Source organism: Brassica napus, chromosome C6, assembly GCF_020379485.1.
Source record: "Brassica napus cultivar Da-Ae chromosome C6, Da-Ae, whole genome shotgun sequence".
NCBI lineage: Eukaryota > Viridiplantae > Streptophyta > Magnoliopsida > Brassicales > Brassicaceae > Brassica > Brassica napus.
In genome coordinates this window covers 25,417,083-25,488,033 of record NC_063449.1, presented here as the reverse complement: position 1 = coordinate 25,488,033, position 70,951 = coordinate 25,417,083, and the positions used below count along the sequence as shown (strand labels likewise).

Here is a 70,951-nt window from a genome sequence, read left to right as displayed (position 1 = left end):
GACATTGAGCTGAACCAGACCTTCCCTGTGAGTTTGGACATTGGGACGACATAGGAACAATCCAAAGGTTAGGACGGGAAAAATGACAGAAGCAGTGAAGTTGTAATGAGTGGCTAACAACTAAAAGCAATTACAGACAGCCGGGATAAACATGATATACTATTGAGCCCTTGCATTTGGTCATTCAATGGTGAGTGAGTAAATTAATATGGAAGCTTTACGAAGTTGGGTGGTAATATGGAATACAATTTGCTTACTCTTTAGGTTGTACGTGTACCAACAATCTCCTTCCCCGTGATCATGTCAAGGACTGGACGTTGCTGGAGATGATGCTCATCGATGAGTTTCATGTGCCCAATAAATCTAAAACATTAATGCACCTGATACAAAACGGGGAAGAGAGGTCAGAACTGTTGGGGAATATTAAACACAAACATGTTGCACTTATATTAAAATTAGGATATTCATCTTACTAAATAGATCCCTTTTAGGCCGCAACTCGCTTGAAAACATCATCTCCAATTCAACATACCACAGCTAGCAAGGATTAAAAACCATATTATCCATCCACCTCTTAAGTTTGACGAATATTTAAACATACCCTTGTCTTATAGTCTGAACCCTTGCAAATAAATACTCTCTCTGTTTCAAAATAATGTATATTCTAGAGTTTTCACACCTATTAAAAAAATACGTAAATTTTCACAATAAACACATTTTTCCGTGTTTAGTTATTTTCTATGATTTTTAACCAATCAAAGATCAGTAAATACAATTAATATCTTTAAAATTTACAATTTGCTATTATTACATGCATTGAAAAAGTAAAATATAGATCTTTTAGAAACAATTTTTTTTCTAAAACATAGATCATCCGAAACGGAGGGAGTATAAGATAAACAGTATAAAATATTTGGTATGAGTAAAAGCCTCAGTACAAAATGTTTCCTTTAGTTTTCCTTGCTACTTGCTAGCTGTGAATTCCAAGCCCCGATGACGGATCAAATTCTGGGAAGGGACAAAAGGGTTCAAAAAAATCTATTATGGACCCATGTGTATTTTTGTTTAAAATTTAAAAAAAAAAATCAAAAATAGGGGAAAAAGACTAAGTAACCAAGAAACTTCAACTTATTTACAAACCCAATCCCCGAAACCCATTAACCCAACCCGGCCCAACTTGAAAACCCTAAATTCCCAATTTCATCTTTCCCCACTCACGATTTCAAACTCTCTCTCCCATAACCACCACGATTTTAAACTCGCATCTCTAATCAAACTTAGATTCAAGCACAATCATCTCTAAACAACAATCTCCATCTCTAATTTCGTATCCAATTTCGTGTGTGCAATGTCTTCAAAAACTCGGGTCGCCAAGATGAAAGAAAAAGCGGAAGCGTCGGAGAAGAAGAAGAACGCCGACGTGAAAAGAAGAAAAGGAGCGGCAGCGAAAAGGAGAGCCGCCATTAAGAAAAAGAGAGAAGCGGCGAAGAGGAGTGAAACCACAGAGAAGAAGAGGAAGCGAGACAGTGGTCTGGACGGTGGGTCCTCGTCGAATCCAACCAAGAGGACTCGGAACCGTGTGAGAGAAACCGCAGCATCTCCACCGGAGCATCAAGGCGTTCATGCCCCCACACCAGCAGCAGAATTGCCTTCTCAGGGCGATAGCGAGGGTACACCACGCCCAGTGATTCCGAGTCAGCCACAAAAATCACCAACGCCAACTCATGCAGCGAGTGAGGCCGAGAATCAACAACAACCTCGAGTAACCTCAGGCTCTTCCACAAGGAGTCCTTCACATGTAGACGAGCAGAACGGTGAGGAGATTGGATCTAACAACAGAGATTTAAACGCACCCGAGGTTGCCGTTGATAATGACGCTCCAAGAACGGTAAACAAGTCAATTTAAAATGGTTTTAGAATTATTTATGATAGCATTGAACTAAGAAATATGTAGTAATTATATAAGTAGTGTAACTAGTACAACTAAAAGAATAAAACTAGTTCAACTGGTAATAATATGTTGTAAACAGAATCAATGGAACTAGTATAACTAGTACAACCACACTTCTTATAAATAATATAACTGGTACAACTATCAAAAGTATAATTAGTTTAACTAATACACCTGAGTATTGAATAACTAGTACAACTAAAAGAATGAAACTAGTTCAACTGGTAATAATATGTTGTAAAACAGAATCAATGGAAATAGTATAACTAGTACAACCACACTTCTTATAACTAATATAACTAGTATAACTATGAAAAGTATAATTAGTCTAACTAATACAACTGAGTATTGAATTACTAGTACAACTAAAAGAATGAAACTAGTTCAACAGGTAATAATATGTTGTAAACAGATTTAAGATAACTAGTAAAACCACTTTTTGTATAAGTAATATAACTGGTACAACTACGCTTCTTATACGTAGTCTTACTGGTATAACTAGAGAAGTATTTTGTATAACTATTTAATGAGATGGTGTTGTCGTTGTATAACTAGGGTTGCTGGTAGAACTAGTAATATTATTTTTCATTTAATTAGTGTAACTGGTACAACTAAGTGATTTTGTGATGTATAACTCAGTTATTTATTCAGTGTATTTTGTTTGTGTTTTTCAGGTTGAGAGGGATGATATGACCGTAGAAGCTGCCAGACCTGCTGGTTTTTTCTTCAAACCGAGCGACTATGGAAAGGGTTGCAAGCTCTCCTCAAGGTGCCATCAACACGATTTTCTGAAGACGATTAAAAAGTTAGAGGCCTCAGAGAAGAGTTGGTTTCAGGATCATCCTCAGTTCAAGCATATATTCCACATGGATTGTACCCCAACAAGAAAAGTGATGGGATTGTGGATGTTGCTACTTCGTACTATGCATACAGGAAAGGGTCGACAAGCTTGGTTTGGGGTAAACGGTGTTCCAATTAGATACTCCATCAGGGAACGTAGCCTCCTCTCTGGTTTATACTGCCATTCATATCCAGAAAACTATCCGAGCATAGGGAGCATGAAGTTTGCGAGAAAGTATTTTAAGGTAAAGAAGACAAAGGATGGGAAGGAAAAGGGTCTGCAAGTGACAGAAGCGGATGTCTTAGAGAAACTTCAGAAGATGAAGTTTGATGGTAGTGGCGATCGTCTGAGGATGGCGGTTCTTTACTTTTTGGCTAGAGTTTTAAGAGGAAGGTCAAAAGGAGGATACTTCATTGAGTATTTCATTCTCCAAGCAGCAGAAGATCTGGAGTTTTGCACCGAATTTCCATGGGGCCGTTACACATTTGATGATTGCATGAAGGAGATTTTTCATGTGAGGGATCAGTTTCGTGATGGGATCCCAGAGAAGGCACAGTGGGTATTTCCTGGGTTTATCAACCCTTTGGAGGTATATGAATTGTATTTTTCATAAGCATATTTGTTATAATATAACTAATGTGATTGTGTGAAATGATGTGCATATATTAGCATTTGAATGTATTCATGTCCTTAGAGATAGATTCAGAGAGCCTGTTCCAAACTGTCCTGATGGTTGTCCAAGAATGTGCAAATGGAAGTTCAAGAGGACCGGAACAACAGGATTTCCACTTGACATGATTTATCGGACGCTAGGAAACACAAAGGTAAAAGCTTATAATTTTTTAAAGTGTTGTTTATGTCATTTTCTTCAAGTTCATAGTTAATTAAATGTGTAATTTGTTGTTGGTCATATTTCAGGAGATTATCAGTATTTTGGAACCACAAGGATATGAAGCAGACCTTTTGTATGAAATAATGGATGAAGGGACTTATGAAGACTTGGAGCTGATAGATGATTCGGATACGCCAGACATAGCTGTTGACAGTTGGAACAAGATCCTACTAGAACCAGGGAGTAATATTTCCTGGCCGGATCTATTCAAGATGGATGTGAGAACCCGAGAGCAACAAGAGCAAGCAGAAGGCGAGGCAGGGGGCTAGGCAGGGGGCGAGGCAGGAGGCGAGGCAGGAGTTGAGGCAGGGGGCGAGACAAGAGGCGAGGCAGGGGGCGAGGCAGGGGGCGAGGCAGGTCGTGAAAGCTTAAGAGAATTAGAGTTGAAGTTGAACAAAAGAATGGACGATGGATTTGCATTGAGAGACGAAACAATTCGTCTTCTAGCAGCAAGAGTGAAGGAGTTGGAACAAGACAAGATTCAGAGAGAAAGTTGGCCATTCCAGTTTGGTGAAGCTGAAACCGGATATGCTTCCGGAGGGAGAAGAAGAGATAAGGATGGTGATGAAGAGGCTGAGATGCATGGTGATAAGGAGGGTGATGAAGAGACTGAGATGCATGGTGATAATGAGGGTGATGAAGAGACTGAGAAGCATGGTGATAATGAGGGTGATGAAGAGGCTGAGAAGCAGGGCTTGGATGATTATAAGGGTGATAAGGAGGGCGAGGACAATGGTGACAAGGATGGTGATGCGGCAGAGGCTGAGAAGGATGGTGATGAGGAAGAGGCTGAGAAAGATGGTGAGAAACAGATCGAGGCAGAGGCTGAGAAGTTGATGCAAGGTAAGTCATGATAACATATAAGTTCAAATTATATTTTAAATGATGATGATCTAAGTCAGGATGTATTTTTGTTCAATGTAGATACTGAAGAGAGATTTGATGATGATGGAGATGAGCAATCTACACTTCAAATTATGGCAGACACTGCAGAGAGATTTGAGAAGGCTGCTGCGGAAAAAGCTGCTGCGGATAAGACAAATGAGGTTGTAGATGATGATGATGCTTTGGAGAAGGAACGTGAGGTTGGAGTTGATGTTGCTTTAGAGGAGGCAGCTTCGGTTGGAGTTGATGATGCTTTAGAGGAGGCAGCTTCGGTTGGAGTTGATGAGATGCCAAAGAGGGTGTCCAAGCGTTCTCATTTGTTGAGGTCTCCTTTTACGCCAAACTGATTTGTGGAAGTGCTAAACTATGTTGTTGTTTTTGGAACCTGTTTGTGTTTGTTTTAAAGCCTAAATCCAAACTTGTATGTGTGTGTTTTAAAACCTAAAACTTGTATGTGTGTGTTTTAAAACTTAAAACTTGTATGTGTGTGTGTTTTAAAACCTAAATCCAAACTTGTATGTGTGTAATTGATTTGGTGGTTGAATAGGTTGCATTTACAGGTGGGAAACTAGAACAAGTAAAACTGCATCAACTATGCCCAAAAATATAAAATTAGTACAACTAGAAAAACTAGTTAACTAGTGTTGAATTAAAACATGTAGGACTTATCTGGGAATCCACTTATCTGAAACACATTATGCACACAAAATTGTATTATTTATTTAGTTATACTGGTTTCTACAAAGTTGTACTAGTTTATTAGTTACTAGGGGAGTGTCCGCGCTTCGCGCGGAATATTGTTTTATTGTTGTTAAAATTATGATTTTTTGGATAATGTAATTATGTGATCACTTTTATTTGTTAAGAATGTTATTTGGTGTTTTTATTGTGTTATGTAGTAGTAATAGTGATATGTTAATATATTTTGTCTTTGTTTTTTTAATAATGTGTTTTGTCTGTATAGTATTTGTTAGCAGTGAAGTGAGCCTCTAATATAAAAATATATTGAATTTCAATAACTTTGCGTTTATGCATTTGTTGATTCTAAGATTTACGGTTTCAGCGTCAAAATTTTCTTTTAATTTTTTTTATATTTTTGAACATTATAACTTTCAAGATGTTTTCGTTTTTTCCCATATTTTTACATTGAGCCTTCAATATCTATGTATTTTCTTTACGTTTCTGGTATGCGGTGTTTCTCATCATCACCAAAAAAGACTCACCTCATGCTCTTGTTCTTTATCGCCTTCTTCACCTTGAGATTTCTGGTATTTATTGTAGATCGGGTTTAGGAGTTCCCAGTTGTGCGGTTGTTTCTCGCATCATTTTAGGCTACTCCATGCAATATTGGATGCTCCTCTTCTTCCTTAGATTTTAGCTGATGTTAGGAACTGCATCTCTTTGGGTTGGGTCAGAGTTTAGTCGTCTTTGAAGTTGTTTTCCTCGTCGTCGGCTTACCATTGTTACTCCCCCCTCGTCTTGGTTTTCAAGATATGGTTTTTGGTGATCTGACTTCTATAGCTCGAGGACGGCTCCACGATTTGATGATTTCGTTTTGTCTACCCTTCCAGCTATGTTCTTTCATCTCGTTGCAGCTTTCAACCTTGCTTGCGTCTCTGTGACTCTCTCTCTCTTTCGCCATGTTTGCCACTCTAGGTTTGGATAGTGTTCTCCTCCGAGTATGCTCTGTAGATTTGGAAGATTGTTTCTGGTCTCAAGTCTGGACTCATGTTTCTCGGGGGTTGGCTTCATTTCTCCCTCACTCATGTTGTTCTCTTCTTCCCTTAGTATAAATGTGTGATATTAGACTCTTGGAGCTTTGGTCCCTTCTATCCAGAATTTTGTGGTTCTTCCCCGGCATAGGCGTCTTGTTTGTGCTTGTTTAGTTTGTGAGATGCTTCTTACCTCTTAGCTGGTGGTTGTGCTTATCGTTTGTTATGTATGTCTCTTCCTGCTTCGTGGTGATTTTGGCCTTCTGTTGATTATTCTTACTCTAATCCGCTTTCTTGGTTCTTTGCATTGGTCCTTGATCACGCTCATTTGTGTTCGAGGGATTGCTTTATCTGAAGATTATATTTCTACATTTTACCTACTTTTGATTGTTCTGGCCAAGATACTCTATGATAAAGTGGGGTAAGTTAGTTTTCGTTCTTGATCGCCTTTGAGCTCTGGACCTTTATTGAGTTAGTGTTTCTTTGGCTTTTTTTTTCTCTGGGATTATGGTGGTTTTATGTTTAAATTATGTGTTCTGCTTTAGTTTGGTTAATATGAAGATAAATAGATAGTTGTAAATGAAATAATAGAAAATAGTAAAAAATAATAAAATAACGAAAGTTTATGTTATTTTTAGCTGCAAATAAATTAAATATTTAAAGTACATTTATATTTTTTACTTATTTCTTTATTCGTTTTGCAATTTTTTGAACAATAAAATAGATTAAAATATATTAGCAAAATTCAAATGATGATGGTTAGTGTGAGAAGGATTAGATAATGTATAATTAGAAAATAGTGAACCAAATTGCAATAATCTAAAAGAAGAAGGATCTAAAATGTAAAAAGACAAAAAGATGACACGTGGCAGCAAACCCCCCTGCCACTTGTCGGAAGAAGGGAAAAAGTCTACTTTATATATAAAAATACTGTCCTGGACAAAGTTGTACTAGTTATTCAGTTATACTAGTTTGTACAGAGTTGTACTTTGGCAGTGAAACCTGAAAATATTAGTTGTACCAAAGAAAAAATACCATTATCTAAGTTGTACCATTTATTTATGTTTACATTTGTTTGCCCAGATACAATGAAAGCATCAGTATTGTTAAAATACTTGTCACGTATGTTTTACAAAAAATATGTGGACAAACAAGTAAACAAACCTTAAAAGTATAAGGTAGATCAAGCAAACTTTTGTGATGGAGTTAGAAATCCAAAAAAAAAAAAATCCAATACAAAACACAAAGAAACCTATCCAAACACTTAAAAATTAGACTATTTGATTGTTTTATAAATAGGAAAAGCCCAAAAGAATATTTAAATTTCAGAACATGCATAGTTGTACTAGTTATACTAGTAGAACCTATTTTAGTAAACTAGACATAGTTGTACTAGTTATACCAGTAGAACTTATTTTAGTTTTACTAGTTGTACCAGTATGACAACACATAAATATGAGTGTTTTGTTTATGAAGTTTTACCTGATTGAAACAACACAACGCATAAATAAATTCTACAACACATAAATATGTTCCACAACACATAAGCAAGTTCCATAACAAGTTAACAAGTAAGACTCATTCATCATTTCATTCGTTGTCACCTCCCTCGTCCCCATTTCCCTTGCTACCACTGCTGTCACTGCTGTCACTACCACCGCTATTGCTATCACTGCCACTGCAATCACTGCCACTGCAATCACTGCCACTTTCTTCGTTTTCACCAATCAATGGTGGAAACTTCTTCTTTCTCTTCCTCCGATATTCTCCGGCAGACGGGAATCTAGTAAGTTGTAGTCTTCCTTTTTTTTTCTCCACATACGGAGGGAAGACAACCTGAGATCGGATTTCCTCAGGAATTTCAGAACTTTCCCATGTTGAATGATGAGGCATTGGATATATTGTCCTGTAATATGCCAAAGTCCACTGCTCCATCCAGTAATACCTAAAACAATAATGTTCATTCATTTCTCCACGCGCCATGATGGCAGCAAGTGCATGCACACAAGGATACCGATCAATATCAAAATACCTACAATAGCATGTTCTGTTGCTCAAATCAACCAAATAACCATGACCATCCTCGCCAAGCACATTGTAGTGACCTTCAAATGTATTTAGCTCGGTCACCTTCAGCTTTTTAGCCGTAGGATATATGTGATGCAATATCCCATGTACATGTGGGATTAGTATCTGCCTCTCTGGTACGCGTAGAGATAATAGACGGTATTTGTTGAACCATTTCGTTATCTTTTCCACGATCACATCAAGCATTGGCAACAACGCATATTTCCTTGGTTCCTTCAAAACACCATTGATAGATTCAACAGTGTTGGTTGTGTCTATGTTGTACCTTTCTCCCGGAAATTTACATCTTGCCCATTTTGTCTCATGAACACTGTCATCTAGATACTCGGCCGCTTGAGGATACATTTTCCTGAAATCGTTGTAGCATTTTCTGAACTCCACCTCACTGTAAATACCAGCAATATCTCTAAATTTTTTGGCAACCCCTTTCTTGTTAACATTGCTGCAAGCTCCGCTGACATTATTAGACAAGTGATAATTGCAATATCCATGGATCGCCAATGGGTATACCTCGTGTACTTTCTTGATGATGCTTTGGTTTCTATCAGTACAAAATACAAGTTGAGGATCATCTGGTATCAAAGTTTTTAATATAGTTAAAAACCACTCCCAACTTGCATTTTTCTCACCATCTACTACCGCAAAAGCAAGGGGATAATGATGATGATCTGGATCCTGAGCAGTGGCAATGAGAAGCACTCCTTTGTACACACCCTTCAGGTGAGTTCCATCCATTATTATCACTTGCCTCATCGCCTTGAACCCTTCGATGCAAGCTCCGAGCGCAAAGAACATATACTTAAACTGGTTCTTCTCATCCACTTCTAATCGTGTAATGGTATCAGGATTCATCTTTTGTAGCATGTGCAAGTAAGATGGCAGCCTAGCAAAACTCTCCTCCGGGTTGCCACGCAAATCACTCAAAGATTTATTTTTCCCTCTCAAAGCCGTAGAATATGAAACCTTAACACCCAGTCTGTTCTGCACCAAATCTATGAGAGTCTTTGGATCCGGAGTCTTGTATTTGCCGGGATAATCAGAGTGCACCACTGATGCGACCAAGCTTGGCGTGCCTCTTTTCTTCTTCTTCATGACACTTGCATCTCCACGAGAGCACGTATGCATCTTTCTATACGTTCTGATAGAGAAAAAATCAGAGTTCTTCAGCTTTGCAGCTCGTAAATACCATCTGCATCCAGCCCCACGACATTTCAATATGTAAACCCGAGGATTCGAATTCTTTATATCAACCTGAAAACAATTGGAATGCACACCTTTGTCCACTAAATCCCTCACTTCTTCTCTAGTCGCAAATTCTTGATGAAAACTAATATCAATGCCATCATCCCACTCTGAATTGACAACAGGAGGTTCAACTGCTGTAACAGCCGGCAACTCCTCCCTATCATCCATTTCATCACCCTCTTCACTAATTTTCTCATGCTCAAACTCATCCTCCTAAATATGAGGAACAATTTCCAACTCTCCAACTCCAACCATGCCATCATTAGCTCTGGCATCACTCAGATTTTCCTCATTCATAGAAAACATCTCGTTGCTCTGATTTTCTGCGACGATTTCCTTAAGCTCCACACGCAAGACACTACATCGGTTTTTCTTATCTACCTTCATTAAATATCCTAAAACATCTTCATCATCCAAGATATAACAAGGCCTCTTATTATTAAATACCAGCGGAAAGTAACTCAACTCAAGCTTCGTCTCAACTACATCGATCTTCATTTTCTTGGCTACTCTATCAACCAACTGAGAATAAGTAATCTCCTCATATCTTCCTTTCATCACTAGTGTAGAAATATGTTGCTCTTCACCATGTTCAAAATGTATCACCACAGACCCATTACTATCCATAGTTCCTGAAAATGACTAAAAACCAACATTATCATTTATTAGTTAGTTCTATTATACTAATATTATCAATTAGACTAGTTTACATGTAATAGTAGTTATCAGTTATACTAGTAAGACCAGTTATACTATGTCAACTTTGCACATGACTACTATAAATTATACGAGTGGTACCAATACTATCTATTCAATGCGTTACTCCAAGTTTTACCAGGTTTACTAGTGGTATGTTTCAGATGAACAATATCAGTAATACTAGTTCTGCCAGTTTTACTACTTTCCATTTTACTAGAGTTGTACCTAGTTGTACCTATTGTACCATAGACAAAAACGATTTATTCTACAATATCATGCTTCATACTTTAACCAAATTATATAAAACTTTATAATCTGACTCATATGGTTAACACACAGTTTATATGACTAAACTGAAACAAACAACAATAAAGAGAGAGAGAGAGAGAGAGAGAGAGAGAGAGAGAGAGAGAGAGAGAGAGAGAGAGAGAGAGAGAGAGAGAGAGAGAGAGAGAGAGAGAGAGAAACATAAGAGAGAGAGAAGGAGAGAGTTTACACTTATCAACCGATTTCAGAACTAAGGACGACGTACATGACCTGTTTCACGGTGTCCTAACCTGTCGAAAATCCCCAAGAAACAGAGTTGAAGGTTTGTGGATGAAAAGTTGAAGAAGAAAGCTTTTGTTGGTGAGGAGAATGAATTTCCGTGGTAGTTGAGTATGGTTGTAGGAGAAATGAAGAAGAAGAAAAAGGATTAATGCATCTGTGGGACCCAGGCGAGAGAGAAGAGTTTGGATGTGAGATCCGAAGGCCAGGATTAAAACAAAGACAGAAGATCCAACGGCTTAAGGGAAAGTTTCATTAATGGCATTCTTGTAAATATTGATCTCTTTTCTTCTAATGATCCGACGGCTCACGTTATATCCCATAGAATTCTGATCCAAGGGTTCATATTGATTTCATTAATGGTGCAAATTGTCATTAACCACTTCCTTGTCCTATGGGCCAGATTTTTTTTCATATTTTTGTCCCATAGTAGATTAAAGTCCCCGATGACTCTGTGACTTTCTTAAATGTGTCTCATGCCGGACAACTAAATGAATCAATTTCCAGATATTTTCAGATAAACTGCACAATACTGTAAACAAAACGTCAATATGAAAAAAAAAAAAAACAGAATCACAGGGCTGTAACAATCCATATAATAACACAATTGAAATATTTTAGAATATAAAATCTGGGATCAAGATGCTGAGGTGATTTTAGACTGGAATCTTGAAAGATTCAAACCTGAAAACACGCCGTGTATGAGCTTGTGTTGCTTCTCTAGCTCAAACCACAATTCATAAGTTGAGAAGCGGCTGCAGTCGGACTAAGAAATTAAAATGCAACAAAGAAAAGGAGAAATATCACCTAGAAATTGGCTAGACGTGGCTTGCCTTGTACGTTCATCATCATAAGTGTCTTTATCATCTTAACAATCTCTTTCTCTGTTCCACTGAAACACTGCAACGCTTCTCCTTCAATCTTTAGCTGTCTGCAACAACTCTCGTTAGCTTCTCGATAAGTACTGACGGCTGCTCGCGCCTTCTTGAGTTTAACATCCGACGACTCAGATTCATCAAGGCTTAACGTCGTGGAGCTTGGATCTACACCAGGGATCGTCAGAATCACGCCTGCTGAGTCACGATCCACATATTCGTGATATTATATTGCAAGAGATTTGAGGATGCAAAAGGTCGCCTTAGATTAATCCAATTGAAGATTATGGTGAGATGAGAGGATGAAAGAGAAATTGAACTTTAGTACAAAGGCATTGTAAAGTTATTTAAAGCTCGAGATCAAAACTCCTTGGATCCCAAACGAAAGTTAGCATTAGTGGTTTTTGGGAAGAGAGATCGATTTCGCTTGCAAATGTAATTAGTTAATTCGTGTTTGTTACCTGAGATGAGATGGCATGTTCAAATGATTTTATTGGCTGGAATTTCTGTGCTTATGTGGACACTTTCTCCTTTGAGAGTTAAGAACTTTTAGTATTGTAAGATCACTTTAGTGCACGTATACTTTTTTTATCAAATAACGGGTATACTTTATTAGTACCTACCCTCATTATAATCGCCTTTTCCTCTCTTTTTTCTGCTAAACCGTAAATATCATATAATGAATAGAAGATTTTACAAAAAAAATCTTAAGTCTGAACCATCTTAACAAAATAAACTAAAAAAACAAGATGGATCACTAAAAATTCAACCTACAAAAAAACAATTATCTCAGCCACATAACAATAAAGGACCCAAATGCTTTCTGAGTCTTCTTGCTGAGATGATGTTTCTTATCTCTTTGTCCATTCCATGGAACACAGTTGCAGCCGTGAGTGATGTCTGATTGTGAATCAGGTTGTTTCTCTGCTTCCATAGATGGTATAATGTATGAACCGCTATCTTCCTTAGAGTAGATAGCTTATTCGATGATGTAGCTCTGATCCAAGACAAGAGCTCTGCCCAGCTGGTGAAAATTGTGTGTGGCGGCCTGCATCTGAGAAGTACCTCCCTCCAAATCTCTTGACTGTACTCGCAAGAGAGCAGTAGATGATCTCTGGTTTCGTCCAAACGGGAACAGAACGGGCATGTGGGTGAGACTGGTAAGCCCCATTCTGCTAGTCTTCATCTCGTTGGGAGCTTGTCGTTTTGTTTCCTTAATCTCAAACGTTTTTATTGATAAATTTGAAATTTAAAAAGATTATATCAAAAATTAGAAATTTGATAAACTAAAATGCATAAAGCGATGGATAAAAAATACTACCCACTCATTGACACCGGGAGTTTCATCATTCATTCAGTACTTTACGTTTTGCAGTGGGAGTGGAACAAATGACATATCATTATATCTAGGCTAATTATATCAGGTCTCTAGATACATGTAAGCAGCGACAGAGTAAAAAGTAGTTATAACACCTTTTTGTACCGTGATTGTGTTACCGCCGCACTGAATTTTATACATAGAAAGCAGTACAAACATGCATTGATCATGTATCAATGAAAAAAAATTTAGAATAGAAAAAACACATCACATTTGTGATTTGAGTTTTAATGCCCAAAAAAAAAAACTGTCTACGCTAGGTTATTATTTTTTCTTTTCTTTAAATAAGAGTAGAGATTTTACAGCGCTACGGGCGGTTTGTTATCAATAAAATTAATGTTCTAAAAAATGCATGTTTTAAAATTTTCACACGTATTGAAAAATCTTCTTATATTTTGGTTATAAATGTATTATTTTATGATTGAATATTTTCACAATTTTTAACCAATCAAAATCACAATTTATTTATTCGAATAGCTTTTAGTTTGTACTATATTATATTGTTTAGTTGTTCTTAATAAGATATTTCAATTTTAAAATAAGTATTGTTTTGTAAATAAATATTTATATAAATTGTGAAACCTGTAGGAGATTTCATTATGAACGATTCCATGTTTAGATACTATATAAAATTACTTTGGATAGATTATGTGCATTCCATTATTATTTTAGGTTCTTAAGTTAATTATTAAACAACTTATTATGATGGAGTTGGTATAACGGGTGCTCACGCGGGTTTAGATTATTTCTATATAAATTATTTAATGAAAATTTAAAATTCATAGTTTATTTATGAATTTTTAGGTTGCTACTAACTAACCCGGACCGAAAATGATCCGACTCGAACTCCCTGCGGACATTTATAATATTCTAATGGTATTTATTTAATTTTAAAATCCTAATACACGGATATCCAATAAACGATTTGTACTCAGAATGAGTACTTGGTTGTCTATGTGTAACTGATTATGTAAATCTTTTTTTTAAACTGTTTTAAATTTTGGATTTTTTTCACAAACGAAACATTATTATTAGATGGTTTTAAAAATTATTACTTTTTATTTGTACATAATATGATATCGAATTGTTTTTTTAACTTGTGCACTTTGTTTTGTAAATTTTATATCTTCTGCAGTTTTTTTTTATGAAATTGTACTAATCAAATATTTTATCACTTGCTTTTTTTTTTTTTACAAAATTTACAAATTTAACAAAATATTGAAAATTTTAATTTTAAACATTGGTTTTATATGAATAATTATTAATTATATTATTTTTTATATTGTACACTATAGATATTATATGTGACTAAACTAAATAAGATAATAATATATTTTGTAAATATTGATTTATTTAATATATATAATATATTTCTGTTTGTGGTTTTTATTTTTACCACAGAAAAAAACAACCATAAAATGGTGAAGAAAATATAGTATTGTTTACTTTTTTATATAAGAAGTTTAAATGTCTATTATTTAAAAACTGGGCTATAAAATATAATTCCTAAATCCCTTACCCAAATTTACATAAATATGGCCCATATTAATAAAAAAAAATTAAAATAAACACAAATCTACACATCTGCGAGAACTAATTCTAGAGATTCACCTCCAAAACTCGTGTTCTGTTTCCAGGAATAGAGAAGCTTGATTTATACATTCCAAGTGTTCCTTGAAGGGTTTGTGTTTGTTAATGAGGACATAATTAACCATCGCCATCTTTTTTATTTTGTTTGCTTTGTGAATGAGTTGGAAATTAGGAAGAGACGTATGTATATATATGCTAGTATATTTCCATATTAAATAGTAATTATTATTAATATTGTAATTAATTGTGCTAGATTTAAGCGAGATTATAGTAATTCTAACATAATGGTTTGGAGGTAACAATTAAAATTTCTTTGTAATGTAACTTTTTAAGATTCAAATTATTTTTTTCAAAACAAATTGTTATTTAATTATTTTTATCTTAATTTTTGGTGAAAGTCCTAATTCGATATTAATAAGTTAGTTAAATAATTTATTTTTCATGGCAAATAAAAATTGAGATTAAAAGTAAAAATTTCAATTAATATTTTTAAAATAAATCATGATTTTGATATTATCTAATATTTTAGACGATTAATAATATTATATTAATATATAACTATATAATAAAATTTATTACTTTATTGATCCACGGTTTAGCAACAGTCGATCTGGTAACTCTAGAAATAATCTGGTTAATTATCCAAGTCGAGTTTAAAAATATTGACGATCTTACGTATAACTAAATCTTACATATATATATATATATATACTCTGGTAACTTTATTAATATTATTTTACTTTCTTGTAATAACTAAATCTTACATATATATATATATATATATTTCGTTATTTTAACTTTTAAAATAGTTTTATATTAAAACACTCTCTCTAACCTTTGTTCTTGTTTTAGGATTCTGAAGAATAATTCATTGCATTATGCGCATTTCCATATGTTTGTAGGGTTTAATTTACCAATGAACCTTTAGATTTGTTATAAAGTTAGACAAATATTTTCTCGAAATAGTTACCAGGGAGATGTGTTGTCACCAACTAAACATAGCAGCTACGTGTGTTTATCCATGCATGTTTTTAATATAATTTTGTCTATCTTTCATTTTTGTTTGCATAATCCTTATTTAAAGAAAATTATTGTTTTCTCTTTTCTTTTCCCATGGAAATACTATGTACGACAAACAGCTTTGTCGACAAAGCAAAAACAATATGATTTATAAAATAATAATTTACGCAATCCTATGAGGTTCGTTAGCATAAAGCTTCTTACAATGTTCTAAGATGGCGATGGGTTGGTCACTTTGTCAGTTGATGGGTTGATGAACAGATGAGACCACTGAATTTGCAAATTCTAAGAAGGGGGAAAGAAGTAAGAGCATCAAAGTTGAATTTGGTTAGCACACTTAAGGTATGAGTCCAAGCGTATTTTAAGTTTATAGCTTACCTGTTTAAAAAAATAAAATCCAGAGTAACAATATAAAGTTGAATTTAGTATAAAACATATTAATATTTGTAACTAAAAAAGCAAAAACAGTAACCATACATATGTAAAATACTTTCAGAAGTCGGCACTGAATAAATGACACTTAAATTTTGAACAACAGTATAACAAACAATGACCCATAGTTGCATGAAAAATACACGTGGAGTATTTCACAAATATTATTTACAAATAAACAAAATTGTATTGAACTCGACTCGCAAGTTCTTGATGTACAGTCGCCAGAAACACAGAGATGACTACGCATGCATCTAGTCAATAGCGAATTGAGAAGACCCTCTAAAGAAATGCAGACAAATATTCGCGCACAGCATACCCGTAAATAATGGCTAGCAGAAACGAAACCATTTTTATGCTTTACCGCTTATGCTATCAGAAGGTCGTTCTGGAAAGTACATGCCTCTTGATCAAATGATGAATCTAAGATCTTGGCACACAATACTGAAGTGTAATTACAAAACGGACATCATTTCATGTTCATTGCCTCTCAAGTCTCTCACGTGGAAAGTTCTCTAAGGAAAAGAACAAAGAAGAGTTATGTTTGTGTGATGGAGAAGTTGATTGAACAAAGAGAGAGAGATTTTTTATATGTTTAGATATATACCAGGAAGAAGTTGATTCTCTAAGCAAGAAAACGATGGTCACTAAAGCCATGTAGCCTGTAAAGACAATGTCAGTTGCAAAGATTTATTTGATTTTCCAGCTATAGGAGAATGCACGACTTTTTCCTTTGAGATAGTCATGATTATTCATGTTGAGCAAGTAACAACGTTAGTTATGTGTTCATTTAAAGCACTTGGGAGAAGTTGTTAAAAGAGAGAACACACCATCGTTCAAGATAGCAAAGATCAAACCATAAATGGCAAAAAGTTGAAAATCCATATTAAAGTAATGAGCATGAACTCAAACTATGAAAGAGGTACAAAAAGAGGCCATAAACAGGAAGATTATTTGAAGGTGTTCACAAATACATGCAAGGTTGATTACTTACCTGTAACTGAAAATGGTAACTGAAACTGAATAAATCTGTTAGATAAACAAAGTGAGATTGGAGAAGAGAAAAGATAATGTAAAAGTTCTAGCTTAAAAGAGAGCACTGACTGTATAGTTCTTCATTCTTTGGAAAATGTCTCGAGTGGTTTAAACTGCGCTGATGATAACACTGAGTCAAGGCTCGGTGAGAACAATATCAGAAGCGCCTCGTGCAGCCTATGTAGCATCAGTAACAGGAACGATACCAATATTGGCTCTCTTCAAAGTAGGAGTATCCATCACCAGTCATTCTACATATATGTTTCAACTCTTGCAACTTCTTCACAATGTTGTACTTGTGCTCTGGCTCTAAACAATATAGAAAACATCGTTGTAGAGAGAAAGAGCAAGTTTATGAACAAAAAGAACTCTTAGCTAATCTGGGAAGACAGCAGCAAAGCCATCGACTTTCTCAATCAACTGTTCCACAGGAACAGAAGCTAGGATTTCGTCTTTGTGATTGCCAAGTAGAGTAGCTGATGCTGATGGATACATGTTTGATCCCATACCGAGCATACGTCGAGTCTATTTGGAAATAGCAAGTTGGTCACCTATAAGAAAACCAAAACAGCATAAGATTAGAGCCAAAGAGAGAAGTAAATACACAAATATTAACCAGTGATCATCTGGATGTTGACACCGAGGTCTGAAGCTCTTCTAATGGTGTATGCACTATCATGTCTTGGAGGACCAAACATAGGCAACACATCAATGAATTCACATAGACCACCAGAGCTTATTTTTTGTTTTCTCAAGTAGAGTCGTCTTGCAACAGCTAACTGGACTATGTTCCTCAGATCAGCTCTTGTGTTGCACTTTCATAGACCAAGAATCTGAATATCATCAAAAGAAAAAGGTATTACAGGTTAAATCATTGAAGAGAAGATACAGTACTAAAACTTAAAGTGCAGTGAAACAAAATCAGTTCGTAGGTACCTGTTCTGGAGCTCCTTTTGCTTACTCGGTGCTAGTCTCCATTACTATCGATATAAGTGGACTGGATTGAAGCAGAAGTAGTGAATCTCTCAAATTCCAACTCTTGCCTCTTTAGGGTCAGCAAGTATTCCAACCATATAGCAGCATCAATAGCATCTTGATTCGCTGTTCTTGAAACATAGCTTAAAACCAACTGAAACAATACCAATATAACCTAGAAAATTAACTCAACATCAAATACCGTAAATCAATCTCCCTGGAGAACAATAAAAATGAGAATGATGAATATAACCCCATACCGAACTGACCAATTAAATTGTTGTCATTTCACCACTGCATCTTTTTGTTATCCTGAAAATTGTCACAAAAATGTGTGTAGCTGGTCGTTAATAGCAGATCCTGAAACTAATAATGAAATCACAGTTAGAATCAGCATTCGTCCGTTAGCATGCAAATTCTGTCTTTTTAAACCCAAACCTGATAATACATTAATACTGGAATTTCAGCGCAAGAAAAATAAAGGATTCAGAATAGTAGTTGAAGACCAATAAGCATCTGGTTTAGGATTCTGGCAACCATGTCGTCGAAGAAGACGGTGTGAGGAGTTGCGATGATGGATTTAGAGCCTTTAAGATTCATCCTGCGCATGTATTTGTGGTGAGAAACGTCATGTAAGTCATGCATCGCATATGTACTGAAGTAGGAATACCTGAGGAATGAATCGTCATCCAGAAGTTACAATCTTGACTACAACAATCAGAGATGCAGATCGTGGAAGAACGGGAGAAGCCATCGATAAAGACATGAGAGCTATATGGCATAGATTTTTTTTTCCGGTGGATTTCATGGCCATGGCTGTAGCTTTTCAGAGTAGAGTTTGATTTAGGTTTAGATATAGAGCTGTAGAGAAGGATTAAGGGGAGATGGAACGAAACATTTAAGAATAAATTGATGATCATGATAAATTGAGAAAGAAACGCAAGGAAAATAAAAATCAGAAATAAAAAAAGATGATGTGGATAAGTCGGGATTCTTGAAACGAAACATGGTTACTTAACATGGGCTGGAGTGGGCCGAACGATAATTGTAATACAGCCCACACGAAAGTTCATTCTATATCAGCAATGGTGATATGGCAAAATTCAACTTCCTCATTGGTTGATTTAATCTGCCTACGTGGACAGACTAAATGTTGAAGATATTCTCCTTTTATTATTGTTAGATAAGACCTTACAAAAATCATGAAAACACAAAATCAAGACCGTTAGGAAGATCGAACAAAACTCCACTAAGGAAGATTAAAAAGCAGATATTGTAATTTGACAGCTAAATAAATTGGCGAAGACAATGATATTTGTTGTGTTCTCAAGACAACATACAACAATGATATTTGTTGTGTTCTCAAGACAACATACAACCATAATAAGAAAAAAACATTTGATTTCACTGTTTATATATTCATAAAATTTTATACATTCAACTTGCATATCTTTTTATTATATTATTTGATGTATATGAGATATGTATCTTGCAATTTAAATGTGTTTTAAAATTAGTTTTTAGATATTATCAAAATAATAAGAAATCTTAAGAAAAATAGAAATAAAATCCAATGTAACATAAACAAATAATACAATATATCATTTCTACTTATATAACTGTATATATATAATTTATTAATTTATTATTTCAGTGAGATTATTTATTTACATGGGATCTTAAAAAAAATATTATCTTTTTATTTTATTGATTTGTGTCATATTTTGCACTGGTCCAATTCGGAACCGACGAAATTAATAAATTTATTAATGTAGTGGTTATTAATTTATAAATTTGCTACTGTATATAGTTACATGACAACTCTAGATTTATAAAATTCAATTAAATAAATCATCTGAACTATGTTATAATCATTCTTTCATTTCAACCCAAATTTTTTTAAGTTTTAATTTATGATAAAAATCTGGTATCATACTCCAACATTTGTTTGTTAACACCCCATCAGCTCATATTGATTTAATCATAGCTAGTCAATATATTTTAATTTTTAACTAGCTCGCGGGTTTTTGTTCTTCATAATTATATATTTTAACTCCTAGAAAGGGCATAAGTTAAATTGTTTATACTTATTATATTATAGATTCGATGTTATTCAGGTTTGACATTGAGATTGTGTTTTTCTTTTCTTGTGCTTTTATTTAGTTTATTTGGTAAAATAAACAGTAAAGTATTAAAGGTTTAAGTATACTTGTGGGTTTTAGTAAATTATATTATAAATATTTTGTTTTAAAGTTGAATATAATGTTCAAATTTTTTATTGAGATTTTTTAAAATAAATACATTGTTTAGGGAAAAAAAATGAAACCAAGTTACAAAAAAACATTCAAAAATAATAAGTGATTTAATGTCAAAAATAAAAATAAGAACATATTTTAAAAATTTTATTTTCCAAACCTAATTTATGTTATTTATTGGGCCATTTTTTATGATTTTAAAGTTGGTACATCATAATTTACAATTACATAGTGGATATGAGCCCATAATTTACAATCACATAGTGGATATAAGCGTATAATTATCAATAAAGACATTTTCCAATGTTCCAAGCCCATATGTTAGTTTTCCCAGAAAAAAATAAGAAACGCTTTTCCCATCTACCGACTTTTCTCATTCCATCGAAAGTTCTCTATTCTTATCTCTTTCCCCGCAGCCAAAAAATTCTAACGCATGCTTTCTAAACAATTGAGCTAAATAAGTTAATGTCTTCACTCTAAGGTTATCAGAAGATAGATATATTGATAACTTTCATCTTTTGGCATAAAGGTTCGAGTTTCTTGATTGAGGTTTGCTTGAGTTTTTAGGATAATTAGGTTCTTCTAATCTACATTGTTTGTTTTGATTTTTCAGAGACCAGCTAAGGTATGGAATACCAAGAGTCTTCAATCGGGGATGAATATTTCTTAACGCATTTTGCATAATTGAATAGTCATTTATGGACAAAATATTTAAAAGAACTTAAATATATAAACAACATATTTGCAGATTTTTAGTTTACAATGATAACTGATTTTCGGTAATTTTTTAAATTTAGAATCATAATCAGTTATTTACGGATATATATGAATTCATCAAAATTCCTTCTTCTAAATATAAATAATTACCAAAATAAAATTCACTAAGGTATATACATTGAATAAATAGTTGTTAACTACTTTTGGTCTAACGCAATATTTCATATTGGTTAAGTGGGAATATTTCTTGGCATGATGTATTAACTACGTTTATTACTTTACTTAATTGATGTTATCATAATTGCATTAATATAGAAATTACTGGCATAATGGAAATATTTCTTGGCATAATGTAGTACGAAATTAATGGGTTAGCGAAAGTATAAAACTATTGTGTTTAGATCAGTGGCATTAGATTGTAATTATTAAAGAAAATTCAGGATCAAGTTTTATTTGTACTCATGTTTTAATTGATTAGATTAAGAATATCTAATATACTCTAGGTGGAAACTTGATGTAAATCTGAAATGTTATAAAAAAATTCTTTTAGTGAAAATATAAATAGAAAAATATCTCATTAATACTTTTACAGTCGCGTCCACAAAAGAAAAAAATCTATAATGAGATTTGTTTTCATAAATGGTCTTGTTTTAAGATTTTTGACAAAAAAAAGGACATAAGGAAAATTTCTAAACCATATATGTCTTTTCCAGCGTTTCTATATAAATAGCTTTTAAATGGTTAATAGATTATGCATATTTGATTATTCTTTCATTTGGATTTAAAAATGGCTTCTGGTCGTGATAGCAGCTCAAGTGATGAACAAGAAACTTCTCTGTACACCAGTGATGGGGATAAAAGGATTTACCATCGCCACTCTAATCATCAAATTCAAAAGCTTGAAGCGTAAGATCTTAATTTAGATCACAGTTAGTTTTTAAATGAAAATCTTCTTAATTAATAATTAATGTTTTGTGTATTGATTTAAGGTATTTCAAGGAGTGTCCTCATCCAGATGATTTGCAGCAACGTAAATTGGGCGAAGAACTGAAACTTAAACAAAAACAAATCAAATTTTGGTTTCAAAACAAAAGAACCCAAGCCAAAGTAAAATCTTTCGTAGTTAGTGTTTTTTTCTACATATTATAGTTGCATACATGACATGAACTGGTTTACTTTAACTAAAACCCTGATAGTAATTTATCAGTCATTATTTATTCGTCGAAATCAAAATATTAGGTGCATAATTAGATTTTTTTTAGTTAACACAGCATTTGCATATTAAAAAAAAAAAAAAAAAAATTTATACGACTTAAATTATGTTATTAATATAATTTTTATTTTAAATAAAAAATAAATTATAGGTTCAAAATGAAAAAGCAGACAATGCATCACTTAGAACAGAGAATATGAAAATACGACGTGAGAACGAAGCAATGCAAGAGGCCTTGAACACTGTGACTTGCCCTCCATGTGGTGGCCCTCATCCTGGGCAAGTAGATCGCAAGCTCTATTTCCAAAACCTCCGTGCACATAACGCATATCTCAGAGAAGAGGTGTGTGTCTTCATGCATAATTTTCAGTTTCCCTTTTAATTAATCTTGTGATTTTCATCAATTGTTCCACTGTTAAATGAATATCTCAATTCTAACACTAGAAAATATTGGTAAATGTCAAATTTAATATACTTATGGATAGCAATATAAATCTGTGAAAGATACAAAACATGCAAGTCTTTTTATTAAAATGATTTTGTTAGTTGAACGTTTCTGATTTTCGATCTATAGTTTTGCTTGTTTTACATGAAATATTTACATATTAGATTAAAAAAAAACTAAGAAGGATTTTGCAGGGGTTCACCATTCATTTAATTTATCAAATCTAGTAATAAATGTTTTAAATCATCCATGTGGTTATTCTCATTTAAATCCATATAATATCATAATTATACGCTTAAAATAATCTATATGATTTATTTATCCATTTAATTTTATAAGTTATGCATATATACAATTGTTTTTGATAAAACTGCATAAGCATCAAATAAAAAATACTAAATGATTTTATTTGTTTTACATGTTTTATATAGAATCAACGTCCAATTTAAAAAGCATATATGTCTTTATGTGTATATTTTTCTGAATCAAAAAATAATTTTTATTGTAATTTTCACTAATGTTTCGCTGTGAAATTATTTATGAAAATCTAACACGATATTAATGTTAGTCGTACTATAAATATGTAAATTATATCAAATAGTATGATTTGCTTTTAGAATAATAGTTTTTTTCAGTTTTCAGTTTTCCATGTTATACATGCAATATATATTGGCAAAAACGATTGAAACCCAATATAAATTATTAGAGTTTGTTTGACTTACCGTTCATTTTACATTAAATATAGTAATACCGTTCATTTAATATATTAAGTATAGTAAAAATATTATAAACACTTTCAAATTTGATGTAAAAGCGTTTATGGAAAAATGATGCAACTAGGTTATTTCAAACATCAAATAAAGTAAAATTATTTAAAATGATATGAAAACTTCAATGATAAAATGATACAAACAAGATTTAATTGAAAATTATACTTTAGATATATATATATATTCTATTTACAATGATGTTATTATAACTTTTTCAAGAAACATTTACATATTAGATAAATAAATAAAACTAAGAAGGATTTTGCAGGGTTTTTCTGTTCACCATTCATTTAATTTATCAAATCTAGAAATAAATGATTTAAATTGTTCAAACTTAAACTACAAACTTCAAATCATCCATGTGGTTATTCTCATTTAAAGCAGTATAATATCATATTTTACGCTTAAAAAATAATCTATATGATTTATTTATCCATTTACTTTTATAAGTTATGCATATATACAATTTTGTTTTGATAAAACTGCATAAGCATCAAATAAAGAATTACTAAATGATTTTCTTTGTTTTACATGTTTTATATAGAATCAACGTCCAATTTAAAAAGCTTATATGTCTTTATGCATATATTTTCTGAATCGAAAAATAAATTTTAGTGTACTTTTCGCTAATGTTTACTATTAAATTATTTATGAAAATCTAACACCATATTGATGTTAATCGTACTATCAATATGTAAATTACATCAAATAGTATGATTTTCTTTTAGATTAATAGTTTTTCAGTTTTCAGTTTTCTATGTTTTACATGCAATATATATTGGCAAAGGCGATTGAAAACCAATATAAATGGTTAGAGTTTGTTTGACTTACCATTCATTTTATATTAAATATAGTAATATCGTTCATTTAATATATTAAATATATTATAAATACTTTCAAAATGATATAAAAGCGTTTATGGAAAAATGATGCAACCAGGTTATTTCAAACATCAAATAAAGTAAAATTATTTAAAATGATATGAAAACTTCAATGGTAAAATGAGACAAACAAGATTTAATTGAAAGTTATACTTTAGATATATATTCTATTTACAATGATGTTATTGTAACTTTTTCAAGAAAAAAGTCACTTTTGTTATTCAGAATTCAAATATTTCAATCCCATAATTCTACATAATACAAAATATATATGACTTAATTCTTTTTTTTTGTTTTATAAATAATATCTATATGTCATTATATACAGTAAAATTACTTTTTGATTAAATATAAAAGTTTCAATTGAACAACCTTTTCCATAAAAAGGTACTATATTTTTTTAAAAATATCTCCTTTTTAAACATGTCATTTTTAGTATAGATTTTCCCATGGACATTCTGATACCTGTTTAAATCTGGGTTGATTCTTTATGATATCTGTTTTTGAATTTTGAAAAGTTCACATTTGGATATTATTAAAAATCGGATCGGACTCGAGTCGGGTATTGAAGCCCTGATTTTTGGGTCGGTTTTGAGTTTGTTCTTCCGATGCAGATATTTTGCAAGCTCTAGATGCCCATCTTATTTTTGACCAAAAAAAAAAAAGATACCCATCTTATTATTCACAACTTAATTGATTGGTTAAAAGATAATCTGATTTGTTTCTTTGCTAATCTGGGTTTACAAACTGTCATGTTTTGTTTTATTTAAAGTGTATCTACATTACTAATGTTTTTGTTGATCAAAATATGAATATCAGCGTGACAAACTCTCAATTTGGGTAAACAAGACCGAAGGCCATCCAAAACCTATTGTCAATGCTTTAGCCTATCTCCATGGTCCATCATTGCATGCATCGACTTCTAACAACCCACATGTCACATATGAAACCTCTTCCAACCATCTCGTGGAGCCGCCAAGCTTGTTAAGAGAACTATACCTTCGTGAACACATCAACATCGCCCAACCGCCTCAGCCGCGACAACTGCAATGTTCCCCGCCACTATCTAATATGGAGAAAGTGATGATGACTGAAGCGATGGTAGGTGCTGTGACGGAGGTTATAACTCTGATTCAAACTGAAGAACCAATGTGGATTAAGTCGTCAATCGATAGTAGGCTCGTAATTGATCAAGAGAACTATGAGAAAAAGTTTACTAAAAGTAGCCATTTTAAGATTTTAAGTGCTCGTATTGAGTCTTCCAAGGAAGTCGCGGTGATTCCATTGGATGCCAAAAACTTGGTGAACATGCTCTTAGATACGGTACGTTATCTAAACTTAACCAAAAATGATATTCTTATTTTTTGGTTAAAATTATATTCTTATTTGTTCTATATTTAACTATTTTTTTTGTTTTTTTTTTTTGATAAAACACGTGACAAATTTTATGGGTCTCAACATTTATTTTTTACTTTAATCAAATAGTTAACTAAGTATATTTTAATTCTGTATTTATAGTAATCAACTAATTAATAATAACTATCTACATTTTTTAGATTAATCCGTTTAACATCATATTTATGTCATGGTATTTAATATTTTGAATTCATTTATCATCGAAACTTCATTATGTTTTGACAAAAATTTTGCTATTTCTTTTGTTTTGTCCATATCTATATCTAATATTTTCTTGATTAATATTGTATTATTTACATTTTATATTACTTTATCATTTATAACTTTACATATATACATTGTATATATATTTAAATTAATATAGATAAATGATGAAGATGTTTACAGACGCCTATATATATTATTTTATCTTATTTTTTCACTATTATAGTTTTTTCTCTTCTTTAAATTTTATGTACATAAAAGTTTTGGATATATTTTTGTTGGTATATTAATTATATTATCATAAACGTTTTATAGTAAATTTTTACCTTGAACCTCTAAAATGCTATACACGAAACTTGTAAAATCGTATATGCCATGATTATAAGAAAATCACGGAAAGTACTTATTTCATGAATTTAATTTCAGCTTTAAAAATACAAAATTATTGCAGGAGAAATGGGCGAATCTTTTCTCAACAATTGTGAACAAAGCTAAAACAATTCACGTGCTGGAATCCTCGAAATTGGTATGAATCTTATAACATTTTATAATTTTATGTTCAACTCTTAATATATGCATATACTAAGTACTCGGTGAACACACAATAAATGGGTTGATACATTAAATAGATGTATGAGCAACTGCACATACTGTCGCCATTGCTGCCACCAAGAGAGTTTATGATTCTAAGATGTTGCCAACAACTGGAGGAAGATCTCTGGGTGATTGCTGACGTTTCTTACCATCAAGTAGCCTTTGAGTTTGAGTTTGGGACTCCGGCTTGTTACAAACGTCCTTCCGGTTTTCTCATTCAAGCCATGCCCAATGGTCACTCTAAGGTCTCCTTTCTTCTCCTATGTTTCTCTAATAGAATTTTTATATCATTTATGGATTTACTTATTATAAATAATTTTAAGGTAGCATCAAGCGAGGTTTTTACATTAAGAAAAAAAAACCCAACGTTAGATGTTTTAGAAAAAATATTTGTTTCAAGAAGATAATTTTTTTTGTTTTCTTAAAAATTTGTAAATTTAAGAAAATTATTTAAATTTATTAAATTAATATTGATTAAAAATTATTGAAAATTGATAATTACAGAAAACTGTATATTTATTATAGTGATTTAATGAGTTTTTTAATATGTGAAAATATTAAAAAATTTATCTTTTAGAAACGAAAGTGGTATTAGATCTCAGTCTATCATATCAATTCAACTTTGATTAATAGAGTCTAGTGAAATTAGAAAGAAAATATATTTACTTATTTATTTACAAAAATTAGAATGTGTTGTTCATATATAACCTAAAAGCGATTTTTTCAGTTACATGCATAATCAGAAATTAAAAATAGAATGTGATTTGATCAATTATTTTACAACATACCCCACTATTTTCATGGAAAACAAGAATAGTGAAAACATGTAAAACATTGCAATTATATTTTGGCAATACCATATATATATAGAAACTAAAACTATGAGAAACAAAATGAGCAGGTGACGTGGATGGAGCACGTGGAAGTAAATGATAAAGTGCGGGCACATCGGATTTACAGAGACCTCTTATGCGGCGGCTTTGGCTACGGAGCTCGCCGTTGGACCGCTACTCTTGAGAGAATGTGTGAGAGGCTGTCTCTCTACTCTGTCCCTGACTTCCCGACGACTGACGACCCCGGAGGTACTTATATTATATATCAGAATCCCATGCTAGATAATATCAATCTGGCCAAATTAATATATCAGAATCCCATGCTAGATGATAGCCATTAGGGCTGATTAACCGGCGTTCTTAACCATGATTTGACACTATATTTTTTTTTTTTTACACTTTTCGGTTAAGAAACGGTTCTTATATCTCTTATTTAAGAGACGGTTCTCAGCTTTTCTTAGTTAAAATCTAAGAAAAGTTAAAAACCATTTCCTATCTGAAACTAAAAATTCCAGTTAAGAGACCGGATTTTCATTGCAACAAGGATGTTGACAAGTGCTAGTTTTAGTAGCTAAAAAATCTTATATATATATTTTAGTATTATAAAAATTGATATAGACAACATCCAGACACCTGTTTAGATCATTTTAAAATGATTTTTTTCAAAAAATGGTGTACACGAAGTTTAAGCCTCCACTTAAACACTATTTTTTATTGAGTGTCTAATTAATATTTTATGGCATCTTCAACAGCTATTTATCTTTTTACTTTCTAAAGACTTTTGTATTCCAAAAGTTTTTTATCTTTTTATTTTTTTTAAAGGTAAATAGTACACTTTTTAATATAAATGAACACTATTCAACCAGTTAAACACTATTCATTTTTCATTTTAATTTCTACAATTATGTCTTATAATTACATGATAATTTTATATTTATCATATTTTAGTACTTATCGTTATAGTTTCTTACAACTATTTCAATTAAAAATCATTATTAACATTTTTATACTATTTATAGTTATATTTGACTACATATTATTATATTTTTCAAAATAATTTATTTTAATATCTACCAAATAATATTTTTTATTGATTTTTGAAATTTTAATGATTATTTTATTGAGGACTAAAATATAATATATTAAAAATTTAAAGAAAATGTATAAAATGTCACCGTTAGAGAACTACCTTTTTATCTTTTTATTTAAAGTGTGTCCCTCCTTTAAAATAAGGGAATTGTTGGTGATCTCTTTATTTTATCTCTCTTTTCTATGTAGTTGTGAAAACCATAAATGGAAGAAGGAGAGTCATGGATTTAGGAGAAAGAATGTTGAAAAATTTTGCATGGATACTAAATATGCCTGAAAAATCTGAGTTTTCGCAACAGTCTGCAACAAACAGCAGCGGAGTTAATATTTCGGTGCGTGTAAACAAAGAAGCCGGCCAACCGCCCGGTCTCATTGTCTGCGCTTGTTCATCTTTATGTCTCCCTCTTGCACCTCTCCAAGTCTACAACTTCCTCAAAAATCTCGAGGTTCGCCACCAGGTAAACAATATATCAAGCTTAATTGCACAAGCCCATCTCTAATCATCTTTTCTGAAAAAATTGAATACAAATGTAGTGATTTTCACATTGCTGCCAATTAACACGAAATCAAAATTTTTATGTAAAAAAGTGGGACGTTCTCTGCCATGCGAGTCCGGTCACTGAGGTCGCTCGCTTTGTCACTGGAGCAAACAATAAGAATTGTGTGAATATCCTCCAGGTATATTACTCATACTTTCTTATTGTCTTTACAGGATATGCCCACTTTAAAATTAACATTTTCAATAGAGATGTTATATTAAAGTGCAAAAAAGCAATGGATAGTCATTCCAAAAAAACCAAGTCTTCTTCCTTGGCTTCTTGTTCTTGTTCCTTTCTTCTTCTTCTTCTTTCTTTGTTTCTTGCGCTTCAAGCTTCTTCTTCTTCTTCTTCATTCTTTTTCAATCAAAGGATACAATTCCAACAATGTGTCATTGCATTAACTAATGTTGGTTTATATGTATATGTTAACTAGCCTTCAAGTGCAGCGGAGAGTGGTGACTTGATGATAATACAAGACAGCTTCATAGATGCATTAGGAGGTATGGTGGTCTACGCTCCAGTGGACCTAAACACTGCACACGCTGCCGTTTCAGGCAATGTCAATCCTTCCGGCATTCCAATCCTCCCATCCGGTTTCGTCATCTCCCGTGACGGCCGTCCCTCCGCAACCGCTGAGCTAGACGGTGGCCGTGACAATTGTAAGACGCTCCTGACGGTGGCTTTCCAGATCCTTGTCACTGGTCCGACTATCTCTGAAGAACTCCAAATGGATAAATGGACCACCACAGTCGATACCTTGATTAGCTCCATTAGCTCCACTATTACAAGGGTTAAAGCCATGCTTAACTGCCATGATGGACAGTGAGAGGGTTCTCAAACTATTTGGTTCTGTTTCTTTTATTTCAAATAATGCTTTGAGTGAGAAGACTATTCTCCGATATGATTCTCTAATGAATCAGACTCATATCTTTCATTCTTTTGGTTGGTTTACAAACTTATAATAATTTCTAAGGGAAGGCCCTTAGATAAACAATGTTATGTTTGTTGCCGGTTTGGCTTGTTTGTTTATGATATTGTTCTAAGACTATCTAAGCTGTTATTGCTTTCAATTCTTTTTTTTCTCTTTAAAATTATTGCTTTCATTTCAAGTATTTACTCCTATAAAATGTTTCATTTAATAATGCAGTAGGAAATGTACAAATTAATACATGATAAAATAGTAAACAAGATAAATTAATAAAAAAAATTATTCTCGAGTTGGACCGATTCAATATATATAATACAAATTGAAAAGATAATAATTTTTAGTAAATTCTATGTAAATGTAATTTCTCATTAAAGGCATAAATTAATAATTTTTATATAAAATTTTATATAAGCACAAATTGTTTTGTATTATTTATTTTATATTCACAATGGAATTCATCTCTATTTTTATTATTTTATAAAAAGTATATTCTAAAATAAAAATAATCAAAGAAATAATATTTTTATGAATTAGTAACTCTATAAATTAAAAAAATTATACTCCAACATTATTAATTTACTATGTTCTGTGATATTTCATCAGTTAACAATGAAGTGTAAATCTTACGTTTCTAAGTTGTACTAGGTATGTGTGTACGAGGATTTTTCATATAAAATATTTTAAATTTTTACAATTAAGAAGATTAAAAATTAATTATTACATTTTCTGAAATTTTTTTTTATGGTAAAATAATTTTCTAATTTCTAACAAAACTAGAAAACGTGAATGTTAGTTGCATTTGTAACTCATACCGACACAAATATTTCGAAGGGTTAATAAAAATTATAACATAGTTGTAGAGTGAAAAATGGTTGTTCTATTATTTGTTTGCTTTATAAATATATTTCCATATAAAATAGTAATTCTTTTGTTTATTTATTTGTCGGCATGGCTGGCTAGAGCCCGCCAAATTGCATCTTATTATATAAAGAAGAGTTTTACTCACTCCTGAGGCTTCCACATGAGATTCTAGGTCAGAAAGTCATTCAACTTGCTGCTTATACATGGATCTCTTAAAAATATCTCTCATTCGAGATTGAGGCGTAACCTGAATTCTAAAAGAGTTGTTTCATCTTATTCCTTATCCATCCGCAGAGATACGGTTACAGATTAATCCTCTTCAATTCCTTATTAAATACATACCCCATGATCTCTTACTCCACTGTTCTTGAAGGCATGTCGTTGTAACTTCCTAAAAGATGAAGATTTCATTAGCCAACCTCAGTAAGTTTCCAAACCTTTAAGAAACCCTAATCATCATTATTTCTTTGTTCTCACGTTGATTTCATCGGTTGAGCAAATTGTTTTATTTGTTTCTACTGCTTTAGATTAGGGTTATCTCCTAAATATCTTCAATCCTTATAATGACTTGATATCTCTTGTAGAGAAAATTGATTACGCATTCCAAAGGTGAGGAAATCTAAACCTGATTTCATACTCAGGTGCTAACACCAATATTGATCCCGCCAAGAAGAGTTAGGTTAGCTTTTTACAATCCTTTTTTTTCATTATTCCGTAAACACTGATTAGATTAGTTGAAAATATTAGTTTCAGATTAGCATTGTTGATTATGCATACATCACTCACTTAAGTTAAATCGTGTCCAATGTTACAGGTCCTTCAAGCTTTGTGGAGATTGAAAGGGTACTTAAATATTTACAAGGGAAATAAGCGGCGCAGGTTTCAGAAAACAGTGAGAAGAAGATTATAGGGGAGTAAGGTTACGAAAAACCATTGTTTCAGAGTGTGTATCGAAGAATCTACAGGCTTTCGGAGTTTGAGAGATTTCGTATCAGCTTTGTTTGATTATAAACTCAATGCAGGTTTCCAACTATAGTGACTGTTAGCCAACTCATAACTTAAAAGTGAATACATGTGACCCAATATATCTCAGTGTTTTTAATATATTTTCAGATTGATGATTGTATCAGGAACATTAACAAGCCATGGATGAAAAAGATAAATCTTTCAGATTCATAGTGACACCAATAACTACTGTGAAAGCCACCCACCAAAAGCCTTTACTCCGCAAGAAGGTTTTCTTGCTTTTCTCCTATGTTACCATCCAGAAAACAGGTGGGTATAAGTTTAATTTTTAAATTTCTTAATGATATGTGAACTGTAATAGGTTTAGGTGTATGTGAATATTATTTGCTTCAAAATCTGGTATATGGATGTTAATTGATGCAAGCAACATGTTGCATATTGTCAAAGCAAAGCTTAAACTTACCAAGCAGAGGAGGAAGAGATGGGTCAGATGAAATAGTCATGAGTATGATCTAAAGACATGTGTAGACTTTTACATATTGAGTCACGACATTCTCGATTCTGATGAACAAACGTCTTATCTTATACTCATGTGACTGATATTACATAGGAAGATGATCCCATGGATCCATCTGTAGCTGGGGTGATGGTGTAAGTTGTTCTCTATGACACGAGTCATTGTCAATGCTGGTGACTGAAATGTATCAAATAGTTGCAGGTGGCAAGAAGCTAACAAGGGGCAGTTATGGTCCAAGGGAATGTAGGAAACAGCAACCACAAATTACAAAGTTGTAACCTGGTGATGACTAAACCTTCCACGATAGGCACGGTTGAGGAAGAGTCGGTGACGGCGAAGTAATACACACAGACGATGAGCGTGGAGAGGGAATGAGATGGATGAGAAGCTATTGGATAATTTCAAGCTTGTGGAAACTTAACATATTATTAGATGTTAAATATGTTAAGATAAACACAATAAGGAAACCTAGAAATAGGAAAATGAAGTTTCTATTTAGGTTAGGTTTGTGTTTTTCATATTTCACATGTTAAAGGGAATTGTCTTTCATGTAAATATAGGTCTAATGCAGAGGTGTTCCATATGATCTAAGAGAAACATATTGAGAGTTTTAGTTTTGAGTAGTTTTTAAAGCTAATACGAAAAGTTGTTCTTATAACTCTTTGTGTTTCTAAGAGATTTGAATTGGTATCAGAGCCTCAGGTTGGAGACTCGATCTAAGCTTAAGTTGTAGCTTAAGATCCTGATGCTTGTGAACAAGAGATCGCGAAAGCAAGATGGCGGGCGTGACTAGGGCTCCACGCACGAAGGACTTTGGATCTACATCCATCCAATGTCCGATGTTGTCATCGACACACTACACAGTTTGGTCGATGAGGATGAAGGTTCTACTTCGTGTTCATGAAGTGTGCGACACAATCGAACCCGATTCAGATGAACAAAAGAAGAACGATGTTGCGCTCTTTTGTTTCAATCTATTCCAGAGACTTTGATTCTCCAGGTGGGAGAACAAACCGCATCAAAAGAGATATGGAACGCCATCAAGTCGCGACACATAGGAGCTGATCGTGTAAGGGAGGCGAGACTTCAGACGTTGATGACGGAGTTTGATAGGTTGAAGATGGATGATTCAGATACGGTCGATGACTTCGCGGGGAAGATATCAGGCCTATCATCCAAAGCAACCTCTTTGGGAGAAAACATAGAAGAATCCAAGATGGTCAAGAAGTTCTTGAAGGGTCTTCTGAGACACAAGTATATCCAGATCGTAGCATCACTTGAGCAAGTCCTAGATCTCAACTCGACGGGGTTTGAAGACATAGTTGGAAGGCTTAAGGCATACGAGGAGCGTGTAGGAGAAGAAACTCAGAAAGAAGACAAAGGGAAGCTGATGTTTTCGAACAATGAAGAGCATAGTTAGAGGGGCTATGAGAATTCCTGTGGTAGAGGAAGAGGAAGGAACGGTAGAGGCAGAGGTCGAGGTAGGTCACACAACCAAAAACGTGTGTCACACACCGAAGATAACAACTCGAAGAAGAATCATTCAAAGCTGATATGTTGGAGATGTGACAAGCCTGGTCACTACGCAACTGTCTGTCCCGAGAAGACTGAGAAAAATCAAGAAACCAACCTAAATGAGACAGAAGAGGCTGATGCATTGTATGTACACGAGGTGGTACGAGGTGGTGTTTTTGAACGAAGATAAGGTGATTCCAAAGAATCTTGATATCGACAAAGGCAATGCAAGTGTCTGGTATTTTGATAATGGAGCGAGCAATCACATGACAGGGAACAAGGAGTTCTTTTCGAGTTTGAATCTCAACACCAAAGGGAAGGTGAAGTTTGGTGATGGATCGTGTGTTGACATTATAGGAAAAGGTGTGGTTACCTTTGTGTGAAAGACTGAAGAGAAGAAGACACTCAAAGACATATACTATATACCCGAACTGAAGCACAATATATTGAGTCTTGGGCAAGCAACATAGAGCGGATGTGAGGTTAACATGAAAGATGTCTACTTAACGCTCACAGATTCGCATGGAAGGTTGCTAGTTCGTGTGACAAGATCTCCAAACCGTCTCTACAAGGCCCCTATGGAGAGAGGTGGCATGCTCGACTAGGACATATAAGCTATGGAGTGATGAACAACATGGTAAGGAAGGAGATGGTCATAGGAATGTCGTGTGTAACACACGAAGAAAGCATGTGTGACGCATGTCTCGCAGGGAAGCAGATCAGACAGTCATTCCCGACCAAAACCATATTTCGTGCGACAAAGCCGTTAGAGTTATTGCATGGAGATTTGTGTGGACCAATCACACCACCAACGTCAGAAAATAATAAGTATGTCTTTGTCTTGATCGATGACTTCTCTAGGTATATGTGGGTTATGCTATTGAAGGAGAAGAGTGAGGTATTCGATCGATTCAAAAGGTTTAAAGAGAGTGTAGAGAAGCAGACATGGTCAACCATCAAAACCTTTCGCACCGATAGAGGAGGAGAGTTTACCTCAGCTGAGTTCAATCTATTCTGTGAAGAGAATGGAGTTAAAAGACACCTAACCGCGCCTTACACACCTCAACAAAACGGTGTTGTGGAGAGGAGAAACTGAACCTTGATGGGAATGACAAGAAGTATGCTGAAGGCAATGAAGATGCCGAACTACTTGTGGGGTGAAGCTGTACGACATTCAACTTACCTCATCAACAGAGTTCCTACAAAATCCTCGAAGAAACCAAATATCAAGCACTTGAGGATATTCGGTTGTGTAGCTCATGCGAAAATCATTGGTCCTTATCTGAAGAAGTTGGATGAGAGATCAAAGAGTATGGTCAATCTTGGAACTGAGCCGGGTTCCAAAGCCTACAGACTCTATGATCCAGACACAATGAAGGTGATGGTGAGTAGAGATGTGATTTTCGATGAGGAGAAAGCTTGGGACTGGGCGTCTACAACAAACCAAGCTGATTGTGAACCGAGCATGCTTAAAATTCCACATGAGGGTGACATAGAAGAAGGTAATGATCAAGGTGAGGATCATGAACAGGAAGCTATAAACCAAGATGAGGAAGAAGAAGAAGATGTGGATCACAATGCAAACCAAGACGGTGGAGGTCAACCGTTAGTGACTAGACAAGGCCGAACCATAACAAAACCAAGATATCTCGATGATTATGTGTTACTTGCAAATCAAGAAAGTGCAATGCTGTTGCTCACAGTGGATGGCGAGCCAGAAAACTATTTTGAAGCTGAACACGTACGAGAATGGGTTGAAGCGATGGTGGCCGAGTTGGAGTCTATCACAAGAAACAAGACATAGGAGCTTGTGGATAGACCGGCTGGAGTGAAACCTATAGGGTTGAAGTGAATCTACAAGATTAAGAGAAAGGCGGATGGTACAGTGAGCAAGTATAAGGCGAGACTTGTGGCAAAAGGCTATGTACAAAGAGAAGGAATAGATTTCGATAAAGTGGTTGCACCAGTGGCAAGAATTGAAACTGTTCGGCTCTTAATAGCCCTCGCAGCAACAAACGGTTGGGAGATACATCACATGGACATGAAGACCGCTTTCTTGAATGGAGATCTAAAGGAGTTAGTGTATGTAACTCAACCCGAAGGTTTCGAAAAAAAAGGAGAAGAGGATCGAGTGTATGTGTTACACAAGGCTTTGTATGGGTTACGCCAGGCATCCAGGGCATGGAATGTGAAACTCGATCAGGTTCTCAAGGAGATGAGATTTGAGAAGTACATGAAGGAACCATCAGTGTACCGCAAGACTGAAGGAGGAGACGTCTTAATCATAGCCATCTACGTTGATGATCTATTTGTGACAGGAACTTCGCTTAAGGTGATTAGGCAATTCAAGGAGGAGATGTCTAAGAAGTTCGAGATGTCAGATCTAGGTAAGCTAACGTACTACCTTGGCATAGAGGTGATTCAAGGAGCAGACGGAATCAGAATAAAACAAGAAAGGTATGCTCAAGGAATCCTGTGTGACACGAAGATGGAAGTGTGTAACGCAACTCAAATTCCAATGGAGTCGAATTTGAAGAACTCAAAAGCTGAAGATGAACGAGAGATAGATGCTACCGAGTTCAGAAGAATCATAGGATGTTTGAGGTGTCTGCTTCACACAAGACCCAACCTGTGTTACGCAGTAGGTGTTCTTAGCCGATACATGCACAATCCGAGAGACTCTCACGGACAAGCCATCAAGCACATATTGCGGTATGTGAAAGGAATAACAAACTACGGTCTGTTCTTCAAGAGAGATGAGTCAAGGAGTGTCGTTGGTTATAGTGACAGCAGTCACAACATTGATCTCGATGACGGGAGGAGCACGTCAGGTCATGCATTCTACTACGGTTCAACACTGATCACTTGGACATCGCAGAAGCAGCAGACAGTTGCATTGTCATCATGCGAAGCAGAGTTCATGGCAGCAACAGAAGCAGCGAAGCAAGCTATATGGATCAAGGAATTGTTGAGTGAGATACTAAGCAAAGAAGGCGAGAAGGTCAAGCTTAGGATCGACAACAAATCAGCCATTGCTCTAACCAAGAATCCAGTTTTCCATGGAAGGAGTAAGCATGTACTCAAGAAGTATCACTTCATTCGTGAGTGTGTGGAGAATGGGCAGATCGAAGTGGAGCATGTGCCGGATGTTGAGCAGAAGGCCGACATCCTTACCAAGCCATTAGCAAGGATTATGTTCAAGCAAATGAGGAGCTTAATCGGAGTTCAAGAAATTGATCTCCCTAATTCAAGTTGGAATTAAGGGGGTGAATGTTGGATAATTCCAAGCTTGTGGAAACTTAACATATTATTAGATGTTTAATATGTTAAGATAAACACAATAAGGAAACCTAGAAATAGGAAAATGAAGTTTCTATTTAGGTTAGGTTTGTGTTTTCCATATCCCACATGTTAAAGTGAATTGTCTTTCATATAAATATAGGTCTAATGGAGAGGTGTTCCATATGATCTAAGAGAAACATATTGAGAACTTTAGTTTTGAGTAGTTTCTAAAGCTAATAGGAAAAGTTGTTCTTATAACTCTTTGTGTTTCTAAGAGATTTGAGAAGCGAGGGACAACACAAGAGAAGCTGCAGAGATGCTGGAGAGTCATAAAAATGGAGGATAAGCGAGCAAAGAGTAGAAAGAGATCCAGACATGAGATGGCTGAGAAGGATATAGATGAAAATTGCCTCATTAGAAAACCCAAACATGATGCTAAAGAGAAGGAAACAACTTCTGGTTGTGGATTACATGAAGATGATGGAACTGATGAGGATCTTGAGCCATATTGTTGTCCTGATGCATACTTCACAGTTTCAACAACACAATAAGCTCTTTCGTTGTGGGTCAAATATGGGCTCTCTATGATCCTTTAGATGAAATGCCTCGCTACTATGCTCGGATCAAGAAAATTCTGGAAACTCAGCTGAGTTTGGGAGTGAGATGGCTTGAATCAAAAGCAAACAAGAAGCCAGTTCCAATCGCTTGTGGAGAATTCAAGTACGGAGAAAAAAAACACAAGCAGCCACTTGATGTTTTCTCATGAGATGCCTCACATCAGAACTAGCAAGAAGACCATCACCATAAACCCGAGGAAAGGTGAGACATGGGCCCTTTTCAGAGATTGGAAGCCGCAGTATGAGCGTCCATATAGATACGACTTTGTCAAAATCGAGTCTGAGCTGGACAGTGATCATGGCATTGGAGTTGCTTATCTAGGGAGAGTGGAGGGATTCACTTCAGTGTACGAACATGTTGTGCAACATGATTACTTCAAAATGATGATACCGTCTGATGAGATGCTTAGGTTTTCGCATAGTTCCATCTTTCAAATTGACTGGAGATGAAATCCCTACTGGCTCTTTTGAGTTTGACCCTGCTGCTATTCCTAAAGACTGTCTTGAAGATTTGAAGGTTAAACAAGAGAGAGTGTAAAACCATAGTCTTGGTTTGAGTTCACTGCAAGTCTCATGTGTCTTTTTTTAGTATGTTGAAGATGCACAAGGAACTATGATCTGTGGCGTTTATGTTTAGTTTGTTTTGGTGAAACATGAAGCTTTTTGTATTTGATCTAACAACAGGTTACAATGTGTGTGATGAGTTTTCATTACAAGAAATGAGAGGAATGAGTTCACAGTTTAATAGTTTACTATATCAGGTTCAACTTGACAGATTATCTATCGTACCATGATAGCCAGTTTAATATTTTAGTTTGTCTTTTAATGGGAAACATTTCTTATGTAAGGCCTACAACAATTTTGAAGATATTAAATCAGGAATCATTATTTCTCATTGTCGGCAAAACCAACATTCTTATAATCTCTCAATAGGAACAAAAAAGTAAGATTGGGTTATTAAGCTTTACACTTACGATTTAAAAAAAACAAGAGGAAAGTTTAAACTAATCCTCAAGACCAAACAAAAGCTGGGCAAAGAGATTTCTATTCTTCTTCTTTTTTTGTAACAAAGAGATCTCTATTTTAAACGCATTTCCTAGGATTATTTGACGGATCGACATCGTCTTCACAGAGCCTATACCAAATAAACATGCGGAAGCTCAAACCACCAGAGAGCTGTCATGTCAATGACATGGAGAACAACTACAACCCTTGCTTTTAATTCAAGCAAATCAAAAAATTTATGACCATTCTTTGATACTACATTAAGGGCTCGAGATTTAAATGCAACAACAACACACATTAAGGTTTCTGTTATACTTAGCACATTATAGTTGTCACTTATGTTTCTTGATTTGTCCCATTACTATAGTATAACAAAAAAATCAACCTTCATGCATTCTACATACATTCTACATACCTTGCCGAAGATAACTGACACAACTTTTAACAAAAAAATATATTTGGATTGATAGGTATTTTTGATGTTTCAGAACCAATTTAATGTTTTCATACTATTCGTTTATGTTAATATACTACATAACTACTAAATTGCAATGTACGTCTAATACTTGCTTGCTTGACTGGTGTAAACAAGACCGAGCAATAAAAATTATCTAAGTCATTTTCATAACATAAAAAAAATTTGAATGACACATGCACTTTCTAAGGTTGGGAAGATAGATCTCACCTATAAAACGGCAAGGCTTCATCCTCTGAGACTCATCCTCGCTATTCCTAATAACAGTAGAAACTTATTACACATTTTTTATCCACATTTAGATCGAGTTCAGACATTGAAACCAAACTCCAAGAAGAGAAAGTTGCTTCGTTTTCTCATACAGCTTCCAATTCAAAGGTTTTTTTATTTATCTCTCTTTCTCTTCCCTCTGGCTATAAGAAAGTGTTCTTCTTTGTTTATGTTGTGTTGGTTGTTGCAAAAGATATGTATCTCTAAATTTATCATTAACATTGCTGATTTTGGACTGGCAAGGGAGGTTAATCTGAGTTCACATTTATAGAGCATGCAGTTATACGCTGGTTAAGATTTGATTCCTTTTCTGTATTACAATGTCTCTTTCAGAATATTAATATACATGTATATTTGTACATAAGTGACCCGTATGTCGATTAGCTGACATACCATTAAAAGTTGGTTAGTATCAATTTGTGTGGTACTCCTTCAGGTGCATTTATTCTCGGACACCAATATTTTACCTTCGTTCATGATCTTTCAGTGACTCTGCTCTAGGATCCATGCAACAGACTGGCTGCTGCAGGAGCTCTGTACGTCCCGTTCTTTCAGGTAAACCAAAGAGTATTTGTTTGAGGCTATGGCTGTTACCGTTCCTGACTTAAAACACTATCTCAAAGTCATAAGCTCTTGGCTGATGGCTATTCATAGTTTACATTTTATTTATCTTACTCATTTTAAAGTCACTAATGAGCTCCATTGACTGGATTTTTACAGATTCAGCCCCAAGTGTGACACAATATATTCCCCTGAAACGAGGATACCAATGGGATATGGTGTTGTAGTCGGCTTTTTCAAATACTTCTGAGTCTAGAGCAGACTGATCTGTGACCAAAACAGTTTCTTATACATCTAGAAAACCAACCTGGTTGAGCCAAGGAAGAAGTAAGGCCAAAAAGAAAATGAAAAGACATGTGAGGGCATTATCAAAACATCATCTTTGATCTTTCAGAACCAGAAGTTATCCCTCAAGAATCCCACCAAGAGTCTCATGCCTCCACTAGAACAACTTCCTTTTTGTATGTTGTCCTTTCCTGAAGAATTATGGAAGATTCGAGAGAGAGAGAGAGAGAGAGAGAGAGAGACGTGAGTGCAGGTAAAAAAGAAGAAGATCAAGTTGCATACGTTGAACTGCATTAAAGTACTTAAATGCTTCCACCGGTTCCCTTTGTGTTGTTTTTATTTTGGATGAAGAATAGAGAGCTCCATCAATAGTTGTGTTGTAAGAAAAGAGATTCTCTTAAAAAAGTGGGTTGATGTGTAAATTTTGGTTTATTCTCGTTAACAATTCTATTTTAACACAAATGTAAAAGATGAACAAAATAAAATGTATAATAAAAAAAGAAAGTTTAACGAAGCAATTAATTTTTGGGCAGGTTTGCTATCGAAACAGTAATTAATTAACAGTTTTTGAAACTAAAACCAATATTTTAAATGTATCTGGTATTTATTTTTTAAATAGCCATTTGAATTTGCAAAACCTTCAACATTATATATTTAAGGAAAAAATAATAGTGCTTTAATATATATATAAGAGAAATTCTCTAGGATATCTTTTTTTAAGTTTTTGTCACAAAAATAGCATTTAATGAGAAAAATGACCGAAAGATGTATTATTAAAAGGTAAAAGTACATTTTTAGCCTATGGTTAACTAATCTAGACTTAAGGTTTAGAGTTAAGGGGTGAGGTTTTGGGGATAAGATTTCAAACTTTAAAAAATTAAAAAAAAAATTAAAAAAATTCAAAATAAAAAAAAAAGCTATTTTGGACATTTTCTTTTTTTTTGGGATATTTTTGTGACAAAAAACTTAAAAATGATTATTTGACAAAAAACTTAAAAATGATTATTTGAGAAAATTGTCATATATATAATCAGTGTCACTTTATATAATTATTAGTAGCAGTACCTGTATTTCCTATTTCATTCAAATGAAACGAAAAAATTAGCAGAAATACATGACATTACTAAAATTTGGTGAAGATTTAGTCAACAAATAATATTTTTGTGAATATACATAATATAACCCAATAGGTAAATTTTAAGAATACATATAAAATTTCAACAATATATAAAGATACAAAAAAGAGAAACCAAAACCAAAACCAAAAAAGGTTCCAAAACTAGACCAAGATAAACCAATCTCAAAACTGAAATTTAAGGACAAAATAGCTTTCCTTCACACAAAACCACCGAAACCAATCGCCTTGTTGATATGTTAATATGGGTGAGAAGGTTAGCAGAGCTATGTTACGTTTGGATGAGTGTTGTCGTATTTCACCCATGTTGACAACTTTAGTCGATGGTCTCATAGATAAATGATAAATGATTTTCTCAAGAATATTCGAGATACTGTTTCAATTTCACATTCTTTATATTTGATGTTTTTGTTAAAATTGTCGTTTTGTGTTCATTAATCAATATTAGAACTGTTGTTCTATTTTTAGGGACTATGTATCACTTTCGATCAATCTCCAGAGGAGGAAAACTACTTTAAACATGTATTTAGGTTGACAATATATATATATCTTAGTGTTACTCCTCATTTCATCTAGACAATACATATATTTTTTTTCTAACTTTGTTGATCGGAGCGAGGAATACACAATTTATTATATGTTTTTTTGTAAATTTCTGTTTGATTTTGTGTCAACTAATTAGAGACACACGTAAATATTTTCTCTCTTAGTTTAGCAAAAAAAAAAAAATCTCTTTTCATGCTGCACAAATTTGACTTTATTTAAAATTTTGTTCCTTAATTTTCAATTAACCCAATTGCAAAAGAATCATATGAAAATCTGGCGCGGACAAAAGATAATAAATCCTGTAAACACAGAAATGAACTTGATTTTTTTAAAAAAAATATTAAATCCCGCGTGAAGTGCGGATTTTCCCTAGTTTTATATAAAATGTTAGATCATTTCTAATGTAGAAAAGAGAAACATTTTTAGAAATAAGTGCTATATACGTGTGAAGTTAACTTTTTATATAAAATGTTAGAGTATTTCTAATGTAAAACTATATGTTTTTTTTTCTAAATGGAGTAAAATAAAATATGGAATAAAAATGATTTATTCTATTCTATTTCTTATTTCATTATAAAGCCATACACAAACAAACAATAAATTATTTTATTTATGGAATAAATCTATCTTTTATTTTATTATAAAGTGAGAAATGAAGTAAAATTAAAATATTTTTATTTCATATTCCATTTTAGCTCTTATGTTGTTTATATAATCAGTGCAATTTATTATTTTCTCCGTTTTATAATATATGATGTTTTGACTTATTGTACAAAGATTAAGAAAATTATATTTTTCTAGAAAATACTTTTAAAAATATAATTTTAAAATCATTCGATCAATTATAATAAAGACTGTAAATCTAATTAGTTGAACAGTTTCTAACAGAGTTAACATTAACTTTAAAATCTCAAAACATTGTATATTTTAAAACAACATAAATAACCACATGTTAGTGGTCCAATGGTTAAACTCAACCTGAGAGGTCATGGGTTCGAGTGCCGCTGGGAGGTGATTATCTTGAGGGACCTTCGGGCCCAATACGGAAAAGTCTGCTAACGTGTGGCCACTGGTGTGATTTACATGGGGTGATCACCAGCCCTCCTGGATGCCTCGGCGGGTTCCCCGGCTAAGCTTCGGTGGATGGTCATTGGCGCTAGTCGGATCCTCTCGAGGCTCCGGATATCAGGATCATCAAAAAAATAAAAATAAAACAACATAAATTTTTTAAAACATAGTATAATTTGAGATGGAGGGAATATCATCGAAGAATTATCCAATGCCAGTAGCAGAGAAGAAGGCATGAAAGAATCTAAAGAAAGTAGAACTAGTGGCTAAAGATTAATACAAAAGGACACGTACAGGTTAAAATATCAGCTTCCCCAAAATCTTCATACATAGATACATAGAAACTCGAATCTACTTGACTTTGGTCGGTAGTGTTCAAACTCATACGATTCCATCCTACAAACACGTGCCCAAGTGTATAAGAAACCGCGTCGATATATTTCTCTTCTTTATCTTTTCCATTTAATAATTTACCTAAAACTTAATTATACGTTTACTAATTACACTAAAAGAATATTTATCACGAAAATCAACAGCTATATTTTTGTATAATAATAACGCCAAAAATATCTTTTGTATACTAAAAAGATGACAAGATAAATCTTCAGTAAAAATTATCTACTTAGGAAAATTAACTAAAAATTTCACGGTCCTAATAAAATCCACTTTTCAATTATTGACAACGGCCTAAATTCGACCGATGCACATAAACTGAGAAGACAACAATATTAATTTTTATTTTCCCAAAAGGTCCAGCTGTTCGTCACCAAAAACATACATATACACTACCAGACGTATACGCGTATACAAGCGGTCATATCTATTTAACTATTGATTTCTATATAGTATATATAGTTCTTTCTCAACGAGTATCAACTCTCTCAACAATCTAAAAAGACACCTCAAACGATTGGTTTTCCCATTATTTCGTTACTAGCAAACATGGCGAAAGCGCCACCGTTTATCTCTTTTCTCCTCTTCTCCGCCGCCGTACTTTTCACCTTTCCCGCCGCGATATCCTCCATCGGCGTCAACTACGGAACTCTAGGAAACCTCCCACCGCCGACTCAGGTTGCAAACTTCCTCAAGACTCAGACTTCTATCGATAGCGTCAAGATCTTCAACGTGGATCCCAATATCCTCCGTGCCTTCGCCGGTACCGGAATATCGGTCGTTGTCACCGTCCCTAACGGTGATATTCCGGCGTTAGCTAACGGGATGCAAGCTCGTCGCTGGGTTTCGGCTAATATATTACCGTTTCATCCTCAGACGAAAATCAAATATATCTCCGTCGGCAATGAGATTCTTCTCACCGGAGATAATAACACGATCTCGAAGCTCTTACCGGCGATGAGAACTATAAATAGTGCTTTGGTTCGTGCTGGTGTCAGAGATGTTAAGGTCAGCTTTCTCTCCATTTTTCCGTTAGCTCCTTTTTTTTTTGATGAATAAATAAATAAATAAATAAAAATATAGTTCATGTCATTATTATTAATTTCAGATCTTATTAAGTCTTATTTATTTATTTATTAAATCTGAAATTAAAAGTTAAAGATTTTGATTGTCAGCGAATGATAATAATTCAAGGTCTGACCATGTAGACTATCCCACGTGGTGTCTCACCGTCCAAGGTTGTGTATAGACCGGACAAAAGCAAAACCATGTGTAATGTGTCGGCCATGTCTTAAAAGTTTCCTCTATTTCAAAGAGTTATTCTTGGCTGAACCCTAGATTCACCGGCCAATAAAATTTCATTATTTCAAATTCGATATTTTTTTAAAAAACACAAAATATTATCAAGTTATATTATGTTTTTAAAATAAAAAAGTAAAAAAAAAAATAGCAGCTACAGAAAAAAGAATTAAAAAAATATTTTTAACGTCGTCAGCAAAATACTAAATCCTAATCTCTAAACCCTAAACCCTTGGATAAACTCTAAACCTTTAAGTAAACCCTAAACCCTTGGATAAATCCTAAACTCTAAATAAAAACACTTAACCCTAAAACTCTAAACCCTAAATCCTAAATCCTAAACCCTAAACCCTTGAGTGTTTTCGTGTTTAGTGATTTTGATTTAGAGTTTAAGATTTATCTTAGAGTTTAAGATTTATCCTAGAGTTTAGGGTTTATCCAAGGGTTTAGGGTTTAGGGTTTAGGGTTTAGGGTTTAGGGTTTAGGATTAAGGGTTTAATGTTTTGCTGACGACGTTAAAAATATTTTTTTTAATTCTTTTTTCTGTAGTGTTATTTTTTTTTTTACTTTTTTTTAAAAAAAACATAATATAATTTGATAATATTTTGTTTCCTTTTCTAAAAGATATCGAATTTGAAATAATGAAATCCTATTGGTTGGTGAATCTAGAGGTTGGTGAACCCAAGAATAACTCTATTTCAAATTAGAAGTGGTTTAAAGTTTTTACACAATTAAAAAATAGTTACTTGTTCAATTTTACTCTTAGTTGACTTTTAAATAGACACTTATTTAGTAACAAAAAATATATTTTTAAAGAACAATTAATTTTAAACGGAAAGATTCAATATATATAAAATAAGAATAATTTGTAAATGTTTTTAGATACTGATAGGTAAAACATATTTCTAATATACTATTTGCTGCAATTTGGTTTCAGGTTACAACCGCACATTCACTTAACATCATAGCCTATGACCTGCACGGTGCACCAAGCCGAGGTCGATTCAGACCTGTCTGGGAAAAAAGCATTTTGGCTCCAATCCTAGCTTTCCATCGCCAGACCAAGTCTCCGTTCATGGTTAACCCTTACCCTTACTTCGGTTTCGACCCTAAAAACGTCAACTTCGCCATTTTCCGTTCACCGTACAAGGCGGTTCGTGATCCGTTCACCCGCAAAATCTACACAAACATGTACGATGCTCTCATGGACTCGACGTACTCAGCCATGAAAGCTCTTGGCTACGGAGATGTTAGCATCGTCGTCGGAGAAACTGGCTGGCCGTCTGCTTGCGATGCACCTTGGTGCTCTCCGGCAAACGCGGCTTGGTTCAACCTCAATATTATCAGACGTGCACAAGGCCAAGGAACACCTCTCATGCCTAAAAGACGGTTCGAGACTTACATTTTCGGTTTGTTTAATGAAGAAGGCAAACCCGGTCCAACCGCTGAGCGGAACTGGGGGCTTTTCCGGTCTGACTTTTCTCCGGTTTATGACGTTGGTCTCCTCCGTGGTGGTGGCCGTGGACGTCCAGCACCAGCATTGCCAGCGCCTAGTACTGCTGGTGGTAAATGGTGCGTGGCAAAGTCAGGAGCCACTAATGCGCAGTTGCAAGCGAATATTAATTGGGTGTGTAGTCAGGGAGGCGTTGACTGTAAACCGATTCAAGCCGGTGGCTCGTGCTTTAACCCTAGTAGTTTGAGGATGCATGCTTCATTTGTGATGAACGCTTATTTCCAGAAAAACGGTCGCAGTGACGGGTCGTGTCATTTCAGTGGGACCGGTGTCGTTGTAAGGAGCAACCCAAGTAATGGTGGGTGTAAGTTCTAGGTGACGCGTCTTAACAGATTTGTTCTATGTAGCATTTGTTTGGAAAGACCTAACGTAATGGTTCTAAGGGACTGTCACGGTTTGGAGATATCATCAGCTTTGTGTTTAGTGTCGGATGTTTTAATGTTAAAGGTTTCTTTATTCATTCCTTTTTCCTTATATTTGAATGAATAAAGGAGAATTTCTCATATGATATTCGCTTTACCGGCTCAGCATCTCTACACTATGTATCAGACAAAACCACTACACTATGAATTACTCTTTGTATTTTGGCGTCCCTTAAACATTTAACATTATTTGATATCTAAAGCATGGGCTTCATGAGCTTTAGCCTAGGGCCGGCTCTGGGTGCGTGTAAGTTCTAAGTGACGCGTCTTAACAGATTTTGGAAAAACCTAACATAATGGTTCTAAGGGACTGTAACCTAACATAATGGTTCTAAGGGACTGTCACGGATTGGAGAGATCAATAGCTTTGTGTTTAGTTTCGGATGTTTTAATGTTAAAGGTTTCTTTATTCATTCTTTTTTCCTTATATTTGTATGAATAAAGGGGAACTTCTCATATGATATTCGCTTTACCGGTCCAGCATCACCAGGCGTGTAAAGCCCAAATACTTTGAACTTACATGTAAAAATAATTGCCATCACAATGTAAACATTGACATTATTTGGCGCCTAAAACATGGGCTTCATGAGCTTTAGCCCATGGCTGGCTTTGGCTTTAGACATATTTTAAAAGGCTTTGATTTCGCTGTCTTTATGATCTTTATGTTTGTTTTAGATGGTCCATCAAGGCATCAACATGTAAAGCAATATAAACGTTAGAAACATAATCCTTTCTAACCTGTAAAGCAACTGATCAGTTGCTACGGCAGAGTGACACCACCATCTAAAATCGTCTTTCCTACTTAGCTCGAGCTTGGGTTGTTTGATCCAGGCATATGGGTTCGAATAGTTCAGTTTGACTAAAATCTTGCCGAATTGAACCGCAAAAAGTTTGGTATTCGGGTAATTTAGTTTTTAAATTTTTGACCGAAACTAACTGAAGGTTTTAGTTTTGATAATATTTCAGTTACAAAATTTGGATAAAGTCGATTAAATTCGGGTAATTTCGTTTAATTCGATTCAAAATAATGTGTAATTTTGGTTCAGAATTTTTTTTTAGTTCAGTTTGAAATTTGGTTAACAATTTCTTTTTTTTTTGAAAATCCATACTAACCGTTTAATGAACCAAACAGAAAATCAAACTTTTTTATAAACATGTCGAATCGAACTACCCGAAACTTCGGTTTGATTCGGCGGGTTCAGTTCGGTTAAAATATCAGGCCTATTTGATCCGTGGTTCTCAATAGATTTACGTGGTTGTGTACTAGGGTTCCAAAAGATCTCTTGTTCTCATTCTCTTCCTAGATATGTTACAACAACAAAAAAATTCTCATTCTCTTCCTTATATGGTAACTACGCGCTAACCTTCACATTCTAAGCTCATTACTAGAAATATGGCTCTACAAAATAGCCGTTGGTTTGTCCACTATTGTTAAACAATAGCAAATTTGCATTTTTTAGAAAAAGTGGCTAAAATCATTTTGGCAATGGACATTCTACAATGATGACATTGCACTGCTAACTTAGCGTGATAATGACATTGCTAATACAGAATTATTAACCTTTTGTTGGTCAACTATACATGCAATCTGTTGGTCAAACATGTAAACAAGATATGAAATGCATAAATGACTTTTGATCTTATTCAAATCACATTTGACGTAGAAGTTAAACAAAAAAATAGTGAAACTTGTTTTGAATACTAATAACAATACCTCATCACACAATTCATTAGGTAACCAAATAAAAAGAAGAGGGCCATGAAGAAAGTTGAACATTTAAATGTCTTCAAAAAAAGGTTGTACGACAAATGCAAAATATTTAGGTGTATCAAAGAATAAAACTGTAGAGGGAAAACAAAAGCTTTATGAAAATGAGTATGATCCGTATTAACCTGCAACAAGAGACGGGTTCAAAAATCAATGGGACCAATAAAAAAGCAAAGACATGATTTTGTCAGTGTTGTTTTATCACTTTGATTCACCCAAAGTTCTTATTTAAAGAATTCACTCAAAAAAATAAAGTTTCTTTTTTAACTGATGGGTTCCTTTCCAATGGCTTTCTGGACGAGCTCCGCTTGTTCTTTGACATGGAAAGTGTAGAAACCAGTGGCAGTAGCAGCAGAAGGTCCACGACCAACGTACTTAATGTCTTCCATATCTCCTCTGCGTAAGCTTCTCATTGCTGTCCATAGCCTTGGAGTTATGTAGCTGTATGCTCCCATGTTCATCGCCTCTTCTTGGCACCAAACTATCTCCGCATCTTTTCTCATAATCAAAGCAAAAAAACAATTAATACCATACTAGCTGTCAGAGAAATAGTTGATGCAGACCAATTCTTACTTGGATATCTCTTGAGCTCACGCTGAATGAGATCATATGGGAAAGGACAAAGCTGTTCCACTCTACAAATAGCAACGTCGCTTGCGCCAACCTTCTTCCTCTCGTCATCAAGCTCGTAATACACCTGCGAAATGGCAAAATGAAGAATGATTCTACTGTCTTTTGCTAATCTGGGACCAGTAAGACCCATCACAAAGCTTGCATACCTTTCCGGAGCAAAGTACCAATCTTCTGATGCCTTCTTCAAGATCAGAGTGATCATTCTGATCCTTGATCAATCGCTTGAATCTAGTTCCTTGTTTGTCAAAACCTGGGTGGCCTTGGACATCATCAAACTCAGAGAGATTTGATTTGCAGTCCTTGTGACGGAGCAAGTTCTTTGGTGCCATTACAATCAAAGGCTTCCGGAAATCTCTGTGTAGCTGCACCGTGTGAAACATTGAGACATTGTAAAATGGGAAACAACCCTTTGAAATAGCTGAAAACGATCAAAAGGCTTACCTGACGACGCAGAACATGGAAATAATTGGCAGGAGTGGTGGCATTAACAATCTGCCAATTGCATTCTTGGATTTGCTTTCTCAATGTAGGTTCCATGTCTGGTATGACATAGGGGTTGTCATCACTCATCTGCAACAGAAGAGCATTAATTAGAGTCAAGAAGATAATCAAGAGCTAAGATGCAAATAAATTAGAAAATAAACTAGGAGGGATTTTACCTGAAGGTAACGTTCCAGCCTGGCACTTGAATGTTCAGGGCCTTGACCATCATATCCATGGGGAAGTAGCACAACAAGCCCGGTCTGACGCAGCCACTTGGCTTCACCACTGCTGATGAACTGATCAAATATCACCTGAGCTCCATTGGCAAAGTCTCCAAACTGTGCTTCCCATAGCACCAACGAGTTTGGGCTTTCCATTGAGTAACCCAACTCAAACCCAAGGACTCCAAACTCTGAAAGAGAACTGCATACAACAAACAAAACTTCTCAGTACATCTTTTACAGGGGACGTCTCTCAAAATGCAAGATCATTGAGGAGAAGGATGGAATGGAGGTAAAAAGTACCTGTTGCTGACAGTGAACATCTCAGGATCCTGATTCATGACGAGATGATCTAGAGGACAATACTCTTCTCCAGTTTCCTGGTCATGAAGGACAGAATGACGATGACTAAAGGTTCCTCTTTCGACATCCTGACCACTCAAGCGGACATGGTTGCCTTCGACAACTAAGGTAGCAAAAGCAAGAGCTTCCGCAAGTGCCCAGTCTATTCCTTCTCCTGTTTCAATCATTTGAGCACGCTGTTCATAAACTTTCTTTACCGCTCTGTGAGGCTTGAAGTTCTCCGGCAGTGATGAAATCGCCTTGCCAACAGTCTTGAGTATCTCTGGTTTGACTCTGCAAAAGAGTGCAACGTTTAAGGGACAATAGAGAGAGAGAGAGAGAGAACTCAAGAAAAGGACAAAGCCTACTCACCCAGTGTTTCTAACACGTGAGATCTGCTCAGGAGACTTGAATCCAGCCCAATTGGTTGAAAGCCAATCCCGCGTCTTAGATAGATAATCTTTACTAGCAACGAACTCTTCATTGAGAATGGTGTTAACCTTCTCCTGTATCCTGTCGATATCCTGCTGTGATATTTCACCGCACTCCAAGAGCTTCTTGTGATAGATTTGAAGCGTTGAGGGATGGTTCTTGATAACCTTGTACATCTTCGGCTGAGTGAAAGATGGTTCATCTATCTCATTATGCCCAAACCTCCTGTAGCAAACCAAATCAACAACAACATCGGAATGAAACGTCTGACGCCACTCAGCAGCAAGCTCGCAGGCATGAACAACAGCTTCAACATCATCTCCGTTAACATGGAAGATGGGAGCACTCAAAGCCTTAGCAACATCAGTACAGTACTGAGAAGACCTCCCAGCCCTTGGATCCGTGGTGAAAGCCACTTGGTTGTTCACCACAATATGGATGGTACCACCAGTGGTGTAGTTCGGAAGAGCACTAAGATGAAGCGTTTCGTAAACCACTCCTTGTCCAGCAAAGCTACCATCTCCATGGATCAAAATACCCAAGTTCTTGGTCCTGTCCAAATCCTTGGAGTAGTACTGTTTCGCTCTGGTTTTGCCAACAACAACTGAATCAGCAGCTTCCAAGTGACTTGGGTTTGCAACCAACGAGAGATGAATCTTCTTCCCACCTCTCGTAGGTCGATCATAAGATGTCCCCAAGTGGTACTTAACATCACCGGTTCCAGTGTAGCCAACCTCATCCACAGGCCTAATACCGCCGCTGAACTCGCTGAAAATCTGACGGAGTGGCTTCCTAACAACATTACCCAAAACATTCAATCTCCCTCTGTGGGACATTCCGATAACAATGCTCTCTACTCCAAGATCCGCCGCCCTGTCAAACATCTCCTTCATGCCAGGAATCAAAGACTCTCCACCTTCAAGCCCAAACCTCTTAGCCGTTGTCCACTTGGTAGCTAAGAAATTCTCAAACTGAGTACTCCACGCAAGCCTGTCGAGAATCACCTCGCGGCGCTCCCTGTTGTACCTCCAAGGAGTTGGAGTCTCGATCTTCTCCCTCAGCCAGTTACACTTATCCCGATCCGCAATGTGCATATACTCAAACCCGATACTCCCACAGTAAGCCTGCTGGAGCCTCGTCAATATAGAACGTAAGGTCTGAACCGGTCGATTCTCAGACATGAAACCAGACATCTGCCAGACTCCCAAGAAGAACTCTCTGTCAAGATCAGCCTCAGTGAATCCGTACAGAGCCAAGTCAAGATCCTCAGGAATCTCCCTCTGCTCCAAACCCAACGGATCCAACTTAGCTTTCATGTGACCATTCACCTGATAAGCCCTCACGAGCAACAAGAGACGCATACTCTCCTGAATCGTCTGACCAGAGATGCCGGGAGAAGTCGCAGCTTGACCAACAAAGTTCCTAAAGAAATTATCCCAGGACTCGTCAACGCTGGTGGGGTCAGCTTCCCAAGCGCGTTGAAGCTCCTCGAGGTAAACACTGCTGGTCCCATCTAAGAAGCTGTCGGTTAGCTTAGAGAGGGGAACAGCACGAGGAACGGGAGCAGAAGCAGCGCTCTGAGGGTTTGGTCTGTAGAGGGTCGAGTGAAAGGAACGGTTTTGAGAAGGGAGGTAGCGTGGTGTTCTGGTACCCTGATTCAGAATCCTTCGTACAGCGAGCTTCGTCGCGCTGGAACCAGCTCGAAACCACACCATTTTCCACCCAAAGGTTTCAACTTTCAACGCCTAATGAAGAAAACGAAAGCAAACACAATCGTTAAATCATCGAATAAAGGAGAAAGGAGAAGCCTTTTTGGGTTACAAGGAAGTAGCAAAGTCTGAAACGATCTAGGACCCAAACAGCGATTCTGATGAGGAAGAATCGGATTCGAAGGATGATAGATCTGTTGTTGTTCGATTAAGAAATGCGGGAAGACTAAGAAGGAGGATTCATGGCGAGAGAGAGAAGGAGTACCTGGAGGCGGAGGAGGAGGAGAAGAAGACCGTAACGTAGAAAAAGTAAGAAGAAGGCTAATGTGTAAACGAGGACGAGACTTTTTTATTGTAATGGAAAATAATGAAAATATTTATTTAGGTTAATGTGTTTTAAGGAAATGATTGGTTAATAACGATATGATTGTGGAAGAAATGTTTCAAACAAATACCATAAAGTGGGGAATGTTATGAACAATGTGGATTGCTAGAAGCCAAAGGCCAAGACCGAGGCCCATAGAGAGAGAGAGAGACCGCGGCCCAAGAGGAGAGAGAGTCGGCCGCCCCTTGTACTTAGACGTTTCCATTTATCTTTCATGTTTATCTATTAGGAGGTTTTTCTTTTCACTCTAGGATTATGATTTTGATACTTTCCTTTTATCTATCCCTTGTATCCCCTATATAAGAGAACACTTTGATTCAGAGATAATAAGACAAGAGACACACGATTTACACTCTTGTTCACAACACGTTATCAGCACGATAGCCTCTGAACCCTGAGACCAAAATCGAAACCTAGAAACCTAAAAGTCTAAGCCGGCGATCCAAAACCAAAACCTAAACCTGATCTTGTTCCTTGTTCATCAAGAACCTAGGAGACCCATCTCAGCTTCTCAGATCACGTTCCAGACCGAGAAGAACCGCAACCCAGCTCGCGATCGAAACCCGAACCCCGCGACTGACCCGAGACGACCCGATCTCCGATCTCCGATCAGCCGAGACACCTCCAGCCGCGATCGACTCCATCCGCGACCCGATAGGAGGCAGCAGACGTCCGATCATCTCAGCTCGAAGTCTCTTCCATTCTCTGGTGGTCCGGTTCATAAACCCCTACAAAACTAAGGTATAAACACAATCTGAGAACCTAGAACAGTAAGAACCCTAATTCCATCATTATGGAAACAATGTCTTGATGAAACCCTAAAAGAAGCCATAGATTAAAATCGACAAAGCTCTTGAACTAGAAACATGAATTGATTCCAATTAGAACCTGCTGTATGTTGATTGATTGAATCTGAATTTGACAAACCCTAATCAATGAATCGAAAACCCTAAACCCTAAAGGAAACATGTAACCGATTCTAAGATTGATCTTGATTGCTTGATGTCTGATTTGAACTGAGGTTTAGGATTGTTTAGATTGCTTGAATTAATCTGTCTGAAACTGAAAATACTTAAGGCCTTGAAACCTTAAACATAAGTTGATAAGATTTTAAAGATTGAAACCCTAGGAATGCTTAGATCGTTTTGCATAAATTCAAACATGGTAATGCATTCACAACTGATTAAGAATAAGATCGGCCAGCATATAGAAAACACTTGACCTCGAATCTGATTGCATTAAAACTCATATGGTCGTGTGGCATTAATCATCCTGGCACATGTAGAATTGATTTTTAGGATTGATAGCACCATGGTCGAATTAGAATTGCTTGAACATCATAAATGCATAAGACGTGTTGTGGCCGAGCTTGCTAATATCATGCGGCCACGTGATCCCATTATGAATCTAATGTCTTGTATGATAATATGGATCAGATGTCGAAAATAGCAAACAGAGACTATGCAGCCCTTAATCTCTCCGGAGACAATTACTTGCAGTGGGCGCTAGACACAAGGATTAGTCTAAAATCCAAGGGACTCGGTGATACTATCATCGAGGACAGTAATGAGAATGAAAAGAATAGATACAGGGCCATATGTTATATGCGCCATCATCTCATTGAAGGTCTTAAGGATCAGTACATGACGATTGAGAATCCATTGGATCTTTGGAATGCTTTAAGGCACAGATATGATCACCAAAAGATGGTGTTGCTTCCAAAGGCAAGGCACGATTGGATGCATCTCAGATTCATGGACTTTAAGTCCGTGGATGAGTACAACTCGGCCTTGTTCAAAATCGTCTCAATACTAAGGCTGTGTGGTGAAGAAGTGTCTGATGTGATGATGCTTGAAAAGACCTATACGACTTTCAATCAGTCGAATTCTGTATTGCAGCAGCAATATAGAACAAAAGGTTTTGCCACATACACTGATCTAATCTCCTGTCTACTCTTGGCCGAGGCAAATAATGAGCTTCTCATGAAAAATAGTGGAGCTAGACCGGCCGGGACAGCACCATTACCCGAAGCCCATGACATTGAAAAGAAAGATCCCAAAGAAACCTACTATGCCCAAGACAACAGGAAACCATACGGTCATGGCCGTGGTGGGTACAGGGGGCGTAGGCGTGACAATCATAACGGTCGAGATAACTACTCAACCGGCCGAAGAGGAAACCACAATAACCGTGGTCGTGGTTCCAATTACGGTCGGGGCCGAGGGAGTTATGGCCGTGGACGAGGTGGCATATCCAAACCATCTCACACGTCCAAGTCTTTATGTCACAGATGCGGGATGGACAATCATTGGGCCAAGAACTGCAGAACTCCGAAACACTTGTGCGAACTCTATCAAGAGAGTATCAAGAACAAGAACCCGGAGGCAAACATGATCCAAGAAAACGGTCATGACGACAAAGGATATGGGTATGATGCTGATGATGAATCCGACGGGGACAACAAAGATGACCAAATGGATTTTGAAACTTCTGACTGTCTAAAGGACTAGTTTTCGAATCACATTGTCTTATTGCTTTATGTCTTTGATTTGGTGTTTTTATTTTATGAAATGACATTTATAATAAAAGTTTTACAAAACCTCTAAAGTCTAGTAAATTTTACTTATAGAAATGAATGATGAGATGAGTATACTTGTGGTGGATAGTGGCACAAGTCATACGATCCTTAGAGACAAAAGGTATTTCATGAATCTCACATTGCAAAGTGCAAAGGTACAAACCATTGCGGGTGAGGCCAGCCTGATTGAAGGTCACGGCCAGCCCTATGTGATGATGCCCAAAGGCACTCACCTAGAGATCAAAACCGCCTTGTATTCCCCAAGCTCTAGAAGAAGCTTATTGAGTTTTAAGGACATAAGGTTGAACGGTTTTCACCTTGAAACATGGGAAGAAGGAAACAAAGAATTCCTTAACATAACTTTGATCACCAAAGGCAATAAAAAGATCCTAGAGACCATGCCCGCAATGTCTACTGGTCTTTACTATGCACGGATCAGTATGGTCGAGGCAAATACCTCAGAGCTATTCACTTTATGGCATAACCGGCTTGGCCATCCCGGAACAGGAATGATGCGAAAACTGATGATGAATTCATTAGGGCACACGTTTAAAGGAGTGATCCCACGAAACCTCACATGTGCTGCATGTGCACAAGGGAAACTCATAACTAGGCCATCACCAGCCAAGGTTAATAAAGAAACCTTAAACTTTCTGGAAAGGATCCAAGGGGACATATGTGGACCGATACACCCACCTTGTGGGACGTTTAGATACTTCATGGTCCTCATTGATGCATCGACCAGATGGTCGCATGTATGTCTGTTGTCCACTCGGAACCTAGCCTTTGCACGGCTGCTTGCTCAGATGATAAGGCTGAGAGCACATTTTCCAGACTTTCCACTCAAGACTATACGTCTAGACAATGATGGTGAGTTCACGTCCCAGGCGTTTAATGAATACTGTATGTCCATGGGGGTAAAAGTAGAACACTCTGTGGCACATGTCCATACACAGAACGGCTTGGGCGAATCTTTCATTAAACGTATCCAGCTGATAGCCCGTCCATTACTTATGAAGTCTAAACTTCCGGTATCAGCATGGGGACATGCGGTTTTACATGCTACGGAACTGATTCGCATCAGGCCATCTAGTGAGCATAGATATTCACCATCCCAATTACTTACGGGTCATGAGCCAGACGTGTCCCACATCAAAACATTTGGATGTGCCGTCTACGTTCCAATTACTCCACCACAGAGAACTAAGATGGGACCGCAGAGGAGGATGGGAATATACGTAGGATATGAATCCCCAAGTATTATAAAGTATCTTGAGCCAACAACCGGTGATTTGTTTAAGGCCAGATACGAAGACTCACAGTTTGATGAGTCCACATATCCGTCCTTAGGGGGAGATAACAGCCGGTTGATAACAAAAGAAATAGAATGGTTTAGACCATCGACATCTTGGCAAGATCCTCGGACTAAAGATTGTGATTTAGAAGTCCAAAAGATAATACATCTTCAAGAGCTAGCTAATAGACTGCCAGATACATTTGCTGACCCAAATAGAGTGACAATATCACATATCCCGGCTTGTAATGCACCTGTAAGATTAGACATCCAAGATGGACAATGTCAAGTGGCTACAGAGTCTAAGCAACGTCTAAAACGTGGCAGACCAATTGGTTCCAAAGACAAACAGCCTCGGAAATCCAAGAAAGGTGCTGGATCCGAAAGCATTAAGAAAACCGTCCAGGACATAGATGGACCGGTCGAGCCAACCATGACGGTTGAGCCGAGTGTACCATCCACACCCGATGATCCGGTCGTTCCTCCAAGTGAGGTCCGGGACGCTGGACTTCACGGGACACCAGAGCCGGACAACCAAGAGATCTCTATAAACCATGTGATGTCTGGAAAACAATGGAACAGAAAAGATATCAACGTTGATGATTTATTTGCATACAAGGTAGCACTTGAGATCATGGATAAAGATGAGGATCTAGAACCCACGTCCATACAAGAATGCATGCTAAGATCGGATTGGATCAAATGGAAACAAGCTATAAACGTGGAGTTAGAATCATTGAGAAAGAGAGGCGTTTTTGGCCCTATAATCTTGACACCTAGAGATGTCAAACCAGTGGGATACAAATGGGTCTTTGTAAGGAAGAGAAATGAGAAAGGAGAAGTAGTGAGATACAAAGCACGGCTTGTAGCACAAGGATTCTCACAAAGACCAGGAATAGACTATGAGGAAACTTATTCCCCTGTGGTGGATGCGACTACATTGAGATATTTAATCAGTCTGGCCGTGAGAGAGAACATTGATTTGCGCCTAATGGATGTAGTTACAGCATACCTGTACGGACCACTGGACAACGAAATACATATGAGAGTTCCAGAGGGTATTGAGCTCAAAGATAAGAAAGGTTCTCGAGAACAACATTGCATTAAGCTGAACAAAGCTTTATATGGTTTAAAACAGTCAGGTCGAATGTGGTATAACCGGCTATCCGAGTACCTAACCAAAGAGGGATATAAGAACGATCCAATAAGTCCATGTATATTCATAAAGAAATTCGACAGCAAGGGCTATGTTATAATATCTGTCTACGTGGACGACCTGAACATAATAGGAACCTCTGGAGAGATTTCCCAAACCGTCGAATGTCTAAAGAAAGAATTCGAAATGAAAGACTTAGGAAAAACTAAGTTCTGTTTGGGATTACAGTTTGAGTATAAAGCAAATGGCATCCTTGTGCATCAAGAAACTTATACAGAAAAGATACTCAAGCAATTCAATATGGACCAGGCACACCCCTTACCGTGTCCTATGGTCGTAAGGTCCTTAAACCTTGAGAAGGATCCATTCGGACCTAAGAAACCGGACGAGGAAGCACTCGGACCGGACATGCCTTACTTAAGTGCCATTGGGGCCTTAATGTATTTAGCTAGTCATACTAGACCGGACATAAGCTTTGCCGTGAGTTTACTATCCAGATTTGGATCATGTCCGACCTTAAGGCATTGGAACGGTGTGAAGCATCTGTTCAGATATCTGCAAGGAACAAAAGATCTTGGTTTGTTCTATACCAACCGGCCAGGAGAGAACATGGTCGGATATGCAGATGCTGGGTACTTATCTGACCCACACCAGGCGAGATCTCAGACAGGATATGTGTTTACACATAGTGGAGCCGCAATATGCTGGCGTTCAACAAAGCAATCCTTAGTTGCTACATCGTCCAATCACGCCGAGATCATAGCCATGTATGAGGCAAGCCGTGAGCTTGTTTGGTTGAGGAACATGACCGGCCATGTCTTGAAAGAGAGTGGTCTGTCCGTGGGACAAGAGAAAGAGGAGCCAATGATCATCTATGAGGATAATGCAGCGTGCATAGCTCAGCTCAAGGAAGGATACATCAAGGGAGACAGGACCAAGCACATCCTGCCCAAGTTCTTTTTCACCCACGACTTGCAGAAGGCAAAGGAGGTTCAAGTAGTCCAAGTCCGATCCAGCGACAACTCAGCCGACCTTTTCACCAAGTCTCTGCCAACCTCAACATTCAGGAAGCTGGTTCATCAGATAGGGATGCGCCGCCTGAAGGACCTGCAGTGATGTCTTCATCAGGGGGAGTGTCATGCGTTGTACTCTTTTTCCTATCTACGGTTTCCATTTTTTCCCACATTGGGTTTTTGGTTTTCCTAGAGAGGTTTTAACGAGGCAACATCGTGCATGATACGAGCCCATATGGTTCTAGCATCCAAGGGGGAGTGTTATGAACAATGTGGATTGCTAGAAGCCAAAGGCCAAGACCGAGGCCCATAGAGAGAGAGAGAGACCGCGGCCCAAGAGGAGAGAGAGTCGGCCGCCCCTTGTACTTAGACGTTTCCATTTATCTTTCATGTTTATCTATTAGGAGGTTTTCCTTTTCACTCTAGGATTATGATTTGGATACTTTCCTTTTATCTATACCTTGTATCCCCTATATAAGGGAACACTTTGATTCAGAGATAATAAGACAAGAGACACACGATTTACACTCTTGTTCACAACAGGGAAAAGAAAGTTGTAGTGATTTACTGAATATTACTTTTCCTAAAATAGATTTTTACTAGAGTTTTTATCTGTAATCGGGATACATTTACCGCTTCCAATTGAGTGATTCAAAATCTCATTATTTTAAATCAGTATTCTCATATGATTCTTTCTACCTTTAATTTTGTGAGATAATTGCAAATTTATATTCATCAGCAAAATATTGTCAAATAATTTATTTTATTATTAAAAATCTAATTAAGTTTTAAAACATAAAAAGTCATTTAAAATAATGGAAGACCGGTCTAAATAAATAAAGTATATTATTTTGATTCTTATATGTATATTTATATAAACTTAGATAAATATAGGAAATTAATAATATTAACAAATTATATATGTTAACATATGCTATATACAGATTATATACGGATCATCGGTTCTATCTGTTCGACCACGAGTCTAAGTCGGATATGAAAACACTGCTTGAAACTCAAACATTATAATATAACAACTTTAAATCATTTATTTTCTAATAAAAAATTATAGATTCATAGAAAATGTATGCGTTTTAAAAACGCAGATCAAAATCTAGTATTATATTAAATTAAGTATTTATATCCTTGTTTAGGTTTCAAAATATTATTTTCGGATGCTAATAAGATATTCGGATTCTGCTATTTTGAATTTTAAGTTTTTTTATCGAATTTGAATAATAATCATAACCTAAATCGTTATATGGAATATAATTAGGTATTTTATAGGCTAGATCAGGTTTGAATTCATTATACCAAAAGTTAATAATTAGGTATTATTCACTCCGTTTAAAAAAATCTATATTTTAGAAAAAACAATTGTTTAAAAAAGATATATGTTTTATATTTTCAAAGCATAAATTAATTGTAAATTGTAAAACTTAAAAAACATAATGGTGTTTATAAAGATTTTATTGTTTAAAAGTTGTGGGGATAGTTGATAACGGAAAATAATGCATTGGTAATTAAAATCTGATATGTTTTATTAATAATTATAAAAAATCTAAAACATACATCTTTTTAAAAGGAATGGGTTATTTGATAATTAGGTAGATGGTCTTGGGAGCATGGTGGCTAGGAGATGCAGAATGGGTGCAAACATGGAGCATGGTGGGTGGTGGCAGCCTACAGTCATGTGAAACGCAATTCGGAAGTCAATGAAAATGAGCCGAACCATTTCTCCTCACAAGACCACTTTATTACGTAAACGCCCTCCCCCCACATGGGCAGTGCTTATACAAACTATTGTAATTTCCCGTTTCCAGGTGTGTTTCTCAATCAGTCTCTGACATCATCTCTCTGTCATTCGTGTAAAGTTTCATTTTTTTATTTTGCAGAAATCAAGCTCGTCTTGTTTCTGTTGAATGTCTCATTTATATGGTACATTTCTGTTTTTGTAGAGGTAAACAAACGGCTTCCTGTCATATGATTTAAACTTTTGTTTCTAATGGTTTCCTCTGGTCGCTTCAGTTCCATGTCATTTTCTTAAACCTGCTAGCAAACTAACGGTGTACTGAATCTAAATTTGGTGAATAGAATGAAACATGAAAGCGAATCCATTAACTAAGTGAAGAGATAGATATATAATCCTAACGAAGGTGGGTTTGATTCCACCACCAATATTCCAAACCTTAAAAAGAAAAAAAAAAAGAAAAAACCCAAAACCAAGAAAGATTAAAGAGGATAGCTACAGACCCGTCTTGCTCCTTCTTCTCAAGGCTCTCCTCTTTTAACTTAGAATCGAAAAAATGTTACAACAAGACAGAAGACGCATGCAGGACTAGGAGAGATGTTGTTCATAGCATCTCTTGCGATTTTCTAACACAGCGACTCACTTTCTTCCTAAACTCTGCTCTGTTGTCTCTCCATTCTTTTGCTGCTTCCACATTGGCCGGTGACTCATCGTTGGGACCCGAAAGCATCGATATGATACTCAACACAATGCTTTCTACCTACATAACAACCACCCATTACCTAATAATAGCTCTCTCAATCATATGTGATCTAAAATTACTTGGAAAATGAAATGAATGGGTTACCGTATGGACAGGGGTCCAACGTTCAGAGGCAAGCTCGTATCCATTAGGATCGTCACCAGGAGGATGAAGAATAGATATGCAAACTTTCCCATCAGAGTAAACTGCACCCAAATAGGTAAATAAACAAGACTCTTAATCTGAGAATGAAAGAGAGTAGCTAGCAACTCAACTCACCATTAGGATGCCACATCTCCGAAGTGAACTTGACGGTTGGTGGACTATTTGGGTAATCCTCTGGAAACGTCATGATTGCATTGAAAAATCCCCCTTCACTGTGGAATTTTTGTACCATAACAATTCATCAAAACAACCAAACAGAGATTAGCAATCAAATAAACGCAAGATAATTAATGAATCAGCTAAGCCAATGCAAAAACAGAAGATTCAAATGGAGCAGATGAAACACCGCAATCAATCAGCTAGAAGCTAAGAGCATTTTAAAGATTAGAAAAAGAAACTCACTAGAGAGTATCAGGAGGACCCATGATGGAGACGCTCCACTGGAAAACGTTATTCTCATCAACGAGCCCAGCTGAGAATCCATCAACGGGGTGCTTGCACAGATCTGAAACAAACCAACCCCCAACAAAAATTTAGCTAATCCCACTATCGACATCAATCGAACAAAGATGAGAGACCTTTGAGCTGCTTCTGTAGGAGAAGGCTTGCTTGGTTCTTTGCCATCGCGAGAGAGAGAGAGAAGGATTTGGTGATAAAGTGTGATGATGGTAGAGAGACGATCTAAAGAGATTACTAATTTTAGGGTTGTTGTATTGTTTTTAAGGTACCAAGGGGTTTTAAACAGAAGTTACCAAGGGGTTTTAAACAGAGCAGGTGAGGGAGCCTATAAGGTTGTTGTATTGTTTTGTCGCGTAAGAAATGTCATACTTGTAATAAACACATCAACTAAAGGTTATTTATTTTTAATGTTTTTCAAATAATAAAAAAAGATTTTTTTTTTATTGTTAAAAAAGCTCATATGAGTCTTTAGGAGATGAAAAATGGCTTTGCTTGGACCAAATTAAGGCTTCGAATGAAAAATGGGACCAACCTTTCGGATCAAGCGGATCGAGCGAAACAAAAGTAGAACTAACGGATCTGGCGATACAAAGTTTCGATTAAGTAGATTTGGCGGTTTAAAATATATGTTTGAATGGTGAAAATAGATAAAAAGAGGTCTAAAGTACTGTACACATTTATTTGTATAAAATTATATATAAATATTAATTTTGATAAATAATAATACATTTTAGAAAATAATTTATTAATGCAATAAATATAATTTATATATAATACAAAATAAAACTATTATATAAAATTATTTTAAACTTTACATTTATATATATATATATTGTATATAAGCTTTAATAATTTATAAGAAAATTCTATTACCATTAATTTTTCATAAATAAAATTAGTTATCTTTGAGAAAATTAATTTATAAATGCACTTAATATAAATTTTATTAAAATTATAATTGAAAATTAATTTAAATATATATATTAGCTTTAAATTATATATATATATATATCTAATTTGATTTAAAATAGTAGTGTTTTTTTGTAAAATAGTATAATTATTTTGAGCTTTATATGATATATTGTGTTTTTAAAAATATTTTGAGATTTTTCTAAAATAATTGTTTTTTTTAGTACACAAATAATAGCATACAAATAAGTAATTCAAATTATATATTGTATATACATAAGTATAAAACAATACAAAAGTAATTTGATAAATCATAATATCAAAATAAATTACAGCCATAAAGAAATGTATTGTTTTCTAAGCATTTTAAAATAATAAAAATAAAACAGTAGTTCTACACACTTAAAACACTCCAGATATGCTGTATATTACTATATAGTGTGGTTCTAATCTAAAATTCTCTCAATTGTTTCTAAAACTCTCTCATTTCTCTTCTTTTTCTCTAAAATTTTCTCAAGTCTTTCTCACAATATTATTTTGTCATTTTAGATATTATGATTCATTAGACTCTCGACGATGGCGACCCCAAAGGTGATCTAGGTTTCTACGGTCTCGATGTTTTTTCACAGATGGGATCCGGGAATTGTTGGTGAGGTTGGGCAAGGAATTGAATTTCATCATGGAAAGAATAAGGGAATCTTGAGGAGGGGATCTTTATCAAATCTTCGGGGTTCTGATGTGGGTCTAGGCGAACGGATTCAAGGGGTTTTAAGGAAATTAGGGATATGTGCGAGCTGGATCTGGATATTACTAATCAACACGAAGGAATCGTATGATTATACAGGTCATATTTTTGAAGTTTTAAATACAAGGATTTTAATTTGTTTCAAGGAGATTGGAGGAATCATTTACGGATCTGAAATGGAGGGGATTTGATGTTTTTTGATCTACTGTGGTTTTGATAAAACATTTTTTGGGAAAATAGGGGATTTGCGATTCAATCAAGGGATTATGATTGAGATATTGGGTATTAATGGGGGAAAATATGGGCGTGGGGAGATGGGAAACTTGATTAAGTATAAAAAGTCTTGGGGGTCTCCTCTTTGTTGCATCACATTGCTTAGTTCTTTCGCAATTTGCTATAACAAAAAACCAAATCTTTTCCTTTTTCTGGATTATCATAACGCAGGGTCAGTTGCGGGGCAACAGTGGGGATGTGAGGGATGGAGAAGGCACGCGGAAAAGGATGAAGATTTCAGTGCCGCACTTTGACAACTCGGCTCTCATCAAAACCTATTCCAAAACCTTGATTGGCAGATGCATGAATCCTCCAGAACAGGAAATGAAGGCGTTGATACAGAATATTCCAAAGATATGATTTTGAGACAGAGGAAGAAATTGAAACGGTGTTGAAACTGCAACCCTATCACTTCGACTACTGGATGCTTGCTCTGGCACGTTGGCAACCGAAGAAGACACAGCTCTTCCCATCAGAAATAACCTTTTGGGTTCGCGTTCTTGGCGTGCCGATGGAGTTTAAGACGTCCCCTACCTTTGAAAGTATTGGAGATGCGCTTGGACGAACGGTCTCTGTGGACTTGGATAATTCTAGAGTCCAAGTGGTGGTGGATGCTTTCCAACAATTATGTTTCGAGACCACAGTGGATTTTAAAGGTGGAGAGTTTTATGAGGGTGAGGAAGTTGCGATATCCTTGAGGTATGAGAAGCTCTTTGGATTCTGTCCAATTTGTTCAAGCTTGTGCCATAAGGAGGAGAAGTGCCCCCTTGCTAAGCCGGAGGTGAAGATGAGTCCTGCGAGAAAGAGGGAGACAGGTGAGGGTAATGGTGGATGGTTTGAAGTCGGGAAGCATGATGATAGAGCTAGGAGTTACAAAGGAGTGGTTATTAATGGAAATCAGGGCCATCAGCATAGAGAGAGAGATAACAGGGATTACTATGGAAAAGGAAAAGGCAAGGTTGTCGAAGAGAATGATTCTAAATGGGTGAAGGTGGCCGAGAAAGGGAATAAAGGAGCATTTCACAATCGTGGAAACTATAGAGGAGATGGCGATGGTTCTCGTCAGAGGAGTTCACGAAGAGAAGAATCAAGGATGACTGGTCAAGATGGACGCTCGAAGGCGGCTGTAGGACACACAGGAGATCAACGGTCTCAGCGTGGCTCACGTGTAGAGGCACAAGAGGAGGGTGCGATAACGAATGCTGAGGGGACTGATAAGCATTTACCTTCCCAAAATTTTCAAGAGGAATTGGCTCGAACTCAAGCGGCAGGAACAGAGGTTGTTTCGGACCCTATGGATGCGGAAAATGGGCTCCAAGTGGTTCAGAGTTTGGTAGAAAACACTACTGCTCTGGAAGAGGACAGGGTAATGGATATGGATGAGATAAAAGCGGTTTTTCTTGAGCATGGTATCGACATGGATGCAGCAGATGATCTTCAGGATGGTTCTGATGGGGAATTTGAGAAAGCAGTATTGGAGTTAAAACAAGAGAATGGTGAAAATGTTCACGTAGAGGATGAATTGGCCACTGGTGACGAGGAGAAACTAACGGAGGATGGAGAACTGGTGAAGAGACAAGGGACTCGTAAGAGGCTGTTCAAGACAACGATAGGCGCAGCTGCAAGCACTAAGCTGAGGAGTGCAAGTGCGATGGTGTCTCCACGTAAACGAGGTGCAAGCAAACCAGGAGCACGCCATGGAGAAATGGGTAAGCAAATGGAGATTAAGGGTACCTCAAACCCTAAGACGGGACCTCAGAAACCGTGATTTTCATGGATCAAATCTTCGAGTTGGATTCGAGTAAGCAGGGCTTGACTTTTGTTTTCGGTTTTTACGTTTTCATAATCAGTTCTTTGAGTTTTTCGGTTTCAGTGTTGTTTGGAAATAAGGGTATTGCGGTTGTAGTGTGTTCCTTATCCTTATGGTTTTCAGTTATGGTTAATCAATGGAATAATATTTCTGTTTTGATTCAATGGCAATTTGGTCTCTTGGATTTAAAGGGTTTGGCACTAATTTGGATATTTATATGTATGGGATGTTGGAATGGGTTCGCAGAGATGTTAATGGGGAAACTAGCTCTCTGGTTAGTCTCATTAAACCAATCACAGAGAGCGGATTTGCACATAGAGATCGTGTGTACGATGGGTGGCAAAATGGAGACGGGCGCTGTTAGGAGCTTCATAGGTCATAGTGTGATCGAGAGGTTAACTAGAACTTTCATTTTGATATTCTATGCTCACGACCATCAAAACTCAAGGAGCGGAGGTTGTTGGGATGGGTTATATGGATGGAGAAGGAAAGAGAGATCATGGTTTTCGATTATAGTAAGAATTGTAGATGATTTGAGTGGTGGAATTGGTTTGTATGTGATTATATCGATGGAGCTTTGGTGGTATATAGGAAACGTGTTTACCTTTATCGTTTGTAATTCCATAATACTGTGCAAACTTTTGGCAGGGTATAATATAGAGATTGTTTTATTACTAAGGTTATGTTTAGGGATACGGATTAATTTGGAATGGAGGTCATGTGAGGTTACTGTACTGATCAGTGCAAAGATTGGTCTGGTTTTCATCATATTGATAGAAGCAAGGGCTCAGTTTTTTCTATTGTTACAGGTTCGTTTAGTTTCTGTGTCTTTTGTAAAGGAAAAAAGTGGTAGGTATGAGAAGAATGTACGGTCAAAATTATGTTGGAGCTCAAGGGAATGGATTGTGGAATTAGGGTATCATTACACCAGTCGATCTTGCTCTTCGGGGCAAATGAAGAACAAATTTTTTAAATGCGAATATTAAGTTGGAATTGCCGAGGAATGGGTAGTAAGTGGACTATAAGCTATTTGAGTGAGATAAAACATAAACATAAACCGGCTTTTCTATTTTTAGCAGAAACAAAGCAGGGACCAGAGTTTGTCCAAAAGTTTCAAAGGCACTTTGGTTATGATAATTTGGTCACAGTGGACCCAGTGGGAAGAAGTGGAGAGTGGAGGATTAGCGCTTTACTACAATAGTGAGTATCAAGTTAAAGTATTATATTCTAGTAACCGAATGATTGATGTGGAAGTGGAGGCTCTAGGCAAAAAGGTTTATCTTACTTTTGTATACGAGGATCCAGTTCAAGACATGAGGGAGCAAGTGTGGGAGCGTTTAACTAGATATGGTCTGGCGCGGTCTGAACCCTGGTTCATTATTGGCGATCTAAATGAGATTACTGGAAATCATGAAAAAGATGGAGGATCTTTAAGAAGTGCGGATTCATTCATCCCTTTTAATAACATGATACGAAATAGTGGTTTATTAGAATTCCCGGCTCGGGGAAATAAAATGTCATGGCAGGGGAGAAGAGGAAAAGGGAAAGGGGCGGTGATGGTTCGATGTCGATTGGATCGTGCCCTAGCAAATGAAGAGTGGCATACGTTATTTCCCTGCTCTTTTACAGAGTATCTGGGGATGGTGGCTTCTGATCATCGGCCAGTGGTGGCTTATCTAGAGGATAAAGTTCACCGAAGGAAAGGACAATTTCGGTTTGATAAGAGATGGATTGGACAAGCGGGTCTCCTGGATTCGATTACAATGGGTTGGGCAGAACCCAACGACGGAAGAATAGACGGGAATACGGTGGGTATTGTGGAAAGAATTAGTAATTGTCGCCATGAGATTGCTAAATGGCGGAAGAATAATCCACCTTATGGAAAAGATAAAATAAATGAGTTGCAACAAGCACTGGAAGAAGTACAAACAGACAATACCAGGTTACAAGAGGATATTATGGAGGTGTTCCGGAAATTACAGGATGCATACAAGGATGAAGAAGATTATTGGCACCAGAAAAGCAGGAACATGTGGTACTCATCTGAGGATCTTAACACAAAATTTTATCACGCTTTAACTAAGCAAAGACGGGTTAGAAATATAATTGTTGGCTTACATGATGTTGATGGGAATTGGATTACAGAGGATAATGGTGTGGAAAAGGTGGCTATAAATTATTTTGAAGATCTTTTTAGTACGACCTCTCCATCGGAGTTTGATAGTTTTTTGGCAGAGGTTACACCGGGAATTACTCCTCAGATGAATCAACGTTTGTTGAGGCTTGCGACGGAGGAGGAGGTTAGAGAGACGTTGTTCATGATGCATCCAGAGAAGGCACCAGGACCGGACGGCATGACCGCCCTCTTTTTCCAACACTCCTGGCATATAATTAAGAATGATTTGGTCGAAATGGTCAACAATTTTTTGGTTTCGGGGGAAATGGATGCAAGATTAAATATTACTAATATTTGTCTGATTCCAAAAACGGAGAGACCGACAAGGATGACGGAATTGAGACCAATCAGCCTATGTAATGTGGGATATAAAATTATTTCGAAGGTTTTGTGCCAGCGATTGAAAATTTATCTTCCCTTACTTATATCCGAAACTCAGTCGGCATTTGTGGCAGGAAGGTTAATATCGGATAATATTCTCATTGCTCAGGAAATGTTTCATGGACTGCGGACTAATAAGGCATGTCAAGGAAAGTATATGGCAATTAAAACGGATATGAGCAAAGCATATGATAGAGTGGAATGAGACTTTATTAAGGCTTTATTAGTGAAAATGGGCTTTGATATACATTGGATCAAGTTGATGATGGAATGTATTTCCTCGGTCCAATATAGGGTTCTTATAAATGGTCAACCACGTGGCCTTATTGTTCCAAATAGGGGCTTACGTCAAGGTGATCCTTTATCACCATATTTATTTATTCTCTGCACTGAGGCTTTGATTGCAAATATAAAAAAGGCAGAGAGGGGAAAACAACTGACGTGAATGAAAGTGGCTAGAGCTTGTCCATTGATATCTCATTTGCTTTTTGCGGATGATAGTCTCTTCTTTTGTAAAGCTCACACTGAAGAGTGTCAAAGCATTCTTAGGATTTTGAAGGAATATGAGGCAGTTTCTGGGCAGCTAACAAATTTTGAGAAGTCTTCAATTCAATTTGGACATAAGATTGAGGAACCCGTTAGACAGGAATTAAGAGATATTTTGGGTATTCAGAATCATGGAGGAATGGGATCCTATCTGGGTCTACCAGAAAATTTGGGAGGATCAAAGATCCAAGTTTTTAGCTTTGTCCAAGATCGTTTAAATAAAAGAGTTAATGGGTGGACTTTCAAGTTTTTTACAAAAGGCGAAAAGGAAGTGATTATTAAATCAGTGATTACGGCATTACCAAATCATACTATGTCTTGCTATCGTTTACCTAAGGCAACTGTGAAAAAATTGACGAGTGCGGTATCACAATTCTGGTGGAGTCCAAGGGGAAGTACACGAGGCATGCACTGGAAATCATGGGACAAAGTATGTGTGGCTAAGGATGAAGGAGGTTTGGGGTTCAAAGACATCACTGATTTCAACACAGCGATGCTTGGTAAACAGTTATGGCGTCTGATAGAGAGGCCAAACACTTTATTCTCTCGCGTCTTCAAAGGTCGGTATTTCAGAAATGCTTCACCTTTGGAACCGATCCGTTCATATTCTTCGTCATATGGCTGGCGGAGTATTGTCTCAGCTAGATCTCTGGTAAGCAAAGGACTAATCAAACGGGTGGGATCTGGTTCTTCTATTTCAGTATGGAATGATCCATGGCTCCCAACCACTCGCCCGAGACCAGCAAATAAAAATCAACACAATTTATATCCGGACCTTACAGTGGAGTCTCTCATTGACTCTAACTCACACAATTGGAATTCACAGGCAATCCGGGCTTTGGTAGATCCACAGGATGCGTAACTTATAAAAAGTATACCACTAAGCAGGACTCGGAGGATAGATAGGAATGGATGGCATTTCACAAAGTCTGGAAAATATACGGTCAAATCAGGATACCAGGTAGAACAGCTCTATCTAGATAGGGAAAGACCACCATTATTAATTGGACCCACAGTGGATGCTCTGAAGGCTAACTGCTGGAAAATACGTTGCCCACCAAAGTTAAAACATTTTCTATGGCAACTTGTGACAGGATGTATAGCAGTAAAGAAAAATTTACATGCACGGGGAATACAAGGGGATATTTCTTGTGGAAGATGTGGAGCTCAGGAAGAGTCTATTAACCATGTGTTCTTTGAGTGTCCTCCAGCAATGCAGGTTTGGGCTCTTTCGAAGATACCATCAAATCCAGCTATCTTTCCGACAAGTGCTCTCTTCACAAACATCGATCATATGTTCTGGAGAGTGGTTCCGCAAATGGAAGATCATCAGTTTGCATGGATACTATGGTATATTTGGAAAGCTAGGAATAATAAAGTTTTCAGTGATCTGGACATTGATTCTTTGGATACGCTTAAACTGGCAGAAACATAATCAACTTTGTGGGCTGAGGCACAAATATTGAATGAGCAGAGGGCTACCCCACCAATAGTAGCCACGATTATGCCCTCAATCCCAGGAAGATGGTGTTTTGCGGATGGCTCATGGAAAGAGGGGGATTCCTTTTCAGGACAAGGTTGATATAGTACTTTAGAAGGATTTGATGGTTTGTTGGGGGCAAGGAATGTTAAGGCTAGTCTCTCTCTCCTTCATGCGGAGATGGAAGCGCTACTCTGGGCAATGGTATGCATGAGGAATTTACGTCAATTTCAGGTTACGTTTGCAACGGATTGTTCTCAATTGGTGAAGATGGTTTCAACACCAGAGGAATGACCTGCTTTTGCAAATTATTTGGATGATATCAAGATCCTGCAAGAGAGTTTTACCCGATCAGAGATTATCTATGTACCCCGAACGCAAAATACAAAGGCGGATAGACTAGCACGCAGTGTTAGGAAGCAGCCGTCTTTCGTCGTTCACATGGATGCAGATCACCCAGCTTGGTTTACAGAGTCAGTATAAGTCTGTAAAAATCGATGACAAAAAAAAAAACGTGGTTCTAAGAATTTTCCTAGAACTGCTAGTGGTTCAAATAATATTTTATCATTCAGAAATTATATTTTTCTTTTTATCCACTCCCCATTCTAAACCTAAGACTACTGCTAGTCTGGTAGACTAATGAAAAAATTATTATAAGCGGAAATTTTTTATTAATTACTTTTTTATCATTCAGAAATTCTATTTTTCTTTGTATTCTAGATG

The 70,951-nt window shown here is 36.1% G+C and overlaps 7 protein-coding genes and 1 long non-coding RNA gene across 8 annotated transcripts in view; 4 read left to right on the top strand and 4 right to left on the bottom strand.

Annotated features, from left to right (window-relative positions):
- LOC125588884 overlaps positions 1-810 on the bottom strand; it is an 851-nt gene extending 41 nt beyond the window's left edge. Inside the window, exons 1-3 of the long non-coding RNA XR_007325095.1 lie at positions 474-810; positions 258-380; positions 1-25 (exon numbers count right to left, since the gene is read on the bottom strand). The exon at positions 1-25 is cut by the window's left edge and continues 41 nt beyond it. This is a non-coding gene — a long non-coding RNA (uncharacterized LOC125588884). The remainder of the gene's footprint in view (positions 26-257; positions 381-473) is intronic.
- A 3,275-nt stretch (positions 811-4,085) lies between these two features.
- Positions 4,086-4,916, top strand: LOC125588432 (30 kDa salivary gland allergen Aed a 3-like). The gene is made up of 2 exons (XM_048759771.1): positions 4,086-4,527; positions 4,609-4,916. The coding sequence occupies exons 1-2, from the start codon at positions 4,086-4,088 to the stop codon at positions 4,914-4,916; spliced, it is 750 nt and encodes a 249-aa protein (XP_048615728.1).
- Positions 4,917-6,759: 1,843 nt separating this feature from the next.
- On the bottom strand, positions 6,760-11,236 carry LOC125588883. Its single transcript, XM_048760815.1, has 2 exons — positions 10,810-11,236; positions 6,760-10,256 (listed from the first exon to the last, which is right to left on the bottom strand). Exon 2 carries the CDS (start codon positions 9,780-9,782, stop codon positions 7,872-7,874), a length of 1,911 nt encoding a protein of 636 aa, XP_048616772.1. The 5' UTR covers positions 9,783-10,256; positions 10,810-11,236; the 3' UTR covers positions 6,760-7,871.
- A 10,412-nt stretch (positions 11,237-21,648) lies between these two features.
- Positions 21,649-30,192, top strand: LOC106384210 (homeobox-leucine zipper protein HDG9-like). Its single transcript, XM_048760814.1, has 10 exons — positions 21,649-22,042; positions 22,126-22,243; positions 22,501-22,692; positions 25,265-25,768; positions 26,517-26,591; positions 26,695-26,904; positions 27,561-27,741; positions 28,771-29,039; positions 29,170-29,259; positions 29,554-30,192. Exons 1-10 carry the CDS (start codon positions 21,924-21,926, stop codon positions 29,944-29,946), a joined length of 2,151 nt encoding a protein of 716 aa, XP_048616771.1. The 5' UTR covers positions 21,649-21,923; the 3' UTR covers positions 29,947-30,192.
- A 7,332-nt stretch (positions 30,193-37,524) lies between these two features.
- Positions 37,525-38,256, top strand: LOC125588431. Its single transcript, XM_048759770.1, has 3 exons — positions 37,525-37,699; positions 37,786-37,909; positions 37,971-38,256. Exons 1-3 carry the CDS (start codon positions 37,525-37,527, stop codon positions 38,254-38,256), a joined length of 585 nt encoding a protein of 194 aa, XP_048615727.1.
- A 5,704-nt stretch (positions 38,257-43,960) lies between these two features.
- LOC125588882 (glucan endo-1,3-beta-glucosidase-like) lies at positions 43,961-46,861 on the top strand. Its single transcript, XM_048760813.1, has 2 exons — positions 43,961-44,552; positions 45,781-46,861. The coding sequence occupies exons 1-2, from the start codon at positions 44,094-44,096 to the stop codon at positions 46,669-46,671; spliced, it is 1,350 nt and encodes a 449-aa protein (XP_048616770.1). The 5' UTR covers positions 43,961-44,093; the 3' UTR covers positions 46,672-46,861.
- Positions 46,862-48,686: 1,825 nt separating this feature from the next.
- On the bottom strand, positions 48,687-52,811 carry LOC125588881 (2-oxoglutarate dehydrogenase, mitochondrial-like). The gene is made up of 8 exons (XM_048760812.1): positions 52,632-52,811; positions 50,598-52,402; positions 50,187-50,519; positions 49,839-50,085; positions 49,621-49,749; positions 49,326-49,541; positions 49,120-49,243; positions 48,687-49,039 (listed from the first exon to the last, which is right to left on the bottom strand). Exons 2-8 carry the CDS (start codon positions 52,370-52,372, stop codon positions 48,810-48,812), a joined length of 3,054 nt encoding a protein of 1,017 aa, XP_048616769.1. The 5' UTR covers positions 52,373-52,402; positions 52,632-52,811; the 3' UTR covers positions 48,687-48,809.
- An 8,077-nt stretch (positions 52,812-60,888) lies between these two features.
- On the bottom strand, positions 60,889-62,211 carry LOC125588880 (ubiquitin-conjugating enzyme E2 14). The gene is made up of 5 exons (XM_048760811.1): positions 62,028-62,211; positions 61,852-61,954; positions 61,564-61,661; positions 61,390-61,490; positions 60,889-61,302 (listed from the first exon to the last, which is right to left on the bottom strand). The coding sequence occupies exons 1-5, from the start codon at positions 62,071-62,073 to the stop codon at positions 61,147-61,149; spliced, it is 504 nt and encodes a 167-aa protein (XP_048616768.1). The 5' UTR covers positions 62,074-62,211; the 3' UTR covers positions 60,889-61,146.
- Positions 62,212-70,951: the final 8,740 nt, after the last annotated feature.

What these genes read in the sequence shown, in the direction of transcription:
- LOC125588883 (XM_048760815.1), bottom strand. Translation starts at nt 9,782, where the DNA reads ATGGATGATAGGGAGGAGTTGCCGGCTGTTACAGCAGTTGAACCTCCT.
- LOC125588432 (XM_048759771.1), top strand. Translation starts at nt 4,086, where the DNA reads ATGGACGATGGATTTGCATTGAGAGACGAAACAATTCGTCTTCTAGCA. An exon ending in GGCTGAGAAGTTGATGCAAG is followed by an intron (nt 4,528 to 4,608) that starts GTAAGTCATGAT and finishes TGTTCAATGTAG; the next exon opens with ATACTGAAGAGAGATTTGAT.
- LOC125588431 (XM_048759770.1), top strand. Translation starts at nt 37,525, where the DNA reads ATGGAGGATAAGCGAGCAAAGAGTAGAAAGAGATCCAGACATGAGATG. An exon ending in TGAGGATCTTGAGCCATATT is followed by an intron (nt 37,700 to 37,785) that starts GTTGTCCTGATG and finishes ATGATCCTTTAG; the next exon opens with ATGAAATGCCTCGCTACTAT. An exon ending in ATCGCTTGTGGAGAATTCAA is followed by an intron (nt 37,910 to 37,970) that starts GTACGGAGAAAA and finishes GCCTCACATCAG; the next exon opens with AACTAGCAAGAAGACCATCA.
- LOC106384210 (XM_048760814.1), top strand. Translation starts at nt 21,924, where the DNA reads ATGGCTTCTGGTCGTGATAGCAGCTCAAGTGATGAACAAGAAACTTCT. An exon ending in TGAACATGCTCTTAGATACG is followed by an intron (nt 25,769 to 26,516) that starts GTACGTTATCTA and finishes AAATTATTGCAG; the next exon opens with GAGAAATGGGCGAATCTTTT. An exon ending in TGCTGGAATCCTCGAAATTG is followed by an intron (nt 26,592 to 26,694) that starts GTATGAATCTTA and finishes TACATTAAATAG; the next exon opens with ATGTATGAGCAACTGCACAT.
- LOC125588880 (XM_048760811.1), bottom strand. Translation starts at nt 62,073, where the DNA reads ATGGCAAAGAACCAAGCAAGCCTTCTCCTACAGAAGCAGCTCAAAG. An exon ending in GGTCCTCCTGATACTCTCTA is followed by an intron (nt 61,662 to 61,851) that starts GTGAGTTTCTTT and finishes AAAATTCCACAG; the next exon opens with TGAAGGGGGATTTTTCAATG. An exon ending in GGAGATGTGGCATCCTAATG is followed by an intron (nt 61,491 to 61,563) that starts GTGAGTTGAGTT and finishes ATTTGGGTGCAG; the next exon opens with TTTACTCTGATGGGAAAGTT.
- LOC125588881 (XM_048760812.1), bottom strand. Translation starts at nt 52,372, where the DNA reads ATGGTGTGGTTTCGAGCTGGTTCCAGCGCGACGAAGCTCGCTGTACGA. An exon ending in TCACGTGTTAGAAACACTGG is followed by an intron (nt 50,520 to 50,597) that starts GTGAGTAGGCTT and finishes ACTCTTTTGCAG; the next exon opens with AGTCAAACCAGAGATACTCA. An exon ending in ATGTTCACTGTCAGCAACAG is followed by an intron (nt 50,086 to 50,186) that starts GTACTTTTTACC and finishes TGTTGTATGCAG; the next exon opens with TTCTCTTTCAGAGTTTGGAG.
- LOC125588882 (XM_048760813.1), top strand. Translation starts at nt 44,094, where the DNA reads ATGGCGAAAGCGCCACCGTTTATCTCTTTTCTCCTCTTCTCCGCCGCC. An exon ending in CTGGTGTCAGAGATGTTAAG is followed by an intron (nt 44,553 to 45,780) that starts GTCAGCTTTCTC and finishes ATTTGGTTTCAG; the next exon opens with GTTACAACCGCACATTCACT.